The sequence below is a fragment of the Cinclus cinclus genome, chromosome 1, assembly GCF_963662255.1.
Source record: "Cinclus cinclus chromosome 1, bCinCin1.1, whole genome shotgun sequence".
Lineage (NCBI taxonomy): Eukaryota > Metazoa > Chordata > Aves > Passeriformes > Cinclidae > Cinclus > Cinclus cinclus.
This window is the reverse complement of record NC_085046.1, coordinates 128,590,474-128,662,562: the sequence shown is the minus strand read 5'-3', so window position 1 is coordinate 128,662,562 and position 72,089 is coordinate 128,590,474. Positions and strand designations below refer to the sequence as shown.

Genomic DNA, 72,089 nt, shown 5'->3' with positions numbered 1-72,089 from the left:
CTCCCAGGTTGGAGATGCAAAGGGATTGAGCTACATCAGCAGGTGCTGTAAAGAGGGTCTTTGCTTGAGCCATTTCACTTGTATTAGCTTTAGCATTTGGTGGCTTCAGCAGAGTAACCAAACCCACTAATCTGGCAAAAACTGGCTGGGTAAAAAAGAGGCTGTTTTTCTACTGGGCTCTTAAATGGTTTAGTTGTCTTGCACGATGTCAGCCTCAGTGATCAGATCCTTGATGCTTGTCACTTACACAAGGACACACAGCTGTATCCACATGCATCCATAAGGTTGTCCTTATGCTTGATGAAAACAATCCATGTTTACAATGGAAATACCAGAGAGTGCAAGTCAAGAATGTGGTGACTAATTATATTCCTTCAGTGTTACTATACTGGTATTTTGTTTATTGACCTCTTCCATTCTAGTTCAAGATTCAACACACAGGCTCATTCTCTGGCCTTTTCCAGGACATGTGCCTCATGGAGGACATCTGCAGAGATGGCTTTGTACATGCTCCACTTAATCCAAAGCTTTTATTGAGATGGACATACCCATCCCATGAAATACTCCCAGCAGTTTCACTTTTGTATCATTCAAAAAGTTGGGGGTGTGTTTTTTCCTAGTTTCTCCCCTTAAATTCCATGTTTGAGCCTGAAAAAAATATTTACAGCTGTATTATATAAACTAATGAAAAACAATGTTTAAAATTAAAGTGCTGGCACAACTTTATGGAGAACAGCAGTGGAAATAGCCATGTGGTAATAAACAGACTACCTGATAGGGTTTATTGTTTAACTCCTTGCTTACTTTTAGAAACTTACGCTTATGTTCTCAAATGCCTGAGTCCTCTGTGACCTGTACAAGTGTGTTAATCACCAAACCTAAGTCTGGGCTCATCTGTGAATACATTGAAGTAGATCAGTGAGTAAGGAGCCTTCTCAGGCAGGGGCTGCCTGTATTTCCATGTGCTTCACAGCACAGAACACACCATAAACAAAACCTCAGTTTCTAAGGTAAACAACAAAAAAATCTGACTTTTAAAAAAGGGCAAGAAAATGTCTGGACATTATCAAATTTTTCTTCTTGCAACAATCCACCAGGAAAACAAAAGAGAGTGAGAGATTTTATGTCACTGCAGTGTTGCCTTTCTCGTGCATAGCTGTGATGGTTTCCTAGCCTGTGATGGTAATGGCATGATGAGATATTTATAACATGCTAGGAAAAATGTTTCCTTTTTAAAGCCCATCACAGTAGCATAATAACAAGCCTTGAAATCTGTCTTTCCTATATCCCCAAGTCTCTTGATGGAAATGATTTTTATGTGCTGACTGTTGGTGTGCATAGTAAAGCCATTTCTAAGGAAAAACTGTAAAACACACACCCATACGCTGCTCTCTGCACACATGACTGCACAACCAGATTAGGCCACATGGCAGTAAAAGTGCCCCTGCCTGGTCCAACAAGAGCTCCTGCAATTGTTACCACAAGTGAAACCATGCTGGTACCAGAGCAAGGGTGGGAACAGCTCGAGTGCAGATAAGCCTTTACAGTAAATCAGCCATAACATGGTTTGGCTCCACGCCCAAGTAATAACTAACCAGTTTTATGTTAATTATTTGCTATCCTTCTACATATAGCAATATTTACAAGCTTTACCAAGCATAAATTACTGCAGTGTGTAGATGGCTTTCATAAAGTCTCTATTTTTTTGACATACTGAATCACTTTCTAACTGACAGTTGCGAATTATTCCAGTTTTTCCTTTTGTTCTGGCTTCTTTTTTGCAGACTCTCATGAAGTAATATTTTAGAGTGTGTTTTTAAGGATGAACAGAAGCAGTCATACATTTTGTAGTTCCTGTGCATGCTACATGGTAACTCACCCTTACACACTGACTGCAAAACAGTCATTCTCTCTTGAGCACCCCAGTAAATCTGCTTCAGTCAGGATATGTTCCCATATTTGGAGCATTATCACCAAGAAGATGGGTTGCAAAACCACAGAGCCCCTCTCTATCATTCTCTATCCATCTTGATCACAAGTCTTCAGTCTCCAAATCACAATGCAACACTTCATTGGGGAAACCAACCCAGCTCCTTGTGTGAGTGATTAAAAAAACAGTCCAGCTTTGAAAAGTCAGCACGTTATTTACCCCCAGGATTACATTTTTAAGCTGACAGACCTAAGGGCCAGCCTGCAGCAGCACTGGCAGGGGGAGAGACAAAAGTCAGAGAAGCAAATATTGATGATTCCTTTAGTGGAGTCATGGTCTGAGACCTGTTTCCATCACAGAAAGATCACAGTAGGAACCCACTGGCTATGATGTATGCTCACTCCTGCACAATTCCACCAAGGGACTCTCTGTCCCCTTCAAATTCTCAACCACAAAAGTCCTTTAAGGGGACCTAAGTGAGTAAACTTCTCTGAAGTGCTTGTAGAAGGGTGGCTCTAGATCTTACCAGCTTGGTCTCCACTGGTAAGGATTTTGATTCTCCATCATGACTTGTCTATTCCTGCAGGGCTTCCATCTGGAAGGGTTGTATAATTTCACACTACAAGTATGCCAGTCACCCCTGCAAGTGGGGCACACCCAAAGACCGCTTTGGGCAGAAGCACAGTACTGTTGGCATGACTTCTGGGTCACTGCAGATTTTTGTGGATGAAGGTAAAACCCCAAATCCCAAATATATAGTCCTCCTAATAGTGGATATACACCTTGCACAAGGATGAATGGCTAACAAGAAACCAAGATAGAAGAGAATTAGGCCAAGGGACGTAAGTTTTATTAAATCTGCAGCCTCCCCTGGGAGGGAATTTGTACAGCCATTAAATAAAGCAAACACTATTGAAATTTCACAAATAAATGATAGGAGAAACAATTCTCCCTTACCTGAGTGGAATACACATTCCTTCAATGATATCGCTACAGTGCAGGGAGATTTAAAAGAAAAAAACAAGTTTTAATTAAAATAAAATGTTATAAGTGGAAGGCAAAGGTATCACAAAGTTTATTCCAGATTACTCCAGAAAGTGCTGCTCTTGATAATGATGGGCAGAGCTCATTGTGGAAAAATGAAGTTGGGCAATTCAGAGGACGTAAATATTGAATGGAAAAGGCTTTGAATAAGGCCAACAGCTTGGCTAATAAAGTTATGTGCTAACAAATATTAGCACATATGTGGGTCCACCTGGGTGTTGAAGAGTTTGGATTGTGGAGTGATGGCTGACAGCTTTGCTGCTGCCACAATGTACCTGTTTCCCTGTGAGCCCAGGCTCTCTATTAACAGCAGACACTGCTGTAGTATTAGAACACCAGCAAAACAGGAACAGAACAGGACTTGGGAGAAATGATTCTACAATAAAATTGATCGTTTCTCTTTGGAGAAACATGGAGCAGTGGTGAATGCTCCAAGCTCTTATAAGTTTCAATGACAGAGCAGCTCTCAGGTTATGAAAATGAATCCCCCGGTGCACAAATGGCAGATGACGACTGAGACACACCAAATATACTTGAAAAATTGCTATGCCCTGACCCCACCAGCCACTTTGTCATGAACTTTAACAACTACATACCAGAGCCTTTCACCAAACTACATCACAAGAAGAAAAAGGACAGAGAATTGAGCACATGTTGTGCTGTGGAAAGGACAGCAGCAAGATCTAGAACTTGTATTGTCCTACAAAATGAAATTAAGACTGTAGAAAAAAAAAATAGGAAGAGTGTTTAGAAAGAGCCCAGTTCTTGCAGCCCTCGTTTTTCTGAATGTTTTTATTTGCTTTATTCTATTTACAGCCTCTAGTTCTCAAGTGTGTCCAATAATGTTTCACCTTAGAGCTTCCCATCTCTCAAATGCTGGAGCCAGGCACTGGCTCCTGCCCAGCTGGCCTCTGCCCTAGTTACACTCAGTAACACAGTGAGGGCTGTAGTATCAGTCCTTTTCAGGGCTAAACCGTGCCATGGACTTTTGATCATTAAAGGAAATGAACTTGGGATGACATAAAAAAAAGTAAACAAGACTTGTGTACAAGGACATTAAGATTACAAAGCAGCAGTCTCAAAGGTTGGAAGACGCAGAGTGCAGAGCTGCTGCTTCAGAGATGTTCTTTGGCAGGAGTTTAAATGACAGCAAGAGGTGTGAGGCAATGAAGAATAAAATCCTGAGTATTCAGCTTTCAAGGAAATTTGCAAAAAACACTGTCTCCACAGCCAAGATTTACACATGTCTTCTGAGAAAGAATTACTTTTTTATGAGAAAGCAATCATCCCCTGCACTGCTGAGCTAATGATGTATAAAATAAGTCCAACAAGTCCAAGTCCCACAGTGACACTAGACAACAGACAAGAAAGAAAGGGAATCCAAACAAACTACTGGTGACCAGAAAACAACTCGAAGCAGATTACTAGCAATAAATTGTAACATGACATTGAAGCTGGGCTCATCTTACAAAGAGCAAAGAGTAGAGAGAGAATTGCTAAGGGCAGATGGCAGTGTCTTTCCTGGTGATATAAACACAGATGAATGCATATCACTTCTGAGTACTGTATATGGCTCTGCCTATCTCAACAGCATAAATAACTGGAAAGAACTTTAACACATTTCTAGGGATTGAGTTCTAATTGTTCTGTGGTACACAACCATTGGTTGCATCTAATTATACCTAACATGGCTATGGCTTAAAATATTCCACATTACAGGAATTATGAAGTTCACCTAGAAGTGTTTTGCCGGCCAAGATCTGAATTTCATGTTATCCTGCTGTAGCTGGTGGCAAAACAAACCTACTGCAGTGTAACAGGAGGTTATGTCCTTTACATGGTTATATTTAATCTCTCCTGATGCTTATCTGAGTTGTAGCTGAGTACAAAGAAAAACAGATTCTGCATTCAAATTCTTGTAAGTACAAAGAGTAATGGCAACAACCATAAGCATAATGCATAACTCTTGCATCTGCCTGTCCAAGGAAGCAAGGATTTTTTAATGTTTTACATGTAGTTTATCCTTTGTTCTAGTATTTTCCACAAAAGTTGTGTGGGAAAATCCACGAAGATCAGGAAATCTGCTTCTTTATAAGAAGTACTGGAAGAAATGTGAGCTCAGTCATACCAAAAATATGATCACATGCATAAAATTAACAAACTGAAAACTACAGTGTGTATTCTTTCTCTTATATAATTTCCTTAAAATTCCTTTGGGGACATCTGTAGTAATAAGATCTAAAAAAAATCAGACTGTAGAGTGGCTTGCCAAAAAAGTATGTCCACACCATTACACATTCATTTTTCTATACTATTTATGGGTACATTTGTTTGTAAACCTTTAAAAATGTTCTTTCCACTTCTTGAGATTTACTTACACCATTTCATACTTCTGTTGCACAAAGCTGACATATCCAGATGGCAAATATAAACATCAAAAGATGGACTGCCACTCAAAGACATGTGGGAAACATTTGCCAAAGCTAAATATGGTCTTAAAAGAATTTCAATATTAGTGTAAAAGTTCTTCTGAACATGCCATTAATAGTTGTGCAATAGATCTAGCTGATGCACTGGAGGTGGTGAGCTGCACTCAAATACTTTGCTACCCACGAAATGGCACTTACTTCAGGATTGTTCCATACTCAGGAAATAATACAGTAACAAAATCAAAGTAACAAATTACACACACTATGCTACAAAAGGCAGTACACACTAAAAGCAGTATACAAGAAATATGTACATGTGCATAGTGAAGGAAGAGTCTACAGGATTCAGCTTTTTTGCTGAATAAATATTTGAGAGTTTTACAGTTCTTCAGCATTTCTTTTTATGTAATCACATAACTGCAACTACAAATTCAACCTGAGGACTGACATTTTCACATTACAATGGCATCTTTGTTGCTGCAAACAGTAATATATATACAACAAATCAGTTCAGGGAGAAAATGCTTTCCATCATACTTGGCTTTTCCTTGTGATCAGAATGAGAAACTATGTGCATGATTTTTTTTTACAAGCAGTAGTAGCCTCCTTTACATATTGGCAAGGGTCAGAGGGGATCTGCTAAAATCCATTACACATTTTGTCTTGGCTGCAATAAGAGATGTCCATTGGGCACTGGGCAATTCAAAGAGTCAAGAACAAAAGAAAGAGTTCACTCATAGTGGACAATCAGTTTGAACTTTAACACACTTTCCAAGTAGAAAATGTATTATGAGTAAAATATTTTACAGTGTATTCTCAGACAGAGAAGTCCAAAAAGTTTACTCATCCCTTAGACCAGCCACAACAGAGATATATCTTTATGGTGACTGGTCCTTGCCTCTGACACCACTTCTGCAAGTCATATGGTTGCATATAGAATTACACCTTTTTTGGAGACCTGACTGCATGCAAACCCCCAGTGGAACACTGAGATAACCCATAAAGACCATGCCTTCAGGTGCTTTGATCCAAGTCTAAATGTAGGCACTCTTAAGGTGTATTTTACGCCCAAAACCTATGGTTTGTTGCCAGCATGGAAGAAGCTGGATTTCCTTTTATTCCTAAATCATGGTAAAAGCAAAGGACTTTGAAGGTCTGTAAGGTGAGCTAGTGAGTCTATATTGAGCAGATCTGCATGGCTCCATTCTGCAAAGCAGATCTGTGACACCAGTAAGCCCTAGTAGCTGCACTCTTTGCAGTAGTGTCCTCTCAGCCATGCCTGTCTGTGCTGCAAGACTGAATTACGGATGGCCGTGGTGTCCTATACAAACCCACAATGCCATGCTACAATTCCTATGTGTTACTTTGCTCCCTTAGCAGATTGTTTTCTGGGAAAAACACTGAGTCCACTAGTGTAGCTGCCACACAGAGCATCTTCTTTAATTAAAAAGCACAGAGGAATTGCAAGTGCTGATAGTTCAAGGAACGTGAGCCATTGAGACCACTCCAAATGTAGTTTCATGAGAGACTGGCTCCAGCAGCCATGTGGGTAAAGTTCCTGCCTTATGACCTCCAGCTACTCACTCCTGGTGTTACATCACAGCTCACCACCTCTGCTGTTGCATCAGAAGTTATGTACCTTGAGCCACAGCCCAGTTTATAGCCTAGCTCTACAGAGATTGATTTCACAGACCCACCTGAAGAGGTGATGAATTTTAGCACAAAGGCAGAAGCAGTCAGCTGGGCCTGGAGCATGGTAGGCACTCTTTGAAAGAGCTTCACTACCAAAGACAATGTATTGAGGAGACTTCAATAGCTTAAAGAATATAAAGACTTAATAGCTGAAAGAAGTCCCACTCCTTCTCCTGCCTGCCAGACATGCTTTCTGCAAGCTCTTGGCTAGGGATGTACATCACACCATAAATAATCCAGAACAGAAAGCCAAACTGATCTATAACTCAATGCTTTTTTGCAGGTCTTGTTTTCTGCTGTCTGGACCCTCTGATCTGACTGCCTGTGGCTCCAAAGAACACCAGAGACAGCACAAGGGATGTGTTAGAAACACAGAAAGGGGAGCAGGTGGGGAAGGGCTTTCAAAGGCAGCTTGGCATTATGCTGGCTTAGTCAGGTTTGGTTATTATCAAAAGCCATCTCCATGATGAGGTGCCATCCAGACTACCCACAAGTTACACAAGTCACCTTACAACACCCCTGTGAAAGCTGGGATACCTCAGCACAGGAAATATTCATGTGGTCACTCCCTTCTGCTTGGCATTTTCAAGGGGTTTCTTATTGAGCAATGCAACCAACTTCCTCTTTTGGTATCTTAGAAGAGGTTTTCTTTTGGGATTTTGGGACTGCATCGTTTTTTTCAGAATTATTTTGTGAAGGAGATGAATTTAGATTCACATTATTTTCAAGAAATTATTTCAGTTGCAGAGCCTTCAATGAACACAGCACAGAGAGTGAATGATGGCAGCAGTGATAATGAGTGCATATGGGAATCCCAGGAAAACTTTAATCATCATCATTAACATTTTATTTTCTGCACTGCAATTCCTGCTCCAATATACCACAATTTGCTGTAGCAGAGTGCTGATAAATATGAAAAGTAGGAAAGTCATGAAGAAGAAAATAATTAATAAGCTGGAACTGCCATGGTTGTTTACTGTTTTGATTTTTTTTTTTTATTGCTGTGTGAGTGTCTTTCAAGTCAGGTATGATTCTGAAATAGAAGGAAGGTAGACTCAAGCATGTAGACAGATGATATCTAATTTCCCTGGTTCCTGGCTTTGTTGCTCATTTATAAGTTTGTGTTCTCACAAACCATGTTGCAACTTCTGGTTTTAGTACTGTTTTGCCCAATTTACTATCTCATTCAAATGAACGTTAAAGGAAAGTAATAAAACCCACCAGGCTGCAACACCAACGAATTTTGGTAAATGCGGTGGAGAGTTTTCTTATTGCAGCTCGACATTCAGTAAGAAACATAAACTTTAAGTAGGGACCATTTGTAAATGGATCATGAAGGTAAATTTGTGAAAACTGTAAAGGAGAGAACTTCTAAAATATATGAACTCATGATGCCAATGGTACACAACCTAAGTGATGACTTCCAAGCTGAAGATGCATTTTATAGGAAAATTATAGTGAAAGCTAGCAATATTAAGTTTTTTAAAAAGTGGTTCATTAACTGAAAAGAGGTTTCTTGGACAAATTGCCTTAGAAATGTTGACCTTAGGGGTCCTGTTGTCCTTGCTAAAATAGCATAATGCCAACAAAACTTTATACAGTTTAAAATCAATTTTGTAATCACGAATTCTGTTTATAAGTTCTTTGAACTCAATCTCACTGTGAAGTTAACCTGACTTGTAAGTTATTCCAGGTAATAACTGGAATTATTTCTGCACAAAAAAATATGAAACACAAGCCTGTGATTGCTTCTGATTTGAGGCAGACAGTTTAACAGGAGGATAAAGGCTGATACTGAAGTGTCTGTCTTGGCAGCTACTCTGTACTATGAGGACATTTTTCCACCACTTGAATAATATTACTCTTACAATGCCTTTGCAATGGAAATAATCCTTATTACCAGAGGCCTCCTGCTCATGCCTGAAACAGAATGAATAGCACCACCAGGTTGGGGTACTGCTAAGAACCTTTAAGGTTTGCAGAAATCCTAGGGCATGTTTTTATGGTGTGAAGTTTTTTTAAGGTTAGAACCTACTTCTAGTGTTCCCATTTCAACATTGTTCCTCACTCCTACCCTCCTCTGCCACTGCATTGCTCATTTCTGCTGATCCAGTATTTTTAGAGTCCTGAAAAAGATACATTTCCAAAGAACAGCTCAGTGGCTCCCAGCCTGGCACAGAACACCTCTCCAGCACAACCATGAGGGCTGCAACATGGGCATGGCAGTAGGCTTTCAGGGTCAGAAAGCTTAAAATAATATTTTTACAAAACATGTGGCATTGTGAAGATGTGACAACTGCAGGAGACACAAGGGAAGGTATAAAGACATGCTCCAGGGGCAGAGGTTGCAAATGCCCCTCCATAAACTAGCAAGAGGCTTGAGGCAGCTAGTGCAAGAGCACATAGAACAAACACTTCTAAATCCCCCCAAAATGCAGCCAGTGCTCAGAGAGTACGGGGGAGGGCTAGTTGTAATTTTCCTGACAAAAAACACCACTTGAATCCCTATGACTCACTCCTTTGAAATAATCATATCTTTCAGCAAGAAGGATGCAATGCAGGAATCAAAATGTCCAGTGGCAATCATAGTTGTCTTGTAGCAGGCAGTGGGGGGAAGAGGAAACACAGAGTGAGATGGGAAAGTTACTGTTATTTGGCTCTAAAGAGCAGAAAAGCTTTCTCCATAATTGGCAGGAATTTTTGCTGCTCTTAGTTTAAGAGATGCTATACAGAAAAAAGAGGGGGAATTATTCCAAAGTGTTGAATGTTTTCAAAGGTAGAAGAGCACATTTATCTAAAACAACAACAGTGGGAGTCCAATAAGAACAATTCAGATCATGCAAAAAAACAGTGGTTCCCCTAAGGATTTACCTGTAAATCTTCATTCCAGAGATCTCCACTCAATCTGAGCACAGCCCTCCAAGCCCAAGTGGGAAGGCAAAGCTCTCACTGAGATGGTTGAAAGAACTTCTCCTCACCACTTCCACACTGCCCAGTTTTCCTGATTCAGGGGCAACTCAGTCTGCTCCTCTGCAGCTACAGAACTGCCACAAATCCAAGTCTTGCTATAAAGGAAAATTAAAATTCAGGTTAACTGCATGCTTCTGAGTGTGCTGAAAACTAAAGAAACAGTTTGTCAGATATATAAACAACAAGAAGAAAGAAAATACTGTCCCACTGATAAGAGGGTGAATTTGTCACTGCCAATGCTGAAAAGGTAAAGAGGTTCTCAACTTTCTTCACCTCTGTCTGCACCAGCACTTCTGGGCCCCCAGCCATGGGGACAAAAAAATCCAGGCTGATGCATCCACAAGGGCATCACCAGCAGAGATCTAGAAATCATTATCCCACTCTGTTCAATGCTCATCAGGTCACACTGGAGTACTGTGCTCAGTTTGGTCCCTGCTGTGCAGGGAAGACGTGGACAGGCTGGAGGAGGTCCGGAGAAGAGCCACAGACCGGGAAGCCTGTGACAGGGAAAAAGGCTGAGAGAACTGGGCTTGTTCAGCCTTGAGAAAAGAAGGCTTAGGGGAGACCTCATCACAGTGCTCCTTTATTTGATGGGTGGCTACAAAGAAGATGGAGATTCCCTTTTTACCAGGAGTCACACAAAAGAGATAGGGGGTACTGGGTACAAGTTACTCCTGGGGAAGTTACAGCTACTCACACAACAAAAATTTTTCACAATGAGAACAATAAGCCAATGGAATAATCTCCCCAGGGAAGTGGTGGATTCCCCAATACTGTACATCCTGAGATTAGGCTGCCAGTGTGCTGAGCCATCTCATCTAGACTGTGCTTTAACCAAGAAAGGTTGGATGAAATGCTCCTTGAGGTCAGTTCTTTCCAAGCTGTATTCTATGACTCTATAATTTGAAATCATGGCCAGTTAATGTGTGTGCCCCTGGCTGTGAACTGTGGTGGTTCAGCAGGACCGTGGAGAGAGGAAAACTGAACAAGGCAGAAACATTCTCCATCTCCATGTCTCTTACTATGAGCCAAGACGTTTTTTTATACAAAAGTCTTGAGAAGCCTTCACCAGAAGGAAATAACTGACATGACCTGTGACACTTACTCTAAATTATGCATGTATAATAGCACCCAAGGATATTGTGAAATCTATTATGATGAACACTATATGCTGAAAGGTTTGCAACATAAAAGGCTGGTTTTTATTATCCACTGAGGGTAAATCTAGCCCTAAACAAAATATTCAGGGAAACACAGTTGTTAATGTGATGGGAATTATTACTGTGTAATAATTTATGGGTGTTGTCTGTTGACTTTCCTATATGCAAATTCACTGTCTAAATATATAGGTTTGATTTTAAAAAGGGAAAATCAGGCTAACCTAATAGATGGTTGGAAAATAAAATACACAGATAGAGGAACAAAAACCCCCAAACCCCTCAAACCCCTTCTTCACACTGACTAGCAGGTCAAGGAAGGTGATTCTGCCCCTCTACACTCCCCACTCCAGTGAGATCCCAACTAGAGTGCAGCATCCAGCTCTGGGTCCCCACAACACAAGAAAGATGCAGACCTGTTGAAGTGAGTCCAGAGGTGGGTCATAAGCATGACTGGAGGGCTGGAGTGCCTCTCCTGTGAGGACAGGCTCAGAGTTGCCTTCCAGTACTTCAAGGGAGCCTAAAAGAAAGCTCGAGAGGGACTTTTGACCAGGGTATGTAGAGACAGGACAAGGGGGAATGGCTTTAAACTGGAAGAGAGCAGGTTTAGATTGGATACTAGGAAGAAATTCTTTACTGTGAGGGTGGTGAGGCACTGGAACTGGCTGCCCGGAGAAGGTGTGGATGCCCCATCCCTGGAAGTGTTCATGGGCAGGTTGCATGGAACTCTGAGCAGCCAGGTCAAGTGGAAGGTGCTCCTGCCCACAGTAGGGGGATTGGAACTAGGTGATCCTTAAGGTCCATTCCAACCCAAACCATTACATGATTCTATGAAATGTGTTTGGATATTTAGAAGTTCCTGGAGGGAAAAAAAAAGAAAAAAATATGGAAAAAGGGACTGTAAGCAGATCAAAGGACTATTTTAGGTAAAACAGAAAGGAGTACGTGCAGTGGAATCAGGCTGTCATGGACATATTTTTAAAGAGAAGAAGGAAAGGTGTTTCAAGAAGCTAGATCTGTCTTGTTCTAAAGGGCTAGTAAGTCTTGAGAAAAATGGATTGTTGGTTTTAAAATCTTTTACTAATCTCTCTCACAGGGAAAAATGGCAGAGATTAAATATCATACTGAGTAGCACAAGTGAACATCACAGTGCTCTGCAGGATTAGATTAAGAAGGAAAACTGAGGAATTCACAATGAGATGAGTAACACTGCCAAAAAAAAAAAAAAAAAAAAGAAAAAAAAAAAGAAAATAAGAAAATAAAAAGGGAAAAAAAGTGAGCTGTGGTCAGGAAGCAAAAGAAGGAAATGTGACCACATCTATAACCACCATAGCTGCCCCAAGAGGTTTCCTACCTGAAGGTTGATCATGCTTCTGTGAGGAGAAAAATCCAGGGCCTAAGTTGTGCTAACAGCACAGTTCAGACTCAAAAGAAGAAGCTGTCAGATCTCAGGTGGTGCCTCATCTTAATTTTTCTTTTTAATGAACAGTCATCTTTTTCTAATGGCTTAATGCCAAAAGTATGCTTGAAGGAGGAATTTCAATGAGGAAAGCTGGCAGTCCTGCCCAGGTTCCATTGATTCAGTGGAATTGGCTGCAGTCCTTGTGGGACAAGTGCTCCCTTAATTTTAGACAAGTCTACTTCAAATATAATTAGACAGGAGACTTTTTTTTCTTTTTTGCCCTACATACTGAGTGAGACACATTACTTGTAATCATTATATACTAGTTTATTGATCATGGCTTTTCAGTATTCACTGTAGATAGGCTTGTTTTAACAGAACTGTCAAGAGACATGTCTGGTTAACAAACAATTGCCAATTGAAGGTATAGAAACAAGCACAGGGATTTTGTCAGGATATCCAGAAATGTGCAGGGTATTTTGACAAAAGGCGAAAAGGCTTTTCTCCTGAATGTGGTATTTTTAAAGAGATGTTCCTAAAGTCCATTTAATGATGTTTTATGAGTGGTTCAATATATTGTTTTCATCTCTGCTTCCTATGTTTCAATATTTGAAAAGATTGAACAAATGGAAATTATTCTCAGGAATCGCCTATATGGAAAACCTATGAGAGCCCACACAATGGATTACACTGGCTCATTACTTACAATATAGGGTACCATTAAAATGTATTCCAGTTATTAGGAAAGCTGGAAGTGAGTCAATTATTTGAATAAACAAAGACTTGGTTGCCCCATAGTTTAGTGCATCCCTGAGATGTCTGTAGGCTCCATTCCCACGCCTCCTGTCTCATTCCTAAACTAGTAGAGGCTGTTGTGCAAGGCAACCTGGCAGCTCCTAATGAACAGGTAGCTCAATGCACTCCTTGGAAACAATTCCTGCACACTGTCCACTTCTGCACATTTGTGGCAGGCACAGGGCATCGACTGCATCTTGTGTGTATCACAGGAGGAAGAAGAGGTTTTGCACTTTAGGGAAAGAGAAGGATCATCTCATCAGGCCAAAGGAATGTTACTGTGGCCCTTCCAAGGGGGCCCTGTGTTCTGATTGCTTGGACAAGCTGAAATACAGCAGTTTGGTGTGTCAGACACTAGAACAAGGCGAGAAGACAGAAGAGGGTACCTGCTTTTTGCTTTCTCCAAAAGACTAGAGAGGGGTTTTTGTGTCTAAAAGATATAATAAACAATGGCAACTTCATAAAAAAGTAACTCAGCCTCACAACTGATGGCATAGCTCCCAGTCTAGTTAGGAAGCAGTACCCCTACATGCAATTCTTAGGCTAAACAGAAACAATACATGAAAGAAACAAATCCCAAACATCCATTGGGACAAAGTATGCATATATCAATTCCTTAAGAGTGAAAGTCTGTATTTTCTAAAACAACTAATGTTTCCTGTTTACATTAAGGTCTCAGACTGGGCATTCCAAATCATGTAAAGCTGTTGGCCAACAGGTTTATATTAACCCTAGGAGTCAAGGTGAGATTCATGACATTGCTGCTTATTAAAGCTCTCGTTTTAATATGCTTAGCTTTTGCAAGTTATGACACAGTAAATACATTTGTGTCACTTAGCAACCTCAGTTGTTTCCAAAGGAATGTCTTTTGTTCTTGGAAATCTATTATAAATGCAGATTACAAAACAATTATTGGGGAAGCTAGACTAGTCTTATTTGGGTGGTGTTCTGGCCTCTCTCCATTCTTCATTTGAAGTGTGCACAGGAAATTAATTTACTTTGCACAAGCACCCTTCATTGACACTATTGTTATGAAGAGAAGCTCTGCATATTTAACAAATATGACAGAAGTTTCTGTAGAAAACAAAGAATGTGAGAAATGCCTGGAGAAAGAACAGACTGGAAAGGACCTCCTAGTTACTGGGTTCACCCAGTTCAAAGCTGTCTTACTGTTTTGTAAACAACACTACAAATACTTTTAACACTGTGATGCAACACTATATAGTTTCTATTACGAATTTATCAACCTGATTCATTTCTACACACGCCAAAGTCTGAGATCACAGACCATGCAGCTCCAGCGAAAAGGTTTGAAATGTAAACACCTGCATAAATGAAGTATTATTTAAAATTTTCACATTTACTGAGTTACAGGGTCTCCACAACTGATTAGAACATGTGCATGATCCTGAACACATACATGTAGTCAAAGGCCTGAGATTACACTGGATTGCAGACTTCAATGGATCTAAGGGTTTTCTTTCTTTGTCTTTAATAGGTTGAAAGCTCAGAATTCACATCCAGTTGTCCATGTTGGCAAGATCAGTACAAAAGGTAAAATATATAAATTGACCTTTATATTCTGAAATTAAAATGTATCATCAGGAAACACAATAAAATTATGTCACATTTTTATACCTGGACATAAAATTAATATAATTAGTACTTGTTTATGAAACTCAGATTTTGTCCTCTGCTAGGAATATCTGAAAAACAAGTATTACTAAAACTATCTTAAAGACTGTTTTCTAAACATTTCTAAACAGATAAAGTGAGAGTGCAAGTGAACAATAATCATAAAAAGGGACCAACCACTGTTCTCAGATGCTAATAAAATGACTTAGATGACAAGTTGCCATGAGAATTTTGGCAATCGCAGTGGAGAAGCAGACCATACATAGAAATGCATCTGGAAAAAAAAAAAAAAGAATAGTAGCAACAGTCATTATCAAACTTCTGCTCAGAAAAATACTATCAGAGGTCAGAAAAATTTTGTCAACAGTTTTGCAACTCCTTTTATACTTCTATTTTAAAAGGAACCTCCCCCTATCCTTAGTGTTCTATGCTTTGGGGTTTTGGGGGGTTTTTCATTGCAATTACTGTGGTAAACTGCTGAAGTAAAAGTGTTGCTGCAGAGCTCACCTCCAGTGGTAGAAGACCAAGAATGATAACCAGGCTGTGATTCTCCCAATTTATAAGAGAATACAGTAAGCTACGGCTTACTCAGGACTTGGCCAAATGACCTGATAGTTACAATTGTCGGGGCCTCAGCTTCTTTGGGGCTGACCTGGCAGCCAACCCTATCACTTACAAATTCTGCATCAGGACACCTATGACAGCCCCTTTATTGCCAAACTTACTGTCGAAGATGTTCTCATTTCTATGGAGAGGCACTAGCAAACAGCTACCTGTTCATGACCTGCTGTAGTCTTTCTGCCAGGAACATCCAATAATGGCTGCAGACAGTTCAGATCTGCCCCTAGCATGGATTGGGGTTTAATCCCAGAAAGGGCTGCTGATAGACTTAGATCCATTTCAGATATGATTATGATGTAAATTCATATTGAGCCCTCTTTGGTACAGTTTTCCCACATAAACAAATCTTTGAGGGAGAACTGCAGATATAGGATATACTGTCTTCTCCAGCATATTAGCTTTTCTCTCATCATCCAGTGAAAAGAGAAGATGCTATCTAAGTAATGGCTGAGGCTCCCAATTCCTCTAGGAGGACATAATCTGAAACACTCTTCTCCTGAAGGTCCACAAATCTCACTTTGCTCAGCTGGTAAATCTATTAATCCTGATCAGTAGCATTCACTGTCAACATTTGCAGTATGTTTAGTTCTAAAACCCTCAGCAGATATTAGTCCACTGTGAACCAATCATCGCTAAAATTTTGCATTTAAAAAGATCCAAGGACATCAGGATTCTGCTAATGACTTTGCTCTGAGCTCCCTGTCTGTGGCACTGATCTGCATGATCCTGTGAGCTCTTCCCAGCACTGCCGTTGGTTAGGGATGCAATGAAGCACGATTTTTGATTATCATTCCCGGGCTCATGAAAGCCCCAGGTGTAGATGTAATCACAAGCAGCACTGAGCTTTTGCTGGTATAGCTTATTTTGCCTTTGTGGGAGAAAAAAGGCTGGGATAAGCTGCACTGGTTTATTGCAGTTTTGCTTGTACAGAATACCAGATTACCTACTCTGAAGTGATCTGAATATAGATCTCCCTTGGAGTTGAAGTAGATCCATCCATTGCATCTACCTAGGCCTACTTCTATTGCTTTTGAATAGATACTGCATACATAAGGGACAAAGGTAAAAGTGTGTTCTTAAAAAATATTTGGGGGCAGGCAAGGGGCAACAAAATTTCACTTTTTCATCATCTGTAGAAAAATGCGATCTGAGTCTTGACAGTTACCAAAAAGGTGCTGAAAACAAGAAATTATTGGTACCTTAAGTATGCACATGAATAAATAATACACAATTAAGCAGCATGATTTATGCCCAGCTCATATAAATCCAGACAGGGGATGTAGTAATGGGTTTGCCCACCTAGGCTGGTGTGCACACCACTACCATGTGCAGACAACAGGCATGTTCACAAACACGTGTATTTATGCACAGTGTCTCTTGCTCCGTACAGCAAGTGTAAGTAGCTCAACAGAACATGAGCACAAATGGACCGAAGGACATGCCCTCTCCTTTGCCAACTGCTTACTGATTAATCAAGGGTACAGTGGTGAGAGCAGTTTATGTGTATGAGCAACTTACACTTTACAAGCTGTTCCCAGCAGAGCCGACCGCATGCCCCATCACGTGAATAAGCGTGTTCTGGACTATGGCCCCACAGTTCCAACACCCAGAAAACCTTATTTAAGGCTCATCGTAGAAATTTCAGCACCTACTTAAATGATGCAGTGACAGAAACAAGGGAAGGAATGGGACTGGGACATGAAGAGACAGGGCAGAGCCTTGATGCAGAAGGTGAGGTAAACAGCAGGCTGAGAGAAATCCCGACAGAACACCTGCACCGAGTTGCTTCACGCCTGCTAATCCTCGTGATGCAAAATAAGGCTCCTAAGGCATTTCCATGTCAAGGAATTAAACCCCAAACCTAATGCGCTGCCGGGTGTGGGCACATAGCCGGCGCAGCCATCAGGGCAAAGACGACGGCCGAGCGCGAACCGGGCGGTCAGAACGGGGCGATCAGAGCCGGGCGCTGCGGTACGAACGGGCCGCGATCCCAGCACGGAACCTTGCGGGAGACTGCGCTGGGCAACGGGGATCGCGGCGGCTCCCGGAGAGGCCGGTGCGGACCGGTGGCGCTCCGCTGGGAAGCGCCAGCTCCCGCTCCCAGGCGCGCGGTGCTGCGGGAGAGCCCCACGCGCGCAACCGCCGGGCGCTCACGGGGGGCACCGGCGCGCGTCCGCACCGGCGCCCCGCGGGCCGTTAACGGCGGGGCGGGAGCGGCACCGGCCGGGCGGTCACCGGGCGGTCACCGGGCAGTCACCGGGCAGTCACCGGCCGCCGCTCCCGCTCCCCGCACGCCCCGTGCCCGGTCCAAGCGATCGTCCCGAGGCGACGGGGCAGTGCGGGACCCTCGGCCGCGCCGCCCGCCCGCCCCCTCCTGCCAATCACCGCGGCCCCGCCCCCGAGACCCGAGGTGCGGGGTTTGAAAGCGGGCCGGTCCACGCGGCGCGCAGACGGGGGGGGGGGCGGAGGACAGAACAGGGAGCTGTCGCGCTCGGTGGTCGCGGGGCGGCCTCACCCGGCTCGGCGGCGGAAGCCGCCCCCGAGCTCTTGGCCGAGCCCTCCTCTAGCGGGGTGCCGGCCCCGAGAGCGGCCGGGGAGCGGTTGGTCCGGAGGGCCGCCCCCCTCCCCCCTCGGCCGGCGCAGTGGGAGGTGCCCGGGCGCGCGCGTCACCCATTGTTTACAAACCAACGCCAGCGGGCCGAGCTCCAGCCGCGACCGCAGCGCCGGAGCCGCGTGTGCTCGCGCGCGCGCGGGGCGGCGGGCGGCGGCGGCGGCGGCCCCGGTCCCGCTGCGGCGGCTGCGGCACGGCGGGGACCCGGCAGAGATGCCGTGCCGCCCGGGCGAGCGCTTCCTGCTGCTGGAGCGCCCGGTCGCCGTGGGACAGGCGGGCTCCAAGGAGGTGGACGCGCTGGTGGCCAAGCTGGGCGAGGTGCTGCAGCTGAGCGCCCAGCGGGCGCCGCCGCCGCCCCGCGCCCCCAAGCACCTGGGGCCGGGCAGCGCCCGCGACCGCGCCGCCCCCTACTCACCGCGGTGCTGCGCCGGGGCCGGGGCCGGGCTGCTGGCGCCGCGGGGACCGGCCCCGTCGCAGGCTCACTCGCAACACGTCGAGGCTCCGCGGCCGGACCGGAGCGGCCAGCAGCGGGTGACCAAGCAGCTGTGCGGACGGGGCTGGCTGCGGAGCGCCGCCCGCCGGAGGAAGCAGCCTCCGCCGGGGCCGGGCGACGGGCCGGCGGAGGAGGAAGACCCGCACCGGCTCCTGCAGCAGCTCATCCTTTCCGGCAACCTCATCAAAGAAGCCGTCCGGCGGCTGCAGCTGGCGGCAGCGGCGGCGGCAGCAGCGGCATCCGCGGCCTCGAGCGGCAGCGCCTCGGCGGGGAGCGGCGGCGAGGCGGCGGCGGCGGCGGCGCAGCCCCTGCAGTAGCCGGCGGGGACGAGCGGCGGCGGTGACCGGGGCGAAGGAGCGCGGCCGCTGGCGGCGACGGAGCCCCCGCCGGGCGGGCCGCGGGAGCGCGGTGCGGGCTCCGCCAGGATGTAAGTGTGTCCGGGTGGCGGCCGGTGCCGGTTGGAGCGGGGAGGGTTCCCGAACCCCCCCCCCCGCCCCAAGGTCACCCGCGGCGCGGACCCCGGCGAGCCGCAGCCGGCGAGGCCTCGCACGCCGCCGGCCCCGGGCTGCTGTCGTGCCCCCTCTCCCTCCTCTGCTTTTCCCGGGAGCTCCTCCTTCTCCTCCCCCCGCCGGGGCAGCCCGGCCGGGGCCGTGGACCCCCCCGCCGCCGGTCCCCCGCTGCCGCCGAGCTCCTCCGTCTCCCAGGAGCCATTTGCAATAATCCTCGCTGACCCCGGCGGGAGGTGTTTCCTTTCCCCTCCCGGGCTGGTTTGGTTTTTTCTTTGTTGGGGGTTTATTTGTTGTTATTTTAACGTTTATTGTTATTATTTCTCGTTGTGACTGTATGAAGCAGTTTTAAAAAAATGTGAATATAAAAGCTGGAAGGCAGCTGGACTTACAACGAATGAGTGAATGGAGCCTGAGATGCATTGTTCACATAAGGTAGCCGAAACAAGTTTTTTCTACCAAAAAGAAAAGCCCTGAATCCACCCTTCCCCGACAGACTCAATGGCTCAAGTACAAGATGCAGCTGTTGATTTTAAATATATGCACTTCGTACCGGAGCGTTTGAAATGTGTTCCTGATTTACAGGACTTACTGTCTTAATTAACCTGTCTGTATTGAATAAACGTGGTCTTGTTTTTATTTTAGGGTCTGTGTCTCATTGTTAAGGGGAAATGAATTCTGCTTCATGAGAACAAAACTGTGTAGGCACGTTCCCCCTTGATCTTCTTTCAGTTGTAAGATCTCCATTTTGCGAGCAAAAAAAAATCCCCACAACCATCCGCATAGTCTAATGCAGTGGGACACCGGTTATTAATGCACGGAGATGCAACTGAGCCCCTTTGTTTGCCAGCAGCGTTCATTTGTAAGCTGTGAGACGCCCCTTCGAGCAGCGAAGAGTGTGGCTGTTGGAATTCATCAGTCAAATCATACTGAAACAAAAATTAGGCATTTTGTACTGGAGAAGGAACATGGCTTGTGTTGGTTGCTTGTTTGGGTTGTTTTGATGGTTTGTTTTTTTTCCCCCTCTGAGGATAGAGGGGGGAAAAATACTCTGGAAAAGAGAAGTCTAGACAGTAATAAAAAAAAAAAATCTGTGAACCAGAATATGATAATTTGATGGTGGTCATTAAGTTCCAATACCTATTTTTGAATAACTTCCTTTGTAAAATCCTATGTTGGGTTTTTAGGAGTCATTTAGCTTCAAGATCAGAGCTGAACACATCAGACAGACTGGAGCTTAACAATCTCCCAACCCCCACTCAATTTGAGGTTAAAGCTTCTCCTTTGAAGAAGGTAGCAATCCCACATGAAAGAAAATGGAAGATGTTTGCCTTTGTCCAAGAGAGCAATTTGAGCAGCTACGTTTACTTGTGTGATTAGTTCTTTCATGAATACATTAAATCTACAAAATATTGTAGATTTCTTTCTTTGCCACAGCCGCTACTAGAAACTGATGCTGAAGGTTTTTATGTCTCACTGAATTCCTCCTGCATTAGGACCAGTATGTGATGTTATTAGCTTTTTATCTTGACTAATTTATAACTTGAATGCAGTTTTTCCATATCAAAGCATGTAAAATGCAAAGAAAGAAGTTCAGTGCATTTTAGAACCTCCTTAATTGCTAACATCTGAAGTCCTTTTTCTCATAACTTGGGTTGCTTTTGTGGCATTTTGCACAACTTGGAAAAGATTCGGATCTGCCATTAGTTCTTGCTCTCTACTATGATGATGTACTGTGTAGGTTATTCTTCAGATGAATTTTTATTTGCAATTTTTTTGTTTCTTTCTCTGGGAAAAAAAGTGCAATAGCAGATACAAAAAATATAACTACTAGCCACAACTGAAGAACTGGTTATTCATGTATTTGTCCTTTAGGTGCTCAGAGTGGTAGGTATTTGCTGTGCAGATGCTGAATTTGAATCCTGGGATAGGTAATTTAATTACTAAAAAAGCTCGAGGAAACAAGCTAAAAGCTGGGCATAGCTGGTGGAGCCTGAATAGTTAACTACAGTTAAAAGTATATGGGTGGGGGTCAGCTGGAATTCTGAAAGCTGGTGAGTTTGATTTGAACTTTTTGCCAGTGATAATTATGCATCAATTTTGCATCTCCTTTCCGTCCCCCCAGCTCCTCCTCCCCAAACCCTAGCCCCTGTATACTAATGAGAACAGCTAACTTTACAAGTGTCCTTTGTAGTCATTGAAAGCCTCGAGACATTCCTTTTATGGATTTTACTAGAATAACACTTTTCAATAAAGAGGCAGTTGAAGTGAGGCGTAGAAAAGATGCTAATAAATTTCACTGTGACTGGCTGGTTTTTAAGCTTCCTAAATTGCTTCTAAAATAGCTTTTACTTTCTCCTTTGTGCAAGGCTGGGAGATGTATATATGAACAGGGTTATAGTAAGCTAAGTGTTATGCAGCGTGTGTGATGATTCATTAAAAGGAATTTTGGCCCTTGTTTTGGATAACTTGCATAACTCAATGACACATCTTCATCACTTACATCTTCCACGTAAGTCTTTGTCTTCAAAATGTCACTCAGAACACGTCACTCCTTCATAAGGGAACAGATCGAGCGTGTCTCTTTTTGGTTTTGGAAGACACACTGTAAAAGATGTTGGACCAACTGAAGTATTGCCAGAACATTTCCGTCGATTTGTTGCAAATTCTCCTTTTCTTTGCCTTGTGCCACACTATGCAAGCATACAAACTGTGATATAAAAGTCATCATCTGCTTTGTTTCCCAAACAAGATAAAAAGTGTTGACCTGGGAAATAATAATTTTTCTAAGTTTTATATATCTCTGTGTCAGAGGTGGGGTTTCTTTAGTATGTTAAGTCTGTACCAGTCCTCAAATGGCAGTTGTTGGTTTCTAGAGAAGCAAAATGGAAATACATTTGGCCTTCACAGTATGCTTAAACTTTCTGCATTTATGAGTGAAAATACAAGTTTACTTTCGGGTTTAAATTTGGAATAAAATAGTGTTTTCATGATAGGCATTTAGCTAGGTTTTAACTCTTTTTTTTGTTTGTTTGTTTGTTTGGGTTTTTTTGTTTTTTTTTTTCTCTGTACTGTGAAGAAAAAAAAATTGTTCAAAACACACAGATTTTGCAGTGGGTGACATGAGCTATACAACCAAAAGCAAACCATTTAGATTTTTGTAATAAGTTACACTTCAATTCACTGGGGAAGAAATTAATTTCACTATATCTACAGGGGATTTTATGTTCTGAGGGCCAACTTGATTTTAAATAATGTTCTAAACAAATGCACTGAAGGCTCACAACCTCATCTTTCAATGTGCCTCTATGCTGTTGTGCTAGCATGGCACTGGGCTGCCACAAATTTTTCACTAGTAGTCTAGATTGCTGCTTAACTCCTCCTGAGTTTTCTCTATATGACAACTCTTTTCCTGACTGCCCAAAACTCAGCCTTGCATCCCAGTTGTATCTTGTTCTTTGTACTCCCATGTTCCCTGAGCACTTAAAAGTAACTCAATTTAGCCAGAAGTCTGGCAGGTATAATGATTTTTGTCTGCTATTTCCCTCATGTGACCCATCTCCCTTGTAGCTCACTATTGTGTATTGTACCAGCACTTAGAATCTATTGAAAAAATTGTTTTTACATGGTACTGGGCATGATAAACATGGTGGGAAAGTAGGGACTTCACCCTAAGTCCTTAAAATTAGAGGTTGAAAAGAAGCCTTTCAAGCAAATAGCAAGCACATCTCATGGAAGGCATAAGGGAGAAGAAGGATGTATGCTGGTTAATGTACAATTTAGTTCTGGTCAGCTGGGGCCAATCCCAGTGTTGGTGACTTTTCCTCCATATCTATATAAAAAACATTTCTCATTCCCTCCTAGTCCCTGGCCCTATGATTTTTGTCTCTTCACCCTGCATTCCCTGCCTTAGCCAGGCAGCTGGCTAATTTTTTTCAGCTTGTGGATGAAGAATTTCACTTTTACATGTCTTTTGTCCATGTCATATAACTCTTCCCAAATATTAAGTAGCTTTGTTCCCTTCAGTTGCTTTGTGGTGGGTGCTTTTGATGTACTTGTTCACTTTCAAATATTGTAGCTCAGTCACTTCTTGGTGGCCACAATCTGGTTAACTCCTTACAAACCTTATAGTGTGAGTTGGAGGGCAAGTTACAAGTGTCCCTCACCTTCAGTTTGTACAGCACTGGACAGAAATCAGAGAAATCCTAGCTGCAATGAAATGAACAGAAAAAGTTAACAGGAAAAATATTTTGAATTCTCTGGAAATTTCCTCCTGGTTTTGTTTTTTTGCTTATCTTGTTTTTTGGTTTTGGGGTTTTTTTAGAAGTATCTGGGAAATACCACTTAAAGTGATACAATGACTACATAAATGCCTTGGGGGTGGGTGGGGGCAAAAAAATGACATCAGCAAACTAATTTCCTGAGTCAGTGAGTTTGATTCACTTTTTCTCTTCCAAAAATTATGTTTTAGCTGTATGACTAACCTCAGTCACCTTTGTCAAAGCTGCAGAACTGCCATTATGCAATTTCCTTGGCAAAAGGCAGCTGCTGGGAAAGAATTGGTGCCCATAGAGAGAGGAAGGCTGCAGTGTGCCCAAGCCACATTAGTAAACACTGTAAACTCCACAGCAGAGGAAGCCACAGGAAATCAGGCACCATAAATTCAGAGGCGTGCAGCATTAGCTGTTCCTTATGCAATATCCTGTATTTAAATTGTATTATTTTTGCTTCCCATTATATAATATGGTGGTGTCTGGTGGAGTAACACAGCCAGCTAAGGGTGCTCTTCACTGCAGGCATTAGATAGGACATGAGCAATCAAAGGAAATTGTAAAAATCACCTTGTCTCTCTGTGTCCTCCTTGTAATTACCAACTTGGCAGGACTTCATTCATGAAGAGGTGCTAAGGATAGGCTGTAAGCTCCTGAGCTATACGAGGAAGTTTAATATGTTCAATTTCAACCCCAGGTACATATCTTATAGCAGCAACGATTTTAAAGCTGGGGGAAAAATTCCTGCTGGAACTTTGAGCTTGGAAACCAAGTGGTAAATTTGAGAATAAATGGACCTGCTTTCATTTTTCTCCCATGTAGGTACTTCAGTCCTTATCCAAGGAACTTCGCACTCCCTGGCACACTATGGGGCTTGTATCATTAGCTGCTTCTCAGGAGATGATTTCTGATTGATTTTACAGTCCAGGGAAGTGTAGTCTTCCAGTTCAATGGGATCACTTTCAGGGGCAGTGCTGACTTAAATACATTTTTCGTTTGGTGGTAAGGGATGAAACAGCACCAGGATAAAAATGTTTTAATTAGAGGAAATGGATCCTGGCTGGCTTAATAGTAAATATTTATTGCTCTAAGCATTTTACCATAAGAGATTGGGGCTTATTCTACCCGCATCACAACAATTGTCCTAGTTTCAAGGCTTAAATCTACAGAAGCATGGGATCACAGTTAAAGTGAAAATTTTGGTTATTAATGTTCTTAAATCCACATTGCAATGTCTTTTCTTGTTTACAAGACTACTTAGTGTTCCAGAGGAAACCACACAGGGTTGAAGCAGGTGCCTGGATGCATGTACATACATCCCCAGCATCTCCTGCAAAATGGAAGATGAGGGGGACACCTAATCCTCTCAGCAGGCAGTACTGGCAGTTGCTATTCCAGCAATACCTATCTGTCAGTGCACGGGTATGCCCCACTGGTGTGGTATCTCATCTCTGCATTGTTTTGGAAGGTAAAAAAACCCAGACATTAATGTTTTCCATCTTGCTGTCCTGGTCTGTTGTTAGCTTTCACCAGGCTGCTTTGACAGTTGCTTTCCTCCAATGCCTCTGATGCAAACTTCCCCAGCTGCTGTCAGCTCTGGCCTGAACTACAGATGGATTCTGGATCACAGGACACAGAAAACCTATTCTCATACAAAGAAGTAAGTCAGCCTGGAGCATGCCAGACTGGTAGCAGGATGGAAATAAGAAACATAAATTTCCACATCTGCATTTGTATAGATCTGTTCTTCTGTTCTTCTCCCTCTTTTTATTTTTTTTTCTTTCCTTTTAAGAGAGGCCACAGATATCAAGAATCTCTGGAAATCCTACTGCCTACCTCAGTAGGGGTTTAGAAGTGACCCATGGCCCTGATGTTCACTTTTTCCCTTGTTTTCCTGGAGAGCCTTTCACAGCACGTTTGGTTTGTGCTGATCCTGTTCTCCAATCTGCAGTGAAACAAAGATGCTTTGGGGCTAAAGAGCAAACATGCTCAGCCTGGGTACTGTGCATATGCACACACAAGCGTGGATCAAATGTGACTTGCTGAAGTAGTACTTGTGTTCAGGGTCAAATGTGCAGATGTTTTATTGACACTAAGAAAAAATACAGACTTACACAAAGGACATGTGCTATTAATTTGATTTAAAACTAAATTTCAGGGGGAAAACTACAGCAAAATATATAGAAGAATATAGTTTTGCTTTTTATCTTGTAAAAGTTAAGGCAAATGTGTTTTAGTGTAATACTGCCTATGTCCTGCTTGTGGCTTGCCTTGCTGCTCCTGAACAGGCTTTACCTTAGAAAAAGCAGATCAAACCCTACCAGAACTACCAAATTATTGTAAGAAATAGAATTTCAAATGGCTTTTGGTTTACCTTTTTCCTAAACAAAAGAAAAATCCTTATTGAAAGGTATATATCAATGCTGAATAAAACTTTGAAGAATGTCTTCATGCAGGAGTGACTTAAGTTTGCAGTCAGCATGATACAGGTCTACCTTATTATTGCAATGGCTTTAGCTTATGTGTTATTAAAAGTCTCAATTACTTTAGCTTCAGTAATTTCAAATATGGTTCCAGACACATAGAAGTTGGAATTGTGTTATCCAGGAGGCACTATGTTTAAGTTCACAAACTTTAGAAAGTTTTAAATTGGAGAGGGGAAGTTAACTTGAATGGTAAAACTCAATAGAGATTTTCCATGGGTGATTTCAATTTCACAAGTCATTCAGTTTATTTAAGCTCTTGTAAATCAACAGAGGAGATTAATAAATTGACACCAAATGTGATCTTTTGTAAGTGATAGTCACAGAATCACAGAATGGTTTGAGTTGAAAAGGACCTTTAAGATCAACAAGTTCCAAATTCCCTGCCATGGGTAGGGACACTTTCCACTAGATCAGACTGCTCAAAGCCCCATTCAAGCTGGACTTGAACACTTTTGGGGATGGGGCATCAACAGCTTTTCTGGGGAACCTGTTCCAGTGCCTCACCCCCCTCACAGCAAAGAAAAAAAGCCATTCCCCCTTGTCCTGTCATTACACACCCTGGTCAAAAGTCTCTCTCCAACCTTCCTGTAGGCCCCCTTTAGTACTCCAGGTCTCAGGAGAGCAGAGTAGAGGGGGAGAACCACCTCCCATATAAGTAAACCTTTAAAATTGTAGGGACTGTCATGAGCTCTGGGTATCTCAATATCTTGGATGCCAGTCAGCTGTTTCATATCACCTGCTGTGTGGTGGAATAGCCCCCCAGCAGCTCTTGTCCTGCTGTCTGGCAGTTTGGCTCCTTCTTGGTTAGTCCCTTCCATGCTGTTGGATTTTGGAGCTTTAGCCATGGTTACAGTTGATTTTCCTGATAGCTCTGCATGAGTTACGGGTGGTCCAGTGCTTTCTGAGCCAGGAGAGCTGCCCTGCTGTATGGCCAGTGTCTGCTCAGATTCAAAGCTGCCTTGTGTGGATGGTGGTGAAAGGCTGATCAACATGGCTGGGGAGCAAGGCTCTCCCTGTGAGAAGCAGAGGGGTCAACCATCCCATCAAGCCTGACTGCCTTGGCTTCTGCTTTTAATGCTGAGGACTGACAATCAAAGAATAGGAATGGATGTTTCCTGTGGAAGCTGCCTTGGAGAGAGATGTGGGGCTGCAAGTCAGGCTCTACATGAAAGACTCCTCATGACACATTGGAGCTGACCAGAAAGAGAAACAGAAGATGAGAAAACATTGCACAGAGGTGAGATTTGAACCAACACAAAGGTGGGAACAACTCTGGGGAAAAACTGTTTTAGACACTCTAGGTCAAAGGATCTACACTGAAACCCAGAAGGGTACATAAGCTTCAGTTCCCCTTACTAACTCCTAAAGAAAGAGGTTACTGAAACTGACAGCAGACTGTGGAGCCCCATCACGAGAGGAAAGACTGTTAGAGACCCATCTGGAGAACTGTAGGTACAAACAAACTTCCTGATGGGAAAAAGCAGTTGCATGGCAGAGAAAACTAAGACAGGCTTGAATAGCTATCCCTGACTGCATACAAAAGGGTGTGGAAATGTGGACACTGGCTGTGGGCAGCACTGGCTATTCCTTCTGTTCTAGTGTGCTGTTGGCCTGGATCTTGCTGGGATTTTACCCTTTTTCCTGTCACTGATTGACTCTGGGATTGTTGGTTTGCAGGACAGGTGACAGGACAGACATATTTTGGGGGCTTGCCCTGCATCAGTACTCCTCAACAGCCCAGCCCTTGAGATCTGAACCTTTTGTCCAATGCTCCACTTAGAAGTCTCAGCCTCTGTGGGGGAAGTGGGAGAAGTACAGCACTGCCCAGTCTGATTTCTACAGTTGTGGCTATAAAACAGCCTGTGTGGTTATTGACTTCTTGGTTGTTGTAAAGTGATTTTGAAAGCACGGGTGTTGTAGCAGCTACACCTTCCTCTTCAGCTTGCTTTTTTTTTTTCCTTTGTTTAAGTTAGTTAGTTGCTACTGCACTTTGACCCTTATCACAGTGAACAAAATTAAGTGTGAGTAACATCTATTGGCTTGCTGCTCTTTTGACTGCACATTCAGCAAAGATGACAAAATTTTGTTGGTACTTGGTACCAAAGACTTCAGCATTTACATTGTCATTTATAGCTCACAGCTGAAATTCATGGCCCTGGGTATTCCTGGCATCAATAGCTTCCCTTGAATAACTGCTGTTACTCAGTTGTTAACACTCATACTGTATTTGGTGATGTCTCTGGGGTACAGCAAAGCTGATTATATAATTTACCACATCCTTATGTCCTGGATGTAAGGATAAACCTCTTTACCACAAAGACAGACATACTGGAACAGGTTGCCCAGAGGTTGTAGTCTCTCTCCTTGGTGGGTTTGATTAGACCAGAGAAAACACAGACTAACATGACCTGACTTCAGAGCTGTCCCTGCTTTGGACAGGTTTCTGTATTTGAGATCTCTTGAGAGATTCTTCCGACTTGAATTATCCTATGATCCCACAGCATTGGCACATTTGCTTGCAGAAAATATTCCTTTCCAATGCAGTGTATGGAATTCACCCAGCGTTTCACTAAATCTCAACTAGGACTAAGGGAATCCAGGCTATGCGAATGTAGTCCCTAGCAAATGGAATTTCAAGGCTTTCTCCTGCCATAGGTTCATTCACTCTGACTACTACTCTCATTTAGGGTCCTATGATAGAAAAGACCATTCTCTTCAGTTTCTTCTGTATCTAGATTCTGATACTTCTCACTGAATTTTGTGAGGCTTCAAAAGCAGTAGAATCCTTTCCCCAGACCTGATTGCTCAGCTATGACAAGGAGGATATCCACTGTTCCTTGCTCAGGCAGACACACACACTTTCTTCTCCAGAAGTAGGAAAGACAGACAAAAAGAACAGAAAGGTTAGCAGATGTTAAATTTGTGGTTTGGGCATTCTTACTTTCCTCCATGGCTAACATCTGGATCATTTGGAACATACCTTTGGACTCAAGAGGAAACAAACCAGTGCAATGTTCATGTGTGCCCCAAGGGCAAGGGTTGTTCCTAAGAGGCCAAGAAAAAAGCCTTTTCCTGGATTCCCAGTCCCCTGTGTTCTTAGGATTGTGTTCATAGTGGCAGCTCTTGTCTCAGTAAAACCAGTGCCTTGGGACTTGACAAGAGCTGACACCACCTTCTGTATCAGGAAGCAGTTTCCTGTGTACCAGTGGTTTCTCAGAAATTGTTCTATGCCGGTGCCTGTGTGTTTCTGATCACTGTGCCTGGACAATAAAACCACTCCAATTTTGGTTGTTCAAGATGAAAATTGAATGTGAGGACAAGTTTCTGTTTGGTACATAATTAAATTCACATCCTTTTCTGCAGATAAGCCATGAGCCTGAGACCACCTTTCAGACATACTGTGTGCCCTGTACATCTCTGCTCCCCAGAATATACCCTCTTATTCTTTTGGCAAGGCATTAGGAAACTCATAAGAAAGCCCACACGTATGATTTTAACAGGGCAAGGCCATTCCAGGCAGTTCAGCTGTCCAGATCTCCTGAAGCTCTCACTATAATCTCCAAAAGCATAGGCAAGTTGTTCACCTTTTCTGAATGACAGCATCTCTAAATTTCTCACCTGGAATATTGTTTGGCTAGCTTCCACAGGGATGGCTTCTTTGAAGTCAAACCAAACTCACCCAAGGTTTCAGTTATATAGGGTCAAATATTAAGAAAAAAAAGATGGTGTATGTGCAGAGTTTTCTACGGTGGCAGAGCACTGTGGTATTTCTTAGCAGAGTCAGACATTTGTAACAGATGCGCGTACATTCCCAGAGCAGAGTGTGTATGGCAAACACAAGAGCCAGCTCTGAGGAACTCACCATTCTTTCCCAATTAAATATCAAATATGGGGAATGATCAATGGTTTAATCAGGCCCATTGCATAATTTGCTCTGGGGTAGACCATTCACATTTTTTGCCAAATGTGTCTTGGGACAAGGGCTTTTCTTGATCCTTAATTCTTCTCCTCTCTCTTATTGAAAATGCCATTATTCTCTGTTGCTCTCTGTGGGAGGCATGACCAGAGCCTCACATGGCAGTGCAGGCAGAAGCACTGCTCACTGCTCTGAACCACCACAGCCCTCTCCCTTGCCTCCATCCCTGCCTTCCAGAAAGGAGAAGAGCTTGTTTGGTTTTTTGTTTGTTTGTTTGTTTGTTTTTTCAACAAAACTGCTGCACTGTCTCCTGTAATGCCCTGTTATCCTACCCAGCTGCAATGTACTGCTTTTGATTTTTGCTTGGCTGGTTTGCTAGCAAACCCCTTTAGCATGCATATGTACTGCAGTGGCGTGCCAAGAGGCGAGCAGAGATACGTCTATCCTGCTACGTGTTTGGCAAAACCAAACCAATCTTTTTATCACCAAAAGAGGTGTCATAGCCACCCTCTGGCCTCTCCCTCAGAAAAATGAGGCTATTAAAAAAAAAAAAAAAAAAGTGCGTTCTCCAGCCCGTCGTATTAGAGTGAATGAGGAAATCTCGGTGGGAGCCGGCGGTGCAGGGCCTTTCCTTTCCTCGGCGCTGCGGAGCTGGCGGCAGCCGAGCGGGGCCGTGGTGAGTCAGCGCGGGGGACGCTCCGCGCCCGGCACCGCAGCGGCTGCGCTGTGTCACCGCTCGGCAGCGACTCACACCTCGCCTCAGCTGCGGGGGGACTCCTTGCCTGGTTATCCTCGCACCTCCCTCAAGTGCGAAGTAGAGGGAGAGCGCTTACAAACTACGTCTTTGAGTGTGGGGTTCAGGATCTGCGCCAGCAGCTCGTGTCAGCTTTGAGTCTCCGTGTTCCTGTGTCGCGGGGCTCCGACAGGGCAGATGAGTGTTTCCCGTTAGATACTCACAGACACCAAAAATAGACGCTCCATTACTGCAGCATGCTAGCTGACAGTAATGATAGGGCTCTGCTTACTAGTTCAGTTACATACCGGCAATCTGGCCTCTTTGCATGCTTTATTTATCAGGTATTAATTGCAATTTCCACTTACCACCCCCAGCCTAAATCACTGCATTGTCTGTTGCAGAGGTCAGACATTCACTTGGTTTTGCTTTTATTATTAGCATGAGAAAACTCAATTACAGCAGGCATGCATACACAAACACACAGTAGTAGGTCTGTGCTGATGTTCTTAAAGATACACATCTGCTGATACTAAAAATAGCTCCGTGTCAGCAGCTTGGTAATTTTAGGCTCAATGGGAATTCATCCCCATGGTAACTGTACGGTTGTTGAATCATTTATTATTTGAGCTTCAAAATGACAACAGTGCCAGCAATTTTCATCCTCCAAACGTTTTTAAGGACCTTTTGCAGTGTTGCAATACTCCTTGCTCCGTACTCTCCATATTTATCAAGCAAACAGTGTTGCCCTTGAACTGACTACCTGCTTCTCCTTGGACATAGCAGGGCTGGGATACTAGATAGCAGGGTGACAGTTTAAACAGGTTTCACTTTTGTGATAACAGCAGCCCATGATGCAGCTGTTTGGCCAGAGATGGTACACATGAACCCCTGCAAACTTCCAACTGGCAAAACTAAACTTTAAAGTGTCAACCTAAGCCTCAGTCTTTGTCTCAAGAAGCAGAAAACAAGGTATCTCAGGTCTCTGTGTTGCAAGAGGTTTTGTAGATAAGAGGCTGTTAGTTTTTAACCTCTCAGATAGATGCTGTTGACCCCAAGCCAGTGGGGGGGACACACTGCCTGGCTTTGTGGAGATAAAAGCTGTTTGCACTTTCCCTCTAATATGAGCTTACAGATAATGCTCATAGCCGTCTTGTGCTTAACCCAAGAGGAGTCAGACCACCGGGCTAGCAAAGAGTAAGGTTCCCTCAGACCAGGGGTTTCTCAGACTCTGCTGTCTCAGAGTCTCCAGGGAGTGAGACCAGGGTAAGCTCTGCAGGGTGGGACAGGAGGTACAGAGTGAGCACTGTCAGGTTTGAAACGACAGAAATCACTCAGCAGCAGAAACACTTCCATAGTACACAAATTGCAGTGAAATGGGGTGCCAGAGACTGATTTCAGGATGGTCTAAGTAACAGACACCAGCTCTCCCTTCAGCTGCACGAGTGACTTTTGTTGGACTGTTCCTGACCATTAGATTTACTGGAGTGCTCAGTACAGTTACGTTTTAGGTAGAAGAGGCTCAGTCCCTTTAAGCCCGACAAAAGCGAATCTGAAAGACTGACCCAGAAACACAGGCTCTATTCCCAGGTGCCAGCAGTTGTAAGGTGATACACTTAACAGAGCTGATTCTCCTGGGTTAAAACATTGTAGCTATTACACACTGTCACGACTGATGCCCTATTTTTAGATCAAATGAACTTTAATTGTGTGAGCTTTTAAGAAGCTCTTGGACAAGGTAATCTGCAAGGTACTTTGAAATTGCCTTTCGTCTTATTAGTTCAGTTGACTTGAACATAACAGAATAAGAGTGTGCAGGCACCTTTTACATCTGCTGTGCAGCTGCCTTCTACCTTAAGCAGCTTTCTGTAAATCTGTCAGTACCTAAAGTTTGTTGTGCATCACCCTGGTGGGATTTGTCAGGTGATCCTGGTGTGCACTGCAAGGAGAGCCAGCATCTGCCATCAAGGAAAACTCAGTTTCCCCTCCAGTGCAAGGGTATGATCACCACCGATGTCAGTTCAAGTGACCTACATGCCAAGAGACAACACAGTAGTTTTCTCACAGACAGGATCAGGAGAAAGTGGCCCATTCACAAACCAGCCTCCAGCTCTGAAGTTATCTCCTGGAGAAACAGCAGCTATTCTTTATTCTTTATTCTTTATTCTTTATTCTTTATTCTTTATTCTTTATTCTTTATTCTTTATTCTTTATTCTTTATTTTTGCATCTGGTTCCTCAGTCTTCTCATTTAATTAAACCAGAAATGTCTTTTCTTCCAATTGGTTCAGCTGCTGTACATTTATCCCAGAGCACATACAGAGAGAGATTTGGAAGACACTGCCTTTTCGTATTTCCACCTACCAGGCTCCATCTTCTTGAGCTGGGAAGTGCTCTCTGTGGCCACAGCCTCAGCTGGTGGAGGCAATGCCTGGTCTCACTGTGCCACAGATAGACATGTCAATAGCAGAATTACTTGCTTGTAGCAACAAAAAATCTGGTCACAGCTCATAGGTTTTTTAGTAAGTTAGGAAGTGAAGAAAATTGCCTGCACAATAGGCCAGAAATGGAGTGTATTCTCAAACCTTTCATGGCCAAGAGCTTGGTTTCAAGCAGTTTTCCCCTCTTGCCACACACTTCTGGGTTCGTGGTTTGATTCTGCCCAGCAGGGTGCTGCCCATGAAGATGGGGTAGCTGTGCCAGAGGCTCCCAGCTTTTTCTCAAACATTGTTTTCCTCTTTTTTCCTGACAAATGATGAGGATCTGAGTAATGATCTCAAATCTGCTGTTACTGTCCTGACGTGTACAGCTAAGCACAGCATCCAGTTTTACATTGTCACTATTTATTTTTATCTCGTTATATCTTTTTGATCCTGTTTGGAGAGCAGCAGGGGAAAGAACATCCACAGTGATGTTGTGTGATTCTCCAGTGGCATTGCAGACCAAGGACCCCCACAGCACATGAGCTCCCCAGGTGCTTGTAACTCAGGGTACCTGCACAGTCAGAAGCCTTCACCAGGCACCAGTGAGGGGGTTATTGAACCTGCAAAGCATCTACAATTGGTGACCATGCATGGAAAGGAGACCCAGCCTGCCTGAGACTTCATCATCAGGTTGGGTGTGAAACTTTGGGTACAGTCTCCTTGAACATAGGCTGCTTTTTAACCTGAAGTCAGAAAGAAATAATGAACATGTCATGTCATTTCATACTATTTTTGCAGTCGCTGTCACAAAAACAATCAAGTGTTAAAGCACGTGTCTCAGCTCTACCTTACTAGTTTTTCCCATCTGGTTGTAACTGTATTTCAGGCATGGCTCACAAGCAGTGGGGTGCTCTAGGAATGTCACTCTATCAATTTGTGCTTACTTTGTGATAGCTTTTAAGCGACATTTTTTCCATGTAATATCCCTTCCCACTTCACCTGAACACAGACTTGCATGGGCTGAAACTTTTTAATACATGTGCTGCTTTGTTCTGTATTTGGCCTGAATCTTGCGCTCCAAGTTACACAGTCTCCAAAAAAATGCAGGTGAAGGGCTGCTGTGCACCTTTTCATCTGGTGAGCACTTGCCAGATGCTGCTGCTGCCTGCAGAAAGATGGGACCACTGGAAAGCTTGCAGCACAGACACCTTCCTCTGTAACCCTATGCCAGCTTTGATGTAGGGGCTGAGACTGGAAGCTGAGCAAAGCCATGGGTTATCCTTGGTTTCCTGGAAGCCAGAGGAGCAGGTGGAGGGAAACATGGACAGCACAGACAGAGCCAGCAGCCTCTGCATTGCAGCAGCCCATGCATCTGCCTGTGTGCATGGAAGGACACGACATGGGAGTTGGTGTTAGACATCTCAGAGCAAGCACTCACAAAATCCCATCCTTCTGCTGATTCTCCTTTATACAGTGATGGATTGTCTCTGCAGGCACAATGTGCAGCAACTCTCTAAAAATCAAACCAGACTTGCTGATTAAAGTAGGCCATCTTTAATTTTCTCTGCACATTCTCATTTCATTCCTTTGCTATTATGGTGGGTTCTCACTGCTAAGTGAATTAAATGTGACTTTGAGCAATGTGAGAGAGGACTCTCCTCTGTCCCTTTCTCATTGTCCCTCCCCATCAAGGATCTCACTTCAGCTGAGTTCATATAGCCTCAGCTCCTGCCCAAACCTCCCAAATACCAGCAGCAATTGACAGCAGGGCCTCAGTACTCCCCCTCCAGGCTCCCTGGGGTGAGCCCAGGTCCATTCTTTCCTTATCAGTCAGGCTCACAAATCAGCATGAGATTACTCATTAATTGCTTGGGCAGACAAGGCTTGTAGCTTTTGAGGTCCAAACCACTCCTGCATTTTATTTCTCTGTGGTACAACAAGACGGGGTGGGATAAGTTCCTTCCCCCCATTTGCCCATCATGACAAGTCTTGACTGAGTGTGGGATGATTTAATGTGCTAGTGCTATCATCAGGGTGAGAACCTCCAGCTGGCCTGCCCTAAATTCCCCCTAGGTCTTCTCAGGCTGTTTCATTGCCTGTGATGCTCTAGTGACAGACCTGTGTTGTTGATGGTGCTCCTTGGTTCTGCACTGCTCATTCCTGGCTCAGCACTGGGACTTCCTTGTGTGTGCAGCCACAACTGTTTATCCAGCTCCAAACTGTGTTCAGTAATAGCCAGCTATAGAGTAGTTAAAGATCTCAGTTGCTTCTCTATGCCCAAGAATACCATGAACACTCAGAGCTATGCCCAGGACCCAAGGTGTGGTGGCACAGGGCTAGGTGCAAGCATGGCTGGTGAGGAAGAAGGGATTTTCAAAGGGGTTGCTCTCATACTATGAAATCATGGCCCCAGAATAGGATTAGGGGCATATCTTTCAGGCAGAAGTGATATCTTGCATTAACTGAAGAGATAAAGTTGAAAAAACCCCAGAGTTTGGGTTAGCATTTGATATGATATTTCTGTGTTTCAGACAGTCTGTCATAGGCAATGAGAGCCAGTCAGGGGAGGGCTTACTGGAATGCATGTGGGCTCCTTGCTCAGCTATGGCTACTCAATCAGTCATCTCCCTCAAGCCGCATTTCTTGCGGAAATAAGTGAAGAAGGGGGATTGGTATTTAATAACTTCTCAGTGCAGTCACAGTCAGTTTTTTCAGCTGTTTTCCAGCTTGGTTCTGTAGGTGTGCTTTGGCTGTATGTCCTTTCAGCAGCGTGTGCTGTGACTCTTACTACAGTGTCTCCTTGCAGGAGCTCCCAGAGTAGACCAGAACCACAGTGCCTGGGGAGAGGCAGGTAGTAAGCCAAGGAGCTGCCACACAACATGAAAGAGCCACAGAGAACAGTTTTTATCACCATGCTCCATTTACACCATGAAAACAATTTTTTTCCTTTGTTTCCTTTAGTAGAGCATGACCTTCCTTCAGCTTCACAAACCTAGCAGGGCAGGGGTGGCAATGGCGGGTGAAAGCAAACTCATCTTGCTTACACTAGCCCGGCTGTGACCCGTGGTATGTAAAAGGATCACTTGGCTCCTTGCTGGGTGAGGATAAAAGAGAGCACAGTTGTTTACATCTCCATTCAAGCACTTAACGATTGAACAACAACAAAACAAGGAGTTTGTGTGGCTCCAAGAGCTGACCATGTCTGTTGAACACAGGCTGAAATAAACAGTTGTTTTAAGGGGGGGGGACAAGCCCAGCAAAAACAGGCTCCTGCCCTGAGTACAGCACCAGAAAGGGACACTGTCTATTTGGGAGATGCTGGGGAGTGGTCCATGCCTGACCTTTGCCATCCTCTCTCCTGGGGCAGCACCTCACACAGGATGTTTGGTGCTTTGGGTCTCCTTTCATCCACTTCCCTCCCAAGTGAGGGACACAGCCCAACTTTACCCTAGACCTAGCTCCAGAGAGACCAAGGAGATGACTCTGGGAAAAGCAGAACAGGACAGAGGCGGGAGCATAGAAAAAGAATTTAAAACTTTCTCCATATAACACAAATTTAAATATATTCTTTATGAAAGTATAATATATATTTCCACCTTTTTCAAGATTAATTCCAGTTACCTTCATATTATAAATTCTCCACATATTGAAATATATGAGCAATAGATTCACATTTCAAATTCAATCAATACTCAAAACCTCAAGAAAGTTACATTGTGGAATTGGACTTTCATCTTGACTGATAGTCTCAAGCTTTCTTTCGTAAATAAAGAAAATTGCTTCTAGCTGAGAACTTGCTTAACTGAGATAATGGAGACATTAATAGATAGCAAAGCTGTGAGATTTGCCAACTTTCTTTTTGCAAAAAGAAAGCAGAATATACACATTTCCCCTTCTGTAGGAAACACTTCTGTTTTTTTTAAACCATACACACATTATAACAGGGAAATAATATTCCAGTCAGCTTTAGGTTAAGTGATATTTAATGTTGCAATGAATTTAAACAGACACATTAAAAAATAATATAAAGGACTCAGTTCTGAAAATACAGAATAAAAAAATTCCCAAACATGAGAGAGCTTGTGAATAATAGCAAAATATACATTGAGTTGGGGACTAAGATGTACAACTAACTTTATAGTATCTAAGGTCAGGGTCCTAAGAAAAAAAAAAAGTAGTATCATTGCAAAGATGAACATCTGAAGAGGACATCTGGTCCACCTCTGTGCCTGACAGTGGGACCAGTTACACCAGTGCCATTTCTGGTAGGTGCTTGGCCTACCAGTCCCAGAAGATTACCAGGGTGGAGATTCTGCAGCCTCTCCAAGCAGTTCAGATCAGTATTTAACTACTGGTAGTAGGAGGTGGTTTGTTCTGAACCCTTAATCCCTTCCTGTAACTACATCCTCGCTCCGGGTCCCATGCACAACAGGAAGAATTTATTCCTTCTCTCTTCTTAGTCACATTTTTTTAATATACAGTTCTCCTAACTCTCCCCAGGCTCCTTTCACCAAACCAAACAAGGCTAATGCCTTCAGCAGGCCTGAGGGAGCCGTTTTCACATTGCCTCTCTTCACTCTGCAGTTTTTGAGCATATTGTTGGTTATAAGTTTTTGCTGAAGTTTAAGAGTTACACAGTAGAGAATACTTAGAAAAATACAAAGGCATCACAAACAAGAAGCCTATTGTACAGCCCAACATGAAGTTTGCTTCTGCAAAAGCATTTAATGATTTTTGCATTCAGTGATACATTTGTCATTTATATTTCCAAACCTTTTCTGGCCTACTGCTTCCCATCCCCTCATTGTCTGTCTCTATTAGCACACTTGAGATATTCCTGCACAGTTAATAGGCAAAAATTCTATTCCCCCATTACTTCCCTAGTGGCTTACATAGGCTAATTTTCTTTATGCATAACTACTAATTTGTAATTGTGCTACATAATTAAAGGCAGAATCGTTTTCTCAGAAAGAGAAGTTGGAAATACCATTTAAAAGTATTTTGCATCAATTAATCACATTCAATGTACTCATGCTTACAGAACAGTGATTAAAAAAAAAAAAAAAGACAGACCCTGTCAAATACTTTAGACTGTAACAGTATCAAGTTTTGCAGGATAAAATGTAAATCTAGATTACTAGAGCTGTAGTGAGCAGGGGAGGGTTGCACCAAGGAAATAGAAGGGCAAAAACCAAGGAAGAATTAAAGAGGGGGAAAGTTGATTTTTTTAAATTAGATACTAGAAATGAGATTAATCACTTGCCTTGTCTGGAAGACTTTTTTCTACTTTGTCACCCCCATCACCCTTTCTTTTGTTCTTTCTTCCCTTTTATTTACTTTCAGGGATACCAAGGCACTGTTGTGGATTTGGATTCATGTTAACTAAAAACTCCTACAGCACCACCTACCTAAGGTGCTTGTATTCCTCGGGTCTGCAGTATTTATTTTGAAGGTGCCACAGAACTCCTCCAGTTTACCACTTTTAGCCTCATACATCTCTTTATTTCACAGTTTCCCTCCTCCTTTCTTCAGCACAAATGAGGATTATAAGTGCTTATGGAAAGGTATAGTGATCTAATCCTGTGCCTGAAGCTCAGTCCCAGGGCAGGCAGGGAGACCCAGGGCCGGTAAAAGACAGCAGTTATTTCAGAGCATGTACAGCATCTGATTTCTCTGGTAAGACAGTTGTGCCACTGGGTGACTTGCTATAGCCCAGAGAAACCAAATTACCAGCTCTGACTGACCCTTTCTTAAAGCAGACAAGGCACTGGGTCTAAACTACAGGTCACATGACTTTTCTTGCATAGAAGACAGCCAAACACCAAGAAAGGTGAGGAAAGCATGAAGTGGAAGTATAAAAGTAGGGCCAGAGGAGAGAGGTTAACTACATTTCTCATTTTCTGAGTTCAAAAAATGCCGACTCCAGAGAGCCTTTAAAAATTTAAATACCTGAGTGCATAGGAAAAGCATACAAGATAAGAATCAGAGACAAAGCATTTAACATCCCACACGTATCTTTACAAAGTTACAGCATTTTTTTCCTTGGATAATAATTTTACATTCCTAATTATTTCTGCACTGTGTAAAAAACATGCCTACATATAAAGTTTAGTGGTTTCTTTTGCAGAGATTAGGCAAATATATACAAGACAAATTTTTTTTATTAAAATGTCAAATGTAAAATTAGAGGTTGTAAAACACTTTCATTAAAAACAATTTTAAACTCTGTGCAAAATTATGTAAAAAATACTTTTTTTGCTATTTCAAAGAATGAGAAAGATTAGACTTTGCAGGTTCAGGCTGAACTATTTTTGTGTTAAGAGCAGCTTAATACTTTCTTTATCAAGCAGAAGCCCTCAAGGACTTGCATGATTTCAGCACCTGTGCTATCTCTAAGTGAAGGGCTTAGTGATCTGTGTGTGCATGTCTGAAAATTGTGTATGAACTTTAAAACAGTAACAGATCCATCTGGTCACTTCCAGAGTTATCATGGCTTTTCTCTTGAGCACAATTGGCTTGAGAAGTGGTAAAGCTGGAAACATAATCAAAATCTTCATCTAGGCTCGCTGTGTTTGTTCAAAACATCAGAAAGGGTAGAGGAATCTGCATGAAAGAGTTGTGCAGATCACTGAACATCATGATAAAAGCAAATATTAATTTCTTGATTTCCTAAATATAAAATTTTTTACAGAACCAAAAGCTTCAGTTTTCACCTTATACACACTGTTTAAATGACATTTTCTACTGAAGTTGAGTGCTTCACTAAGAGTATACCAGAATTTATTCACTATTACATGACCTTTTCCCATTGGAGGTGAAGCTTTACAATCAAGTCCAACATGGCTATGCCATTATCTCTCAGTGCCTGCTTTAGCCACTTCTACCTTCCTGTCTCTGGCCCAACACAGGTCCTAGCCCTGCTAAACTGTAAAACTAGCTGAAAACAGACAAAGACAAACCCCATGAGTTTTCCCAGCTGCATCAGCTTCCTGATCCAGTAACTATCAATGGATAGGAAGTGATGTAGCACAGCTTAGGCCAGGAGTCCACTAAGCAGCTAATTATGGCTCCAGATGTCAGTGCAGGGATGAGACTCAGCTTTATCAATCCAGCCAAAGGCCAGCTTGTTAGACAATGACCTGAGAGTCACTTTTACACATGCAAAAGTAGCACACTTGGAGCAGATGACAGTGTGGTGATGCTGCAGGTGAAGATTTTGACCAGAAGTAGATTACAACCTTGGCTAATATGTCTGTGTCAAAAGCAGAAGAATTAGAAAAACTGGACAGTTTTGTTGCCATTTTTCAGAGGGGAATCTGAAAAAAGGAATAGAGGAAAGAAAGTGGCATAAAAAATCTAATCACTTCACTATGTACTTTTTCAAAGACTAGAGATTAAGAAGCATTTTTTTGCAGATATATTTCTATATCTTCCTCTGAGACTGCAGTACAATAAGTCACATAGTCCATCAACACACTGCTTTACAGTTCAACTTGCATTTTTCTGCACAAATATTTTCTGGGTGACTTCACCCTTTGACAGTTCCTCTATAGATGATCAAGTAAATCAAACTTGAAAGGCTGAAGTGGCCTGATCAGAAAGCTCACAAAAGCAAGAGAGTAGCTGCCATTACACAAACAACCTCATTGCTGCAATTTTACATCAGTGTGAAGCTTACATATTGGATTCTGTGGTTACCTAGGAAAGTGGTTCATTCTGTCTAACTAACACCTTGTGCTAGCACATTGCTAGGAGAGCAACATCATCTCCACATTTTGCTCCACAGAGAAAGCTGGCTCTGAATAAGCTTTCTACAAGCTCTCAGTACTGGTATTAGAGCTTGAAGGAGCATGCATTCAAAGCCCTGAGCAACATGCAAAGCAGTAGCCCTTAAGATGACGGGATTAGTTAAAATCCTTTACATTATGGCTTGCATAGGGTTTTACATATTGCAGTGTGACATTCTGGACACAGAAATGTGTAGCCACCTTCTCAGAGCAGCAAATGATGAATTATGTTGAGTATGGTGGTTATCTGAATAGAACACTATGATATGTGCAAGCCCTATCTCCTGGGGTTTGTTATCCTTACCTTCACTAAGGAAGTCTAACTGCTGGGGCCTTTAAATGCAAATCCATTCTTTGGACACTGTCCTGGCCGCATCATTAGTGTGTACAAGTCCATCCTCTGCTGCATACTACAAACACAAGTTAAGACAGAAGCAATCAGAAGCCAAACTAGTGCAGAAGAGAGCCAGCAGCTGGTTATGCAACCTTAACCTTTCTTAGAGTGCTGGGCAGATATCAAAGTTCAGGCTGCAGAATTAAACAGTCATTGTGCTCCCATCACCATATTATTAAGAGCACTTCAACAGCAGAAACAGCACTGGGATAATCGTATTTCCCTAGCAGCACAACACATGGGTACACAGGATCTTGTTGAAGACCATTTTCTCCAAACTCTGGCAGTCCCAACTGACTGATCTCAAGAGTGTCCCTGGAGACAAACACCTCCTGCAAAGCCACACATGCCCAAAGTCTCTAGAAGAAAAGTTAACAAGTTCACTACTAAAGAGATTTGCTTAGACCACTTACCCCTAAAGTTGTCTTAATACTGCAGGATGTCACTGGCTTCTCCTATTTACTCTAAAATTTTATGAAAAAAAAATAAATTAAGAACTCACTCTTCCAAGAGCTCATACTTCTTGCTCAAAGTTACCTCAATAATTTTGCTTTATCTCCTGAGCATGGCATCAAGAACCCATCCATATCCATCATTATTTCAATGTTCTTCCTTAGACCTGGGATAACCTCTCCAAACCACACTAGAGAGGTAGCTCCCAGACAATGTCCACTTCTGTTCTCCCAGCTCAAGGCTATGAAAATATCATGAGAAAATTTCTACTGGGCTCTATCAGTCTCCCCTTTGTGTCCTTATATCGGTGTTTCAATCCTTAGCTCATCTGATATTCATGAAAACTAAGTTTAGCCCAAAGGCTACTGTCCCAAGATGCCTTGTGGAAGAGCCCTCCCTACATATGAGTTCTACAGTCTTAGCCTATATTCCATCTCTCTAAATTAAAGCTCATCTTCTCAAGTGCCTCTGTAGCTTCTAAGACCAGTGGGTGCATTTGCCCCCAAGCATATGTTCTCACCAATTTTCAGTCTTGCTCTCACAGTGTTCCCATTATTTGGAAAGACCTGTGTCATCTTCATGCAGCAGAGTACAGAAGGAAATAGTTGCATCACAGCAGGTAACAAGTAAATCCATCAGACAAGCCATTCCTGGACACAACACATAGATATTTATAGACTCCCTTCAGAGAAACCTCTTCAAGGTGTTTCAGGAAGTAAATGAAATTAACTGAGGTTTAACACTGCTGCTTCTACAGGGAACAGCTGTCCATGTCTAGAAAGAGAGCTGCTTTTCCTTTTTCCATAAGAACTGCTTATAATGCTTGTTCATCCCCCATAACTGCATTCCTGGGAACCTTTGTGACAACATTTTCACTGGTGGTTCCACTAGATGGAGATAATCTGGTGCCAAGGACAACACTTGGAATAATTTTTGCCAATTTTGAGCCTATTGTCAGAAAAAAACAGCTGTAGAAAGGTAAGACTTTATGCTGTAGAGTAGCACCTTCATGCAAACTTATCACAACACTTTCCACTAATCATTTCCTGCATGCCTTTTCTGTTACATTAGTAGTCCTATTAATCCCTAAAAAGCTACTACCACAATCAATACACCTTTATACTACTCAGATTCTCAAACATAACATCCAGGGGTCAGCTTATGACACTAATGAAGTTGAAAATAAATCTTTCCACCCCAATGCATTATTCAGCTTTAGAACTTACAGCCATTACATGCTGTCTACAACCACCTTTTTTATTTTTTTTAATGTAGCTAAAGAACAATTATATGAACCCATGGCAGATATGCCCATCCATAGTTTGGATGCAAGCTCCAGTATCTGCCAAATACATCTGGGGATGGAACTCCCCACAGCTGCCAGCAAGGCAGTATTTGCCTCCAATTACTTATGTTTCATAGACTGTTTAGACACAGCATCTTTTGTGGTCAGTGGCAGCTGCCAGATAGTAAAGGTTAGTGCCACAAAAGGACAGGCTTGTCTTGTTTTAAGGCAATATTAATGCAACAGGAATATAATTTATTCAGGAGTAATAATGAAATATTTTCTTATGGTTGAAATATTCAATCTGTAGACGTTAGAAACTTTGATCTTATTTTCAGGTCTTTCATAGTTTTGCTCAAATGCTAAGGATGCTACCTGCTCCAACTCCCTAAGAGAAGATAACTTATGGACTGCGCCCAGCCAATTTTATGTTCACCCAGTCTGAGGGGTGGTAATCTCCCAAAGGAGCAAGGTAGCAAGTGACTTACAGTGGTCATGTCTCCATATGGAAAAGAAGTCAATAGAACACACGGGAAAATGCAGTGAAAAGTGTCTGGGCAGGCATACAAGACAAGTATTCCAGCCTATATTCACTAATAAAACAAGCCTCAGAAATAAATACTTGCATGTTTTACATCAGGCCAGACAGAATTTCTACAGTTGTTCTTAGTAGGTCTGTATCACTATACAATGATGCAGTGCAAGAGCTTAAACTCTTTTTCTATCCATCTAGTTCTTAAGATCAAATATGATATGAAGCATTTCCCAACGCAAACCTTTTTTCCTTATGAATTGATCCTTCCTCTTAGATCTCATCAACAGGCAGATTGGATTTTTTCCAATCTATATTTCTGAGATTGTTGTATTCTCCAAAGAATCTCAAAATAAAACAAAATTAAATTTCAGAAATCAATTTTGGATCCAAGAACAAGTTTTCACATGTTCTGAAGGTTGATGTTAGCATTCAAGCAGCATTTATACACCTCAAGGGATCCCAAGTATTCATCACTAAAATATTATGTGGAAACATCGAGGTTCACTGTCCTGATTTCCTAACAAGTTTTTCCATTCTACATTTGCTTAACAGATACCAATATCCAGAAGGAAGCTGTGGTTTATATTACAAGTGGGTGTGAGCTGGGAGCAGTCAGCACATATAACCAAGCAAGCTTTCAGATCTCAGCCAAGTATCCTGCAGGTCCATCGAGAGAACCACAAACATACCCAGCACTACTTGCACATAGGAACAAATATGTGCATAGACACCATCTAGAGGTTTCAGTTCTCTCCCTGCAGATTTTCTATCCCTATTTCTGCTTTGACTTTTTTTGCCTGTAGTTGTGAAAGTTCTTTGGTTTGTGAAGTATATCAACTATTTTCTGCTTTGCGACAGATAACTGGCAACATCCTTTCATCAAGCTACTGATCAGTAGATTCTATTAATTTTGGGACTGTAAGACAGACTAACAATTTAATCAGGACCTTATTTCATATCCCTTACTCTAATACTCAGAGGGCCACTAGTAGTGAAAGAGAACTAGTCAGACTCATCCATTAGTGTTTCAAGATTAAGTTATTGCCTCTCTTTTCTAGGTCTAGGAAGCTCAGCAGACCCAGAGCATCTCTGCAGCACCCCAAAGTGAGATCCTCTGACTGAAGCCAGTAGGAGAAACAGAAAAAATAAAGGGCACATGCGCATTAACAAGTAGCCTTCAAAGAAACTCAAGATGTTTTGATAGATCATCCCAGATTTTAGTGAACAACAGATCTTTTCAGAAACTGATAGGGACTTTCAAATATGCCTTGGGCTGGTACAGGAGCTGACAATAAGGTACACATATACACAAGCTTACAGCATAATGCCTATGAAGTTCACTACTGGAAAGCAGCCCATGAGGAAACACAGCTTCAGTATAAAGCTTTTTTAGAAGTGATTATACAAAAGTTAGTAGTAAATTTTGTGGTATAACCACCAAAGTTGAAAGTTTTAACATGGTACTTTGTTCACAAAACTAACAAGACATATTATTAGCAAAAGTGTTTACATAGCCAGAATAATTTTCCTGTTTCAAGAGAGGAATGTTTATCCACATTTAAAGAAAAAGACTGCATAACTTCACAAATAGCAGAAGTAAGAGCACAAAACCATCAGGTCGCCTGTTAATCAAACAAATATTTAGATGCCTGTGACTATATAATCATGGAGGAATATCATAGATGGTATTTTCAACAAGAGACTTTCTTAATAAAATAAAAAAAAGCTTTCAGCTCTAAGAAGTCTTATTCCAAGACCAACCCAGCTCTATCCCTGGAAACACCCAAAGCTCCTTCAATACAGCCTTCCTCACATTTAACCAGATAACCTGCTGCCCACTGTCTACTGAAGTCAGCTACCCAGTTGGAAAAGATCATGGTAGCATGACAACAAGCAGGGGGAATGGATCCAGAATCTCTGCCACAAAATACTACAATATTCTGCCCTGGGTAGTGCTGGGACTTTCAACACACCCCTGTGGAAGGCTGCTTCTGAGTAAAGTGAAGCATCCAGCAATGTACCTTGGTGCCATGAATAACCTGAGATTATTGCAAATGTTTTAAAAAGCCATCTGCATGGGTGACACATATGCCTTCAGGCACAACAGGCAGATCTCTCCCACCACTGAACTATGATGTAAATAGGCAAAGGGAAAAACTATACACAAACTGATCTCTCCAGCAAGCTTGCACAATGTTGCTGTGACAATTAATCCCTCATACAAATCCAAATATTTTAGCTAGTTAGGAGAGGAACAGTCAGAAGATGACAGTAAGAGCTTCTACCTGAAAATCAAGTCATTGAGTGCATTAAGGAAACAAAAGGAAGAAGTTCCCACCAGTCTCCATGGTAGCATTTTGTATGGTGGGCTGAGCAAAAACTTGGACACTGCTACCAACAATAATATTTTAACAGGCTTACCAGCTTGGAAGAAAGGTGGGGGTTTGGTTTTTTAATTTAAATTATTTTACTATCCCAATACCCAGATAGCTGTTGCTCAGAGCATTACTTCTACTGCTCTCACACACCATGGCAGCTTTACTAATTAAAACCTACAAATGAAGGGATAATGACATCCTATGGAGGCATGCAACAATTAGTCTTTCCTGCTAATGCACTCCTCTTCCAATGAAATATGATAGTAGTTAAAGGCATCCCTGCTGTTCTAATCCTTTGCAAGCTACATTTATTTTGAAAGTGAATCATCAAGTGTTCCCCCAAACAATTATTCTGGTGGCAAATTTGTGACATTAACTAAAAAGCTAAGGTTATTTTGACAAATTAATGATTGAGCACAACTCAACAGAACAAGGACAAGTAATGAAGTGTGCCAGGTTCAGATACTTGATTTAAAACATTTGAACCCCATTTGCTGGACAGCAGCTAAAAGCCACCAATAGGCTTTTCTATCCAGTGAGTCCATCACTGCAGTTGTGACTTCAAGCAATCCAAGCTGACATGTTTAGCATAAAAATAATAATAAAAACAAAATCACAAGATTTAAGAGCTGTGGTCCAGAGTGTTGATATGATGCTGTGAGTACAACTAAAAGGTTTTGTTTCTGGCTGCTGCTGTTCTCCATCTGTGACAGAGCTCCCAGGCTAAATACACATATGGTTGTTTCCTAACCCAGTTCTGTCAAGTGATGCTGGTTAGCCAGACAGAGATGTAAACAAAGCTGCTGGCAGCAGCTTTGAATGGTATCGCCCACTTGTTCCTAGGTTTGCCAGTTTTAAACTCCCTGTAACTTAATCGTGCTTCAATAAGAACCTAGGCAATAATCAAGGCTAGAAAAGACGCGCTTGTTTCCTGTGATGATCATCATGGAGATTTGATTCATCACAGAGAACAAGTGAAACTTTTTTCTAACCTTGATTATTGCTCAGATTAGTCATTTTACTTTCATACATACTTCTGCAAGTATGCATATATATAGCATTAATATTTATGTATGTTGCACATGTATATACTTCTACAAGGTTATTAGTGTATAATGAGAAAACCCAGATCTTACCCAGGGCAAGAAGAAATAAGCAGACAGATGTGAACACTAAGACATTACCCTGCATTTCCTTATGCAGCAAGTGTCAGAATCATACCTTTTTCACACAGGAAGACCTTTTGACTCAAACCACTCCAACAGAGAACTGTACACACTGGCACAACTGGGAGATACCCCCAACTTAGCCACTATTAGACAAACACATCGGAACAGACCCACACTCTCAAGCAGTACCTGTATCTCTCAAGACAAGTCCCACAGAGGTGTGAACAAACAAGTTTACCTACCCACCGTAGTTCAAGAGCACAATAATTTACCGTAGGACACAGAACACAAGAACACTCTTCTAGTTATTTTGAGTTCAAGGACTTCCTGAGCCAGGTGTGATTTCTGTGTATTCACTAACTCACAATGAATTTCCTGCCATGGAATTTATCCAGTTTATTTGAACCCATACCATGTTTCAGTTTCTATATCATGTTGTGGCTAACAGTCATACAATTAAGAAGCTCCTCTTTCCACTACACTATCTAAAACACTTATTTTAAAAATGAAAAGCATAATTGTATTACTACATGTATGGATTTTGACAAACACTTTTGAGGCTTTAAAGGCACTGCTTCAAAGCAATAAAAATTGCATTAATCCTCTCTTGAGTGAGAAAAAAAAAAAGAGATGAAGAGCTGTGTTCCCAAAGATAAAATAAAAACTTTTGTTGCTATACTAGAACAGCTAATCCTTAAAATTGCACCCCAATAAGCTGAGATGACCCATGGTAGTAGTTGGAAAAACTACTAAACCATGAGAAGGACATCATGATTGCAGATTTCCGGGCAGCTGCTGTACATGAAAGTTAAAACCACAAGAAAACTGTTTCTTGTGGAAAAGTCTCCATAACATGGCAAGAAAGATTCCTCTCCCTAAGTAAACTGAATGAAAATTATTTTAGAGTAGCAAACTAACTGGAAACACCAAACTTTGTCTCTTGACATTATCTGTGGGGGGGGGAAAAAGAAAAAGAGTTGGGGGGAAGAAAAGTGTTCTAAATGTTTTTTCTAATTTATTATTTTTCTTTTAGTTCTCCTAAAGTTTTCTTTATGCCCTTTACATTTTTGAGCCTACTTTGCTCTCCTAATCCTTATCTCACAACAGAAAACGAGTAAATAATTCTAGTGGGTACACTGATGTTGAGCCAACACTAAACCCACTACAAAACTCAAATATAATAAAATTCAACTTTGTTTTAAAACTTGATCTTGTAGCAATAGCTCTCAAGTTTTTATATGGTAGAAGTTTCTATAGGATGTGTTACCAATTGCCAAATAGTGCAGTTATTTCCAGTGTACATAGAGCACCTAATACACCTAGGATTAGATAAAGGAAAATTCCTCCCTCCCATGAATCCTATTGTTCTTTCTTAAAAGCTTGGGACTAGACAGAGAGAGAGACCACTGATTTACTGTCAGAACATGTTGCCAGATATAATTACAAGCTGAAGTGATATCAAAGACTGACAGATCTCGAATAACTTGCTCTCCCTTCTTTTCATTAGGAGTTCACTAAAGCTATTTTAATAGCTTAGAAGGCATCCATTTCTTTAAGTGACTGGTTTCATCACCAAAGCTGTAAGAACATTAAGACAAGTCTGAGTTTCAGGATTTCTGATAGGTACTGAAGACCAAACCAGTATCTCCCTCCCTTCCACCATTTAAGTTGATTTCTGTGTGGAAAATTGAGTTGGACTACTATAAAGCAACTTGACCTTGCAAAACACAAGTGGTAGGAGCTTTTGGCAGCAGCTTAAAGAAATTTTCCTTATTTCCATAAATATTCACCAGTTAGATTTATGAACCATTGTCTGATTATTACCTACAAACTCTATATTTCTTTTCCTGGATGTGCTTTTAAATGGAACGCAGAGGATGCCCCATTCTTTGCTGCTGCACATACTTTTGAATTAAACTTCAGAACCGGAAAGCTACACTTAAGAGTCTTCTGATTACTATTTCAAATGGACTCAATTACTTCTGCATCCTGGACAAAGCACAGGAACTTGCCTGAAAAGCAGTAAGAATTAAAAAAAAAAAAAAAAAAAAAAAAGGCAACACAAACCCAAACAAAAACAAAGACAAACAAAAAAAACACCCAAGAAACCAACCAACCAACAAACCCCACCCCCTCCCAAGAAAAAAAACAAACCCAAAATAAAACCCCCAAACAAATAAAAATACCTCAGCAAGCCAAAATCATCAGCTGCAAAGAATCACTACATCTACTGGAGTATATACAAGTTGTCTGTAGATCAAGTATTTACTCTGGATGGGAAAACAATACCTAAACACCAAATCTCACAACAAAGAAAGAAGTCAACTTGACTCCAGAACATTTTCCTTTTTTTCTTTAAAAGGGCAGTATTCGCAATTGGCAGAGAAGCTATCCAATAATGGATAAAAACAGTGAACCACTGCTAGTTAGACAAGAACACAAAAAGGATATTTTGGAACTTGGGATTGATCAGTCTGACCAACATACATGCGCCCACAGCCCAAGCAGCCATTGATGCAACTGATGTGGGATCTCATTCAGTGAGAAATCACTAAAGCCTGACATTTAGCCTGCAGTGGCCAATCTATTCTTAGAGTAGTAAAGTATGTCAGTAACTACAGACTACTACTGCTACTGTGTTTTCGTGAAATATAGAACTGTTATTGAGAACCTTGTTTTACATTGCCAGTGCAAGTTTTGAATTTTATTTTTCTTAATCTTACATTAACAAAGCTGAGTTTGGTAATATTATCATAACATAAAACAGATATTAAAGGCATTATAGAAAATAATTCATGAGTGAAGGAAACATTTTAATAAAAATCCACAGCAGTCAGTTCACAGACATATAGGTAAAGTAATAAGAAAAACTGTTATATTAAAGGTATTGAAGAGCTCATATTACTTAACAACTTCTTAAGTAGCTATTTGGTCCCTGATGAAGAGATAAAAAACTTGAGTTGTTTAACAGATTTCCTAAGAGATAAGAAATAGTTTATGGCTTAAAGGGAACATGGCTCTGTCCAAGGCCTCATGACTGCAGAAGGCAACAGGTATCCAGAGATTTTGTTCTGTAGCAGATAGCTAATATAGCCAGAAGAACCAAAAGCCCTTTGTGAGAGGTGTTTATGAAGACAGGAAGAATATATGCCTCTATATGATCTATATATGCATTCAATGTAATACTTATTCATAGAAGTAAACAGTTTTCATCATAAAGGTCAAAAGTTACTTTGTTACAAAAACAGAGGCAGTATTTTAGAAATTGCTGAGGCAGACCCCAGTGCACTCATTCCAAAGAGGGGCCAAGGTCTTCTTTATGGACAAGGGAAGGAGTACTGCACACATCAATTCCCACTGAGGGCATAACAAAGAAAACTAATAAGTCTAAGAGGAATGTTATGTGAAACCAAAATAATAAAAAATATCCTACTTAAATGTATGTCCTAGGTTATTAAAAAAAAAACGCACACAAAAAAAACAAACTAAACACACTGACTAACCCCCCTTGCCCCCAAACATTGCTACCTGCAATACTCTAAAATTTGAAAAACCTCCAGTTATCCTGAAATTGTTTCCCTGAACAAGATGCTGAACAAGTTGTTCTTGGTATCACAAGTCCTTAGCAGAGCAGACAATATCCTTTTGTGGGCTTTGTGCATTTGCTGAAGGCAATTATAAAAAAAAAGAAGAAAGAAAAAAAATACTTCTTCATTGCTGTTTGGTTTCTCCTCTGCTTTACCTGGGGTAATATGCTGTGTAGTTCATGAAGAGCTGAGCCCCAGCAGGGTAGTAGGCTGTGGAGGGCTGGAGTGTCCGTGGGTTCAGAAGCATGGAGGGCTGATACAGAGCAGCTTCTGTTGGCACAACTGCAGCAGGAGCTGGAAAGGAGTAGGCAGGGGGTGAAAGGCCTGCAGGGAACAAACAAAAAACTAGATTAGGACCTCTGAAACGCCAGAGCTAATTAAGACCATACACACATAACTTTACAGTGCCATCAAGAACCTTCACAATCTTCTCATCCTTATTCACCACAGAAAATAAATGTGAGCTACCAATGTGAGTGCGACTAACAGTGTTGCATCTAGCCTCCAGTCAACAGTAAGGTAAAAAATACACAAAAAGCCACCTCTTGGTCTGAGAAGAGGGTCTCTTTCTGATATATAGGTCAGTTTTGTTTGTCTAGGCTCAGATTTTAATGAAGTCTGCATTCAGGAATTATGAGACTTCTCCACAGTAAGAAAAAAACTTCCTTGATAAAGATCTGTTTAACATTCAACAGAAGAGATAACTTTCATCCTTTTATATTTAAGGGTATTACCTATCCCTTAATTAAGCAAAAGCAGAGTGAGAAAAGTCATGGCTTTGCAACTTGAAGCGTTAACACTACATTAAAAAAAAAACAAACAAACCACAAACCAAAAGTGCACTTTGTGTCGTTTTGACAAGATGTTAGTCCCTAAATGAATTTTCACTGATGAGTTTACCCTGCTCCTTTGCCATTCTCTTCCTTTTCTTTCTTCTTCTCCTCTCCATTGCCACAGAAGTGGACATAAAGCAAGCCTTTAATTTTGCTATTCAGAGTTACAACCAGCATCTCACTGTATTGTAAAATGTGGAATGACAGGGCCAAAAGGCCTTATCTGAGGAATATATCACAGGCGTTTGTAGTTGGAAACGGGAACATCGACACCTGTGTGTTTCCAAAGTTTGTGACTCTGCCCAAGAACCTGTCCTAGGAGCTCTCAGAAGGCTTCAATACATCTGGAACAGCCATCTCATATAGGACTACCTACTGTTGACCCCTGCTCAAGATGCTTTCATTGAAAGAAAAAAAAAATTCTCCCAAGAATTAGCTGAAGGCCTACTTGCACTCAAAAGAAACCACTTCAAAGAAGTTTGCTGCTGTATTGGCAGCTCTGACTAGCATGTAGAGGACATTTCTTAAAAAATCCACCACCACCAAAAAAAACAAAAAAAAATACATTTGCATAGAGACACAGAAAGCTACTACTTGACTACCTTGCCATTTATGATTTTGGAAGCCAAGTATTATTTTTCCCATTGGCTCAGACTTATGTGGCACAGATGCTTAATAAATTAAGCTCTTAAAGCACTTCCCCCAAAAGTTTTCCTAGAAGTCAGTGCTCATTCTAGTAGCTCTGAGAATCAAAATTTAAAAGGAAATACAGATTCTGCAATTCTGAGGCAGAAGCCACGTGTATTTCACTTTCACAAAGCCAAGCTCCATTCCTTATGAACAACAAAAAGCAAAAGGAAGAACTCAGTCTGCTGCAGTTCAAAGTCTCAAAGAGGAACATTACCTATGTCTTCTCAAATTAAGTTTTGGAAGTGAAAAGGGAAGGTCTTTTACTTGATATGTTCACTGTGACAAAATATAAGTGCAGATAAGTTTAAATGCAAAACAGTTCTTAAGGGCCTAGGCAGGGCTTAGAAATTACTTTTCAGAGTCATCACTCATCCCAACCAAATAAAAGTTTCAGGGAAAGGAGGAAAAATTTGCCACTGGAAAAGCAAAAGTAGTTCTTCAGTCATAATAATTCGTAACCAAAGAGAAAAATAATGACCGCAAGCTAGTGATGGTTTAAGACAAAAGACCTTATTTTAACACCCCCATCTGAAAATACTTTCCAGAAACCAGGATCAGAGTCAGCAAAGCAGCTCCAATACCTACCCACAGTGTAGAACGTAGTGACAAGACCAAGCAAAACTTACATGGTAACTTACATGGTGGTGGGGACAAGCCATTTCGATTTAAAGTGCCCCCCATTAATACAAAGTTCATCTCTTCTGCAGAACATTGAAAGACTTCAACATATCTGTCCTTCATAGTCTTCTTGTGACACTTCTGTGCAGCCAGGAAAGCTCGATCTGCAGATTTCATCTGAATGAAAGCATCTCCTGATGGACGTCCCTAAAAAAAAAAAAAAAAAAAAAAAAAAAAAAAAAAAAAAAAAGCAGATGAAAGAAATGTTTCTGTAGGTTCCATGAAGGAGCAGCATAGCAATAATTTGTGCTGTTATAAGCAGACTCTTCAGTCATAAATACATTCATCTCAAAAGTCAAGTACAGTCAGTCATCCTGAGTACCCATCAGCATGTTTAAACTCTCTTCTCTGAAGTTTTCCCCAAATTTTGATTGCATTTATTCACCTGTTTTGATTAAACAACATTGTAAATGGTTACTTCTATATCTAAAAAAACCGATTACACCTATGGGAGAGTCCATAATTCAGGAGTACTTCAGTGCTGAGATCTGCTCCTACAAATTTACTACAAATGCAGAATTGGAAGATCTAGTCCCCATTTATTACCTGTGATTTTAATAATTCAATGATAAATACAGTCAAATGCTCATTGCTAAACAGTTTGTTTTAAATTTTATTTTCTGAGGACCAACATGGGCTGTGATATTTTAATAGAGTTCTGACTAGCCTAACATTTGGTATGAGCTTGCAGAGAAAAAAAAATAAATAAATAAAACAAACAAAAAAAACCCAAAAAGACTTCTTCATATCTGTAAAATAGTGGGATGCACCACTGGGAGGAGTTATTTTAGCCACATGCAGCTGCTGATTTGAAGCAGCTAAATCCAGAGAGAGAAATCTGAAGGCAGCTCTAACTCAAGTTCTGGTTTTGGAGGGAACAGCAACTTTATCAGCATCCTTTACACAGTCATTCATGATTAGAGGGTTGAAACCTAGGAACGCTGAGAAAGAAAAATCTAGTAGTTAGTCAAAAGCAGTATTTGGGGAGGAAGTGGTCTGATAGCTTTGGGTAGGGCAAGGGTGGCAGACAGCCCTTCGGGTTATAGGCACACACCAATTTCTTCACCCAGGTTCTTTCATTAGTGCTGTCAAGGGCTGATACTACTGCAAATCATTACTTGGGCTTCAATATCTGCACTTCTTAGTCTCTCCCAGCACTGCATATTCATTACAGATTTCAGCCTTGTCTAGGTCAAGTCTCCACAGATACAGGAATGTCTTTAGATAGACAGGTACTGAAATAACTACAGTCCCTTCTCCATCCCCAAATTCCTGAAACACAGAAGTCCTACTTCAGGACCAGGAAGTACTTTTTAGTTTTGGTTGACATTACGCCGAAGCTAAAACAATTTTAGAACCATCATTTTTATACAGCCATAAGCAGCAGTAAGTTTGTTCTGTTGAACCACTCAGAGCATCTCTATAGAGTTAAAGGACTCCTCCCCCTGAAGTCATAAGAGTAGGAAGATAAAGATCACAAGAAAGCACAATCCTTTGTCTAAAAGGTTTTGGTAGAAACTGCTTCCAGAAAACAATGGCAAAAGATGTGACACTTTATATACATCAATGAGCTGTTAATCTTAGTGCTTAGCTGTGATTGTTTAAAGAAAGCAACAATACAGGAAACCCAAAGCTTCTGTTTCTGACTTTTGACATAGGAATTTCTGTCTCTAGAAGGCTGCAGTCACATTTGTCCTCAAATATACTTGCAGCACATTGTTCAGCGAGGCAGGGACAAACCACTCCTTTGAGAGCTAACATTGCCCACACTTGTGTTTTGATGGCACTCCTCGCCAGGTACAAGAAGAATCATGCATTCTGTTGAGCAAGACTCTTCAGTTCAAGCCTCCTACAGGGCAGGATCATGGCCGATGTTCTGGGAGACCCAGCCCCTCCAAGGCTACGGCTTAGCTTTCAGCATGTGAGTCTCAGTGAAAGAAACCACTCAACAGCAAATGCAGCTGCTGGCACAGCAGGGTTCAAGTCATCTATTGCCAGTACACTCTTAGAAGAGAGATGGAGGCCCATTAATACCATTAGTGCTAATCCTAACGCTGCTTGCCTGTGGATATCATCATCAGGACGGTATTCATACATTTGTACAAGCATTTGGCAGAGTGGCTAAAAACATGTTGCCTACCAACCTGGTGATTTAGTACCATGTGAACTCCATGAGTCCGAATATCTGTAGAAAATTCTCCCAGGAACTCTAGAATGTCCTCTATAGTAGCAGCATAGGGAAGACCACGCAAACGTATACAGTCTCTGATGTTAGTGGAAGGCACAAATTGTTGAGGTAATACTGGAAGAATTGGAGGTGTTGGGAGAGGAATGAGAGGTGTGGAAGAGTACCTGTTCAGCACCTGTGCAAAACAAAAAAGATTATAGAAGCCTCCTTACTCATTCTTCTACTTTGAAGGAGTAAATGTAACCCTAATGCCACCTGTTTTCACTCTAGGCGGTATTTTGAGAAATAAACGAGCTGGATACAAATATTAACTGCAAAACATCCGAATTCTAAGCTCTGTGTTGTGGTTTAAGCTCAGAATCTAACAATTCTATAGTCATTCTATGATAAATAGTCATGCTGGTTTTTTTCTTTAAAAATGCGTCTTTTCTTGAAAAAACGTTTTATTTTGGGAAATTTACTAGAGCAGTTTATGCAAGTCTCAATAGAGACCTTAGAACATGAAACCTGTATATCTACAGTATTTTTATTGTGAAATTATCCTGAAACATTCTACCATCTACAGTCATGATGACATTTCTACCAAAAAATATCTCCTCTGCAAAACTTTAGGAAAGCTTGGGAACTACAAGCACATTTCACTACCTCACATCCCAAATTGTCTGCCATAGTCCATTCAAGAAACATTAGGAGCATTACTGAGTCACAGTACCTGTGATACTTAGACTTTGATATTTTTCTGTTAATTTGAACAGCAAAAACCCTGCCTGGTGAAAAGTTCCCTAAATATTCAATAAGTACTCCTGAACTCACTCTGACCAAGATTAAGATTTGCTAAAAACTCCTTCTGAATAGACCATCATTGATCTTAGTCAAATTCAGAATATGTAGTGTAAAGCACTAGACCCACATCCACATTTTACAAGGTTATTGGAGGCTAAAAACCCTAAGGTTTGTATATGATTGAGAACATCCCTATACCATAAGACCTTACATTTCAAGGGAGCAAAGTCTCACAGAAATTCAGATAACACTCATTCCACCAAGTGTCAAGAGTGAGAAAAGATAAAAGAAACTTTCAAGTCAAGGCCAAGCATTATTTGCTTCCTCTAGTGCCAGCATAGAAATTTGGACTACAAAAAGCCAACATTTGAAAGGTTTGCACCTACCTGCTGAACTTCTGCTGCAGTGCTCCGGAAGAGTTCAATGTACCTTTTCCCCAGCAAATCCTTGTGCTTTTTCAGTGCATTTTGTGCATATTCCTCACAAGCAAACAAGACAAAGGCATCCCCTGTTGGTCTGCTGTCAGGGTAAGTGACAAACAGGACCCCCTCCTTTCCTCCTGTTACAGGGCAGTGCTGGCCAAAGAAAGTCAGCACTTCTTCTGTTGTCACGTTGAAAGGAAGACCTCGCATCCTGACAATCACTTGGTTTTCTTTTGACAAGAACTGTGCAACCTCATTGGAAGTACCTTTAACAATAAAAAGTATAGAAGCACTTTAGTCTAGGCAACCACATAAAATCATGAGCAAAGCTACATCCTCTCCACGGACAGTTTTTGAGCAGGTAGAACAATATTTGCCTCAAGTCAGGAAAGATGACCCTCTGATAAACTAGATATATTATATAGGACACCTCTCATTAAAATATAATAATGTTACCCCATCATTTAGATGAGATTAATCTTGATTCAAAGGAAAAATAGGATGTACTTGCAACATTCAAAGCCCAAGGAAAGCACAATCTATCAATCTCTTGTGTGAGCAGAACCTGTGCTACTGTTCCCCTTGTCTAAACTTGGAATACCTCTGGCATGCTCTGGAGCCATAATATATGGCAACCAAGTACCCAGATCATTGTTCTGGGAAAGAAAGTTGGAAGAGCATGTTGAAAACAGCTCAGGGATTTCATCCTATCCCAACATAACTGTCAAAGACCGCCAATTCTGCTTTCAGTACCTTCAGGAGACCAGTGATGCTAATAACACTACCTTATTTCAAGGTAGCTGCCAACCAAATTAATGTCATAATACAGTCCTTTCACTTACAGCTCTTATTCTGCAAAGTTTGGTTGTACCAGACACACACCATTCTTCACTATTTAATGTCACTGTGCAAGGTCTTTACTTTGAATGGTGTAACTACTACCAAACTTATCAGTTATCTATGCAGCTGACAGCTTAACAGCCTCTCCCACTCTGAAGCCTCAGCCTCAGGTATCCAGTTAATCACTTACAAACGTCAGCCCAAATCTGCCAGGAAGCAATGAGGACCTTGTAGTACTACAGATAAAACAGTTACTGGTTCTTAATTCAAAGTTTGTATGCTTGCAGACAAAGGGGAGGAAGAGAGATCAAGAGTGTTTGAAGAACAAATTTTGCAGCCTTTCAATTATCAGCAAATATTTCAAGATTCCCCTTAAATAACCATTTCCCCTAAATCCTCCCCATTAAGTCTGAGGTAAGTATCAGATTTGAAGAAAATCAGTTCCACAAATCCCTTGTATTTACGCTGTGATAGCCGTTTATTTTTATGTGCAAGCTTCCAGAGCACCAGCAGTTATATTGTTTTGAAAAGCTACTCTGGTTTCATTTTTTCAGCAATCAATAACATTTAGAGTCCCACTCCCATGAAAAGGACCTAACAAATTAAGTTAATGTAAAAGATCACTTTGCCCAATCAAATCCTGACTGACAAGCCGCTTGAAAATGGCAAGAACATGCAAGAGAGAGGCAGATAAATCATGGAACATCTTTGACAGCTGCTAGCAGAATACATAGTAATCAATACACCAGCCAACTGGTTGTTCAAAGACAGAAAAAAGGGCCACATTCAACAGGAGCAGTTTGCCAAAAGCTAAAGATGCTAATGGAACAAACCACCCCTTTTCATCCCCTAAAAATTACCTCCTGCAATTTTAAGGAAGTCTTCACCTGTTGCCTTGTACACCTAAAGGGAGGGGAAAAAAAGGAACATGTGACGGGTATGTAATTTGCATTCCCTTTGAGAAGAGGATTTCAAAGCCCATCATGTCACCCACCTCTATGTATCGGTTCCCCATGTGATGCTTGTGCCTTTGCAGTGCTAGATCTCTATGCTCTTCACTTACAAACCTCACAAGAGCCTCCCCATTCCTTCTACCTTGGGCATTGAGACAAAGTGCAGCACCTCCTCTGCAAGATTTAAATTGAAAGATGAAACTCCATGACTTATGCCTCTAAAGAGCTACAAATGTACAAGTAAATTCTTAACTACTAACTTGGCAATATTTAGACCTTTGAAGAATCTTGCTATGTCCTGGTCAGATGACTGCCATGGCAATCCTCTTGCTCGGATAACAGCATTGTCATCCACAAGTTCCATCTTGCTGCTGCAGGCACAGAAGGAAGTAGTAAATGTGGAGACATCTGACTCTAGTATCAGCCACACACCAACATGCCTGCTTGTCATTTGTACTCCGGGAACGGGCTTCTGTCCCTGCTGGATGGCAATGCCAAGACAGCGAACCCCAAGTGTCACCAACAATTGAAAGCCACCGTACACATCTCTCCAAGGGAAAGTTTACTTTGCTAAGTTTCCCCTTTCCATGTCTCCCTTTCCAGCTTGAAGCACATTTCTCTTTGAGCTGTCATCTCTTTCAACATATTCCTAATTTACTTCCCTCTCCTGACATCATTTGTGCTTCTGTTATCTGAAGAAATTTACTGGTATAAAACTCAAGTACTTGCTGTTCTAATCTGTCTCAGTAGAAATTGAATCAGAACAGATGTAACAGATTAGTGCTTATTATTTCTACTCTGACGGTGTATAAGAAGCAGTCAGAAGGGCTGTACTCAGCACACAGGATTCTGGCCTGAGGAGTCAATCCTTAACATTGCTGTTCAGGCCATCGCTGTGCTACTAGAGACTAATATAGCTAAAGGCTACATGGGCTGCTTAGCATGGGCATAGCTTAGCCACAGAAAGCCAGGTTTAATTGGTCATTACTGCCATCTCTTTTGCTCTCTTACTCCTTGAAAGTGTCAAGTACAACAAAAGGCTCACAGCTACCCAAGCCTGCCTTTCTGGCTATCAAGGAACAGCTTTTTTTGCACGAAGAGCTTAAGTGATTGATTAAGTAGATGAAGTGTTGTTCAGTAGTAGAGGATTCCCTAGTACAAAAGAGTTGTGGTGTGCCTGGAAGGTCATGTTTCTCACTCTCATTTTAATTTCTCAGGTGGCTTTTCTGTAGCTATCTGTCTCAAACTGCTCCCCCTTGCCTCCTAGTTCCGTACTTCTCATTATCTCAAATAAAATGTGACTTCCACTTCATCCCAGATTTTTGTTAGTGAAAACCAAAAATCTTAGAACAAGGCTGAACATAGCCCCTGAGCTAATCTCTCTGGACTCTTTCTGCCAATGTTGCATTTTTTCTTACTTCTTTTGACCCAAAAGTATAAGCATCATTTACCAACATGACAGATCCTTACTCTGAAAGAGGGAAGTGTTTGTGCACAATAGGAATATAAATAAAGTCAGTTTAACACCAGTATCTTGAAATCATGGAGAAAACCACTGAGAAAAATCTATATTTACAGACAAAAAACCAGTTACATTAAAAAAAAAACAACAGAAAACAAACAAACAAAACCCAAACAACCACCTAAACATCAAAGCAGGCATCAAAAGCAGATAAAGCTTTATGTTCAAAACATATTTGGGAATAAGAATCACTGTATTTTAAACAACTCAGTGGTAGCGCAGTATTTCTGGCACCATATCTTTATGAAGCTTTGTTTTCCCCTGCTAAAAAAAAAAAAATGTATATGCAGTGCCTGTATAGTAAATTGCAGGAAGAGGGCAAGAATCAGTAACTAATAGGGTTATTTCTAAAACACCGCTTACATTCTTTGTTAATAGCACAACACACTTAGCACCCATTATAAGTGCTTATTAGCAGAATACAGAACTCTCAGCAGCTGACAGGCAACACCAAACCTAACAAGAAAACAGGCTTGCATCTGATCATAGATTGTCTGTTTCCTTTCCCACTTGAAGGACCTAATCGATTCCCATAGCAGTAAGGGAAGGTAAGGAAGGTAAGTAAGGGAAGGTAAATAAATATAATTGGCAAATTAGGAACAGAGAGAAGTACAGCAGATCTAAACATCAACCTTAAACAAAAAGTGGTGGGTGTTGAAACACATGCAACAAGAAGGAAGAAGTACTTACCAAGGCCCACTTTCAAACTTGTAGTTCACCCTTTCTGGATCTGAAAATCTGTGATCTATGAAATACAACACAAGTTATTTCTCATTTTGCCAATGTACAGGTCAGACAGCAAAACTGAAGAAGGAACAAAGAAAACTCATTCATCATCATCACTTACTGTATGGTTCAGATATTAATGTTAAAATAATATTCCCCATATCTTCAACTTGGGAGGCTCCATAGGGAAATGCTGGACTGTTCTTGTCAAGATTTAAATCTTCATGCTGTAGTTAAGTCAATAATCACCAAACAGATTTCTAATTGGTTTCCTGCTAGAGCAACATACTTTCATGTTGTTTCTCAGGGGAAGATTTAATCCATCTTCCTGCTGGGATACATCAGCTTCTCTGCCTTGGCCTCTAGTTACTGCCACCTGTGGGAGCTGTAAGGTCACTCCAGAAAGCATTTGGGGACATGAGACCCCATAATAAGGACATGTATTTAATATGTCCATGAAATATGTATGCTTGACAGACACACCTGTTCATGTGGAAGAGACTGGAGCCCTGCACTCTTTAATTAACGTCCTCTTTAATCTACAGATGAAGGTTTGGGGCAGGAGAAGAAGCAAAATACCAACAAAAACCTCCAGAAACTGAGATATATACCACATGCTTTTTGTACCAACTAAATCCCAAAGCAGAATAACTATCTTGGCACTTCAACAAAATTCATACAAGACACCTCGTCTAAACCTTGCCTATTAGAAATTATAACCCAAGCTTTGTGCTGTTGCAAGGAATCATTTTGGGAATCTGGTTAGAGTCCACCAGTCATGTTTTGTCAAGAGGCAAAACAGAATCCCACAACCCATAGTTTCAGTCTGAAGGATTTTGGAAATGACTGCAATAGAGAGCAGGAAGCATCCTGACCTAGGTAGGCTATAAAGAGACCACCCCCCCCCCCACCCCCATATTAATAAAGGGAAGCTGATTTAAGTTGCATATAATATCTGTTTTTCAGACAACTGTAAAGAGTTTACTATGGTACCTCCTGCTTTCCATCAAATTTGCCCCTCTCCAACACCAGGCTATAGGACTGTAAGATTAGTTGCAATTTTACTCCATTATTTATGAAGCAAATTTTTAAAAAGGTCTTTTTCACTCACTTTTTTGAGGACTGAAGTGTAAAAAAAATATAATCAAGAACAGAAAAAGAAAAAGGAAATCTGAGAATAAGCATTGCACTTCCTACTTGCCTTATCAGTTTGCATCAAGACTTCAGATCAAAAATGAAACTCAGAAATGAGTTTCTTAAACAAGACCCATCCTGACATGGAGATACACTAATAGAGCACATTTAAAACAGCCAAGTGAATCAATTATTTGCCCACATGCCCCCCAGATGACATTAAACACATTTCAAATGCTCTAGATCCTACATTATGATGTTCAAAGGTTGCTTCATAGTCCAAGATAGCTTTCCTCTTAAGAGAAAACCTGCTTTCTCCACCTAGAGCTGAGCAACATTTGATTTGCCAGATGCCTACATGAAGTGCAAGGAACAGAACAGTTTCTGTTAGAAGCAAACACTGCGTACTACTTTTCTGGTATCATCAGCAGGTGAGGCAGCACAAATTTCCTTGTGACAAAGTCCTCCCTATTACTTGTAGGGTGATTGCAAGTCAGCTCTACAAAACAGATTTTTAAAAAAATTGTTTAACAGTAGTCTTGTTGCAAGATGAAAAATAACTTGAACTGAATTAATGCATTCCCCTTCCACAGAACGGAAAGCTGCTGTGCCAACAAAATACACTTTGGGCTAATTTGATTTTGAAGCTTTGTTGGTTTTAAGTGTTCATTGGAGTATGGAGTGTGAGAGGATGATGCTTAGTCTTAGAAGAACATTTGAAGCTTACGTGAATTATCTTAGTTTAAAAACCAGAATACTTAAATCAGTAACTCTTCCCATACAACTGCTTGACTATAAATAGTTTGCCAGTCATTGCCCTCACCCTTCTGTTCCTAGTACCTTCTCTGGGGTAAAGTACTGCAAACATTAAATAGTTTTTTTAAAAAACAAGCCAAAAATCCTGAGCAACTGCAAAGAGATTACAGCTATTTATGACAACAGAAAATTCCATTGCAATCTCTCTTCCTAAGCTTTAAACAAATTCAAGCTCACCTCCTCCTCTACCTCCCAGAAAGGGGGGTTGGAAAGCAAAATAATCAACAGACTCTGACAGAGAGTGCCTAAGCAGCATCACACAGCTGTTTCTGGGCACTTTGCATAGAGCAGATTAGTGTGTCTCCTCCCTTTCCTGACACTCTTCCCCCTATAGCACCTAACAGCTCCACATTGGGTTTCTGCAGAGCTTCAGCTGTTCATACAGGGAGCCAGAAACTGCAGATGGTGCTGGTGTTGGAACCCTGGTCTTGCCTGACCAAGTTCTATGAAGATTTTTGGAAATGTCAAAAGTCAAGAGAAATTGGGCAGGAGTTTCAACAGCTATTCCAGAAGGGGACATGCATACACATGTGCTTGGCTATTAGACTGTGTTGTCAGAACTGAAAAGACATTTCAGTATTTCCTTTATGCTGAGCCAATGATTGCTACAAGTGATCAGCATTCAGAGAGGGGAATGCAGCAGCGTGAAAGGGGTGGGAAGAGAGGCCATAACAAGGAAAACAAACAAGGATACAGGGATCCCATCCCACAATTTTTTTCTTTGGTGAAACAGTTCTCTGAAGACACTGATCCACAGCAGAAGCAGTTCCTGAAAATGCTTTAGTGCCAACAGAAGCTCGTACCAGTTGTCAGACACAGGGAGTTGTGCCAAACTCTAGAGAAATATAAACATGGTGGAAACAAGGAAGGAAGTCATCGACATAGGCAGGCATAACCTGACACCTTCACCTCTAATTAGTTAGAAGCACAACTTTTAGGCAAGATTGAAGAAGAAAATTTATAGTTTCCTGCATGTTTAAAGAGCACGCTAAGTAATAATCTGTATTCTAATGAGCAAGATTAACTACACAGAGGTAGACACCTATGGACAGAGGCACTAGAAGGCATTATGGTACTTGGGAAAATATAAATTAAGTAGTCTATAAATCCCATCCCTTGTTCTGTGAAGGGATTCGAGACCACACATATGTCTCTGTACATTTAGGTTTAAAGGATGCCTCTCCTGGGCAACTGGAAAAAAGCAATTACAGGGGATAATCCAAGCTCACATTTAAAGAAGCATTAGAAAATAGACATAGCTGTCCATAGCTAATATATGCAGTAGCATCCACATGTATATTCCTAATGAAGTAACAAGTAAAAGACAGTCCCAAATAAGGCAGGATGGGAAACAACGAACTACTTAATCTTGGTGTGCAGCTGTGGTACCATCTCCTGCAACACTCAGCAGTTTAAAGGGAGCAGGAAGGAAAGGCATATTCTATATTAAGGTGGCCTCTAATATGGAAGAAATTTCTAAATTATTTCCTCAGATGCATCACCACAGCTTCACTCATTGCCAGTGTCCTTCAAGACTTATTCCTTCCCACTATCTTCCATGTCTCTGAACTCATTTCTCATTGAACAACAAACTTAACCTGAGATGACAAAAAAACATGGCAATTGTGCTCTGCACTGATCCCTTCCCTTTTGCTCTGTTTTTAAGTCCCTTTAGACAGAAGATTATGCAAAACATTATGTAGAAAGATGTAAAGGTAATATAATGTTACCCAGTTCAGAAGCACTATCACAGGAAATACAAACAGCAATATCCAAGATTCTTAGCTAATACACAATTATGGGCTTTTTATTGCCAGAGTTCAGCATTATTGGTTATAACTGTGCTCCACATTATTGCTTCCAAGACACCCAGCTATAAACACAGAAACAAGCCAAACAATAAAACCCCAACAAACTAAGTTTCAGTACTACAATATCCAGCACATTAAACAAGCTGTTCTGGAGAACCCCTGAGTTTCTACTGAAAACATTGACAGATAATCCTAGTAAGGAGTTAGCCTCACATCCAGTTCAGAAGTGAGTGGAACAAACCAAGTACTGGAGGAAGCAAGAGCTATTTGCCATTTAATGGCTTCTGCACACCCAATCTCGAGGCAAAGGATGAGTCTTCCGCAAACCTAATAGGAATAGTCATGCAAGCTTTATTCACTCCACCCTGAAGGCACTCACAGGGTGAAAACTGGCTCAGCAAGCTTTGCAAATCAAGAAGTGTAGCAAGTATGGGAGGTACAGAGGGTGCAAGAACAGCCCTGCTCCTTTTGTACACTTACGCATAAAAAAAAACAAAATAAAAACAAAAAACAAAATGAAACCATCAACAGACCCAAGTTCTTTTCTCTGCTGGAACATGATCACTTCTCTCAAGATTTGTTACTCAAAATTTCTCATAATTGTCCTGCTGTCATTACACTTAGATAATTCTGACAAAGTCTGCCAGAAAACTGTCTCATACACAAGAACTCTTTTGACACCATGAGTTAGGCATCAGTAGCACTCCAAGATAATTACAGCTAGTCTCAGTTCTGCCTTGGTCCCCTGAATTTCATAGCATTTTAAACACTGTTTTACCTTTATCTAAAATAAATGAGTGGCTGCTTGTTGTGAAACATGTAGCTTGTTGCAGGGGTTGGGAGTAAAGATTTGTAAAGCTTTCACATGAGTTCTTGAATTTGGCATGGCTTCATTGCTGCACGCAAATTTCAAGTAGTCTCCTGAGAGAGTAAGTCCACAAAGTACTTCCTAAAGAAAGAATAACCCAGCCAGTTACTCAGTCTATTATGTCTATGCTCTTCTACAAGATTGTGCTTGCCTTGTCTGCAAGACATACATAGCCAAGCACCTACAATCCAGTGTGCTGTATACTGAAATAGGTATCTGGAATTGACTGTGCAATAGAAAGTTACCTCCCCTGACAGCTAGGAACAGTAGTGTGCATTGCCCATTTGCCTGTAATTTGTTGTTTAAACAGAAGTGACCCATCAAAACAAAAGCTTTTGAAGACTTTAATAACTTAATGACTGCAGATTAATACCCAGCTTTCTCCTAACTATTTCATATCATAAAAGTTTTGTCTTACTGATCATTATCAGGCTACATACAGATAAAGGGAAACGTAAGCACATGAAGGGATGCACCCAAAAATTATTCTACTCCTGCTTCTACCAGTCTGCAAAGGCAGGTCTCTTGAATATCTAGTCAGTACCTTAGCGCCATACTAATATCCTCACCAAATGCTAATACATCTGGCACACTACAGTTTCTGCAGCAGAAATCATGGAAGATTCATACACCCTCTTGAGCTGTGAGGCCAAGAAGCTGCACTTTCTACAAGAATAGAAAGAGCTTGATCAAATTCTATGCACTAATCTGCAGCTTCATTCCAGCCTACTGCATTTATTCCATTTATTTGTTTTTGTGTCCCACACCCCATCATTCAAGAAGGAAGAAAAACCAAACTCTGCACACAACTTATGGAATGAGTCTTTAGACTCAGTACCTGCTTTAACAATCTTTTTAGCCTAAACATCACATACACATCCATGGTCTACAAGCACAATTAACCTATACAGCTTCTGACACTGAGGAGATTGATACATTTCAGCAAGGTGAGGAGAAAGAAAATTATCATATTTGTCAATAAAAGGAAAAAAAAATTGTTTTACCCTTTTTGCTTTCCGCATCCTCTGCTCCCACACAATAACAGGGGAGAGACAGTTGATTTCAGCCATGTTGCAAACATAGCAAGCTTGCAAATAAGATCCTCAACAGTTACAAAGCAAGATAAACCACAAAAATAAATGTAAGATCAGAATGAAGTTAGGTTTGTATACCTTAAGAAGCTTATCTTATCCAGAACCCAGACTCAAGCTGAATGGATTTGGATAGACAGACTAAGTTTCTAGGAACCTTGAGAAAATATTATTGGCAACTGCCAAAACTACTTGCAGGTAGCACTGACTCCTTAGGGACTTCCTGACAGTCAGGTAACACAGGGTGATCTGCCCCCCTCTCCTAGAAGCCAGGGAATACACAGTCCATCACCATGCCTTAGCTGACCAAGGACACCCCAGGTAGCTACAGTCATACAACTCCTTCCACAGTGGAAAGACATAACCCAGACATTCACATAAGGAGAAACCAAGGGCAACTCTTTGAAAAAGCTGAAATAGCTCATTGTCTTTAATTTCCCCAGATCATGTCAAAGCATTCCCTAAGCAATGTATTAAAATGTATTAAGTTTTTGACCATAACTTTAAGAAGTCTCTATCATCCAGTTTCTACGCACCACAGCATTTATTTCATTTTTCTACATAAAGATTCAGAATCCTACTCTACTGTTTTCCTTCTTAATATGGGGAGAAATATTTTTCCCCCTTCACAAGTAGAGATTAATCTTAAATTGCAGATAATAAAGCAGAGCAGAATGGTTAAACACAAAAATCCACCCCATGTGTGTATTTTATGTCCCAAACAAGTTCAAAGCCCAAGCCATACTAGTCCTGTAGTGAAAGCCCAAAAATCTCTGAAGCCACAGACATCACCTCTTAATAACAACCACCCCACAGACACAATAAGGAAGTAAGAGGAAAAGTTATTAAAAACAATAACAGCAACATCAACCACCAATAACAAAGACAAACATCTCAAATTCCTTTATCCCTCTCTGATACCTGACTTGTGTGACGACTACTTCAATAGCTCAGTAGCTCTGTGTCCAAGAAGACTTTTGGGATAAGGACTGAAGCTTGCAGCAAGAGGGGAGACTGCCAGGGAAGCAAGGGAAGAAGGTACAGCCAAATCACAGCTTCAGGTCTCAAGCTCAGACTAGGAAAAAGCCAGACAGCATGGGGTTACAGACCACTTCAGACTATCCAGAAAGTAATTTTAGATATCCCTATCACTTAAAATGGAAACATACCATTGACTGCATCTTGGTGCCAGCCAAGCCTCACCCTGTGAGGTGTAGCATGTGCACCTTCTAGGAGACTAAATACCACATGCTCCAACAGCATCCCTGCCTTAGGTTCATTCCTGTGTTAGATTCACTACAAGGTCACATCAAAAATGACCATCTCTGCTTCTGAAAATTAAGGCAGTATTCTACTATTTGCTCTTGCCTAAAATAAAATAAAAATCTAACTCATGCTATGCAACTCAACCCCCAAACTTTAACATTAAAATTCACAACAGCAATTTGAAAAAGATGTGCTGGTTATAATAAACTGTGAAGTTTAAAGAGAGACAACTATAAAGATGTTAAAGAAAACAGAAGTCAAGAAGAAATACAGGATTTTTTTCCATGGAAGCATTCATCCTCTTATGCTTTTATCTTTATCTTTGTGAGAAAACTCAGTACAGCTCCAAGTCACTCATTAAAGTTATACCACCCCTAAACATGTGTTGCAAGCATTACTCACGCACCTCTGTCCTAAAATTCAGCCAAGACTGTAAGAGCAGCAGAGAAACCATCACTGTCAAAAGGATACATTCTGTCATGGCTGCAACATCGAGTTTGCTAACTTCAGGTGAGCCTGGGCAACACTTCTTGAACACTTTCCGCAAGTCAAAAAAGGAGTAGAAGCATTCAGGCAGTAAAATATTCTGTAAAAGGAACAAAGTAACCACTGTCAGGGTGAGTGTTACTACTTTGTGTCTAGATACCAAACCTTCTAACACTATTTTAGAATAGATAGGAAACACAGTCTTTGCTACAAAGAAAGCTCACTCAGCTCTTCTTATCCAGGTAAGTACATTCACAAAAAACTTTTTTGCTTAAACAGATTTCTCTTCATATTGTTTAATAAGAGAAATGTGCTTTTTCACTTCTAGAAAAACATTTGCCTTTATTACTAGAGCTTGAAATCTAATATATATGTAGCAGAGCAAATGCCTCCTACTGCAACATTTATCACCAATTCTTGATTGCAATTTTAACTGTATAAAGACAAAGGGTAGTCAGTTGAGTTTGTAGAATTAAGCAAATTTTGCAAGACTAGCAGATATTTTAGTTTATAGAAATGGCTGTTTTCAAAGAGTAGTCACACTTCAAATAGTTATTTCCAACAAATAAAAATCTGACTGTGCAGAAGAGGGTTCAACATTGTGCAGAGGATGCCAGCCTATGCATAACTGCTTTAACTGGAGCAGACAAAGCCAGAACCAAGTTATGTAGCCCACTAGAAGTCAATGAAACACTTCTTGCCCCACCACTACCTCTACCACATGCTTTTGGGTTTTTTGGGGAATGGAAAGGAGAAGACATGGAAAAGTCTTGGGACCACCTGTTAAAACCAATGCAAACCCTTACTCCTTCAGTTAGCTCTTCACTGCAGACAGAATACTACATATTCCTTCTGGCTGTTTGTTGCCTGCAAGACCTTTCTAGACTACACATAAAGGCTTTCTGGGATTTAAGAACTAGTTAGCATGTTGGCATTACAACAGATAGCAGCCCACGTGAAAGCACATTTAGGGAGCCCAAAGAAAGCAGTTTAGGCTCTGAAACAAATTCTGCTTTGAGAACATTAGAGCTTATCTTAGCATATGTACAGGTGTATTAGGCAAACGATATTCTTTAAAGATTTATGAAAATGTAGATGGGCTTGTCAACAGTTCCTGCTCTAGTTTTAGCATGATTTTCTTCCTTGATGTGAAATGAAGTTCTGTACTTCATTTATGCACTTTTGGAATGGCTGATGCCAATTCATTCTCTGAATACCAAGCTTCAGAATTGATATCTTAGAAATTAATATCTGCTCAAGAGTCTAGAGATTTTTACCTCTCTGGATTTTAGCGATCCCACACTCCAATCCCCACATTAGGATATACATCAAAAAATTATTACAAGTCTCATAAGCATCTGGTTTACTTCACCTACAGGCAGCACAGAGCAAATTTCAAATGAATAATTCTTAACAAAACAGCAACAAAAGATTCTGATGATTTGATTTATTTGATTCCTGTCTGTAACCCTGTGATGATACAGAAAAAGGATCCCTGACATCCAACCAACTATAATAATTGTAGGATGCATCCCTTCTTTTATCATAATTTAAATGTATGAGAAGCTTTACTTCATTAGCCAAGAATAAAGTATTTTAAAAACCTGTTTCCACATTTTCTCATGTTATACGTTGTAGAAGAAAAATTACGTATATAAGAACTATTCCTTCACTGTGAATAATGCTCACTCTTTCTCTTCTAAGCCTTGAAAGCTATCAGTACTTCAAGCACAAACAAGTACTACAACCAAGCTCAATCAGTATCACTTTTGTAATAGCACAGACTTGCAACAGTGTCCTTTCAAAGATGGGGCAGCAAATTGAGGGGAAACAGAAGTCAGGTACAAGGAGAGGAGCAGAACAGCCCAGTTACAGAGCAATGCATGTTCGTACCAAACCACAAAATGAGGTGTTATTAATATAGAGGCAGTTATTTCAGAACCAGAGAGACTCACATATTGCTGCAACCCTATCACTAACAAAAAGCAGGCAGGACTTAATAACACTGTTAGCGATTTGGCAACTCTGAAGTTATGGAAAACTCCAGACTATGGGACTAATCATCACTCACAGCGTGCCTCAAACTACTGCTCATCTGCTTACAAACACGAGCACCACCCCTGGAGCGTCAACTGAATACCCAAAGATCGAAAGTTGCTATAACTAGGCATTAATGTAAAATTTCAAAAAACAGCTTGTGGTTAACATGGTTATTTAGCAACAACCCCAAATCCCACCTGTTAACCCTATAGAGGCTACAAGTACTGCCAACATGTTGCTCCTTTCTCAAACATTTAAGAGCATCTTCCTTCTGATTTAACTTAAAAAGGCATCTCAAGACTGCATAAGGACAGGGCACTGTATATGCCTTCCACACAGACAGGCCGTTAGTCTGGTAAGCACATTACATGTGAGCAACATTTGTGCTATGATTGTGTGGAGGAACACTCATACTGGAGAGAAGTATTTGTTTTGCAAGAAATTATAAAAAAAGCACATTAAGAGTCAAATTTAAGCTACAACTACATACCTTTTTGGAAGCTTCAGGGTGCAGAACCTGCCTAATGTGCAGCTGTCCATCAGTACAGAAACAGAAGGAAGTACCTACACCAATGTTCAGCTCATTGCTCACGGACTGATTAAACTGTTGGCAGGAACAAGAAAAAGACATACATGTAACATACATATTACAGAGTGGCTCCACTAGGCAGTGCCATCAGTTGGTAACATGTTATCCCTGGGCAGCAGGAACACAGAGGTGGAATTTCTTTTCATATAAGCCTAATCCTTTACTTCTGCAGATTTGTTTCTTACTAGCTAGCACATGCTAACTTCCACGATAAATCTCTCCACGAGGAAGCCACGTCTTTTCCCCCTTCTAATGAGATATGGCTACACAGACAGCCCACATCACAGAAGAAAATCCTTTTCAAGATTTGCAAGAGCATTGCAGTGAGACAAAGCTGATTGCAGAGACTGAGGCAGTACTGAGGCAGAAGAGCTTTTCAGACAGGGGACTCTGTCATGTCAGAAAGAATACAGAGTTTCAGCCCTACCTTCAATGGGAATCACATTCACTTCCTTGTTAATCTAGAGGCTTCAGTATCATCGCCTTCCCAGTACTGACAAGCATAAGCCTTAAGAGGGGACATCTAAAGCTAGCTTCTTCCAACACTGATTAGGGCTCACCCTCAGCTGAGACTCACTCAGGGTCCAGCATGGCAGGAGGGCAGGGTAGGGAAATAGCTGACCCTAACCTTCCTCTCTTGAGGCTCAGTTCCTCCCAAGGTAAGTAAAGGCAAATGAGAAAGGCCCACAAAGCCCTACACATACATGCTTCCTAGAACATACACCTGTGGTGCTCCCGTACCGGGCTCCACTGCTCTGATGGCGGGGATAAGCAGATGATACTATCTTTACCCCACAGGAGAGCTCCCAAAGGAGACCAGCACTTAGCAGCCAATTAAGGGGTGTCACCTGTCTCAGTGCCTGCTCCAGCGGCGGAGCCAGTGCCAGGCTCTCCACATCCACTTGGGTGATCTCCTGGCACTCAGCCGTCAGTTCTGTGTGGTCAGGCCGGACCAGCACGTCATGCAGGTGCCCCAGCTCCAGAGAAAGCAGAGGAGGGGGTGAGTCAGCTCTCCGGACCGGAGGTCCCCACCAGCAGCACCAGCCCCTACCCTCCACCAGAGCTTGCTCCAGCCTGGGACACCCATTACCAGCCCAGCGCCGAGACCTCCCTGCCCGCATCCAGCATGGCAGGCGCCAAGGGGAGCAGAAGGTCGGGGTGCTCCCCCCTCGGGTGAAAATACCTCCTTACTCCTCAAGTCGACCACTTTCCACAGGAGCTGGAGCAGCTCTCGCTCGTCTGAGCCCAACCTTGCCCCATTGGTGCCCGCCGTGGTCACGAAGAGAATCACCAGGTAGTCGGGAGACGCCGTCATGGTGCCACCAGGCCAGCAGAGAGAATAAAAAGTAGGAAAGGAAGAAGCGGGGAAAGAGAAGAAGGCGGAAACTTTTCTTGCCCCAGGCGCTTCCAAGCGATTCCTAAGCGGCAGAACCCCCAGCTGCAGCCTCACTCCCCAAAGACCTGGCGCGGGGGAGGCGCACGGCTCCCCCCCCCCTTTTCTACCCCCTTTTGCCCGAAGTGGGTGGTAGCCGCTCCTACACCAACTGCACCCCTGGGAAAGGCGCAATGGCTGCGAGCTTTTCTGCGCGGGGCCCCGGCACCACCTGCCCACCCCCGGCCCACGTGGTGCAGGTAACACACACCTGGCGCCG

At 41.7% G+C, this 72,089-nt stretch overlaps 2 protein-coding genes across 3 annotated transcripts; one reads left to right on the top strand and one right to left on the bottom strand.

Moving 5' to 3' along the window:
• The first annotated feature begins 18,395 nt into the window (after positions 1–18,395).
• LOC134050157 (GSK-3-binding protein-like) lies at positions 18,396–19,924 on the top strand. The gene has a single exon (XM_062503037.1). It carries the CDS (start codon positions 18,500–18,502, stop codon positions 19,094–19,096), a length of 597 nt encoding a protein of 198 aa, XP_062359021.1. The 5' UTR covers positions 18,396–18,499; the 3' UTR covers positions 19,097–19,924.
• A 21,295-nt stretch (positions 19,925–41,219) lies between these two features.
• ESRP1 (epithelial splicing regulatory protein 1) lies at positions 41,220–71,752 on the bottom strand. Of its 2 annotated transcripts, XM_062503015.1 has the most exons (14): positions 71,621–71,752; positions 71,286–71,414; positions 70,339–70,452; positions 67,794–67,908; positions 60,458–60,556; positions 60,301–60,355; positions 58,349–58,459; positions 58,130–58,262; positions 57,996–58,038; positions 56,260–56,561; positions 55,047–55,265; positions 52,851–53,049; positions 50,857–51,025; positions 41,220–41,310 (listed from the first exon to the last, which is right to left on the bottom strand). In XM_062503015.1, exons 1-14 carry the CDS (start codon positions 71,750–71,752, stop codon positions 41,220–41,222), a joined length of 1,911 nt encoding a protein of 636 aa, XP_062358999.1. The 2 variants fall into 2 exon arrangements, with proteins under 2 accessions (XP_062358999.1, XP_062359007.1); XM_062503023.1 differs by lacking the exon at positions 41,220–41,310 and having other exon boundaries at positions 50,051–51,025; positions 52,863–53,049.
• Positions 71,753–72,089: the final 337 nt, after the last annotated feature.

Excerpts from the sequence above, each read along its gene's own strand:
- LOC134050157 (XM_062503037.1), top strand. The coding sequence starts at position 18,500 with ATGCCGTGCCGCCCGGGCGAGCGCTTCCTGCTGCTGGAGCGCCCGGTC.
- ESRP1 (XM_062503015.1), bottom strand. The coding sequence starts at position 71,752 with ATGACGGCGTCTCCCGACTACCTGGTGATTCTCTTCGTGACCACGGCG. Across the intron at positions 51,026-52,850 it reads ACCACCATGTAAGTTACCAT|GCCTTTCACCCCCTGCCTAC; the intron begins GTAAGTTTTGCT and ends TGTTCCCTGCAG. Across the intron at positions 41,311-50,856 it reads TACACAGCATATTACCCCAG|TATGCAGCAGAGGATGGACT; the intron begins GTAAAGCAGAGG and ends TTGTGTTTGTAG.